The sequence below is a fragment of the Hyla sarda genome, chromosome 2 (assembly GCF_029499605.1).
Source record: "Hyla sarda isolate aHylSar1 chromosome 2, aHylSar1.hap1, whole genome shotgun sequence".
NCBI classification, from domain to species: domain Eukaryota; kingdom Metazoa; phylum Chordata; class Amphibia; order Anura; family Hylidae; genus Hyla; species Hyla sarda.
The window spans coordinates 466,920,364-466,992,452 of NC_079190.1; the positions used below are offsets into that span (position 1 = coordinate 466,920,364).

The 72,089-nt window shown below is 45.8% G+C and overlaps 1 pseudogene; it reads right to left on the bottom strand.

Annotated features, from left to right (window-relative positions):
* Nucleotides 1-21,083: 21,083 nt before the first annotated feature.
* On the bottom strand, nt 21,084-51,034 carry LOC130357500 (protein kinase C delta type-like; annotated as a pseudogene).
* Nucleotides 51,035-72,089: the final 21,055 nt, after the last annotated feature.

Here is a 72,089-nt window from a genome sequence, read left to right on the forward strand (position 1 = left end):
ACCACAGCGTTACACTGCAACTGCTAGTCACATCAGCATTAGGGAAAGGCAGGAGTGCAGAGTACTTTGCTGTTAGGCTGGGTCCACACTACGTTTTGTCCCATACGGGAGCGCATACGGCAGGAGGGAGCTAAAACCTCGCGCTCCCGTATGTGACCGTATGCGCTCCCGTATGCCATTCACTTCAATGAGCCGACCGGAGTGAAACGTTCGGTCCGGTCGGCTCATTTTTGCGCCGTATGCGCTTTTACAACCGGACCTAAAACCGTGGTTGACCACAGTTTTAGGTCCGGTTGTAAAAGCGCATACGGCGCAAATATGAGCCGAACGGACCGAACGTTTCACTCCGGTCGGCTCATTGAAGTGAATGGCATACGGGAGCGCATACGGTGACATACGGGAGCGCGAGGTTTTAGCTCCCTCCTGCCGTATGCGCTCCCGTATGGGACAAAACGTAGTGTGGACCCAGCCTTACACTGAGAAGGATCATTGATAGCTAAACCTCCTATTCACGTTATTGAGCATTGCAGCAGAGATGGGCAGATAGCTGTCAGCTGCCTCATACAGATCTCCAAGCTGCCTGAACTTTATCAACCATCTTACCACCTCATTTTTCAGCGCAATTCAGTATTTTTTTTGCTCCACAAATCATCTGCTGTTCAGAATTGTGTGACAGAGTGCAATTTAGGGTTTAATCCCTGAATATTTTTTATTGTGGTGCTGCACTGTTGGGTCCTGCTGCTGTTCACAAATATGTTATTTTTCAGCGGACTGTAGTGCATTTGTCTGCCCTGATATATGCATAACACATGCCTACATCAAAGCAGTCTACTATTCTGTATCTGTAACAAGTCTAGATACAGGGAAAGTCCTGACTCCTGGCAAAAGTAATCACCTGCTGGTGTTTTTAAAAAATACTTATTTTTTCTGCGTATTGTTGCACATATTATTGCCCTCATCAGTGCATACCGCATAGGTACATCCAAGTATTGTACCATTTTTTACCTGTTAATCTGTCTAGTGGCTACATACTGTCAAAGTCCAAACAATACAATTCACCGGCTGGTGTTTTTAAAAAATACAGAGTTTTTTCTGCATATAGTTGTGCATATTACTGCCCTCATCAGTCCATACCGCATAGCTACATCCAACTATTGTACCATTTTTTACCTGTTAATCTGTCAAGGGACAACATGCTGTCAAAGTCCAAACAATAGTATTCACCGGCTGGTGTTTTTCAAAAATACAGAGTTTTTTCTGCGTATAGTTGCGCATATTACTGCCCTCATCAGTGCATGCCGCATACGTACATCCAAGTATTGTACCATTTTGTACCTGTTAATCTGTCAAGGGGCTCCATACTGTCAAAGTCCAAACAATAGTATTCACCGGCTGTTGTTTTACAAAAATACAGAGTTTTTTTCTGCGTATAGTTGCTCATATTACTGCCCTCATCAGTGCATACCGCATAGGTACATCCAAGTATTGTACCATCTAGTACATGTTAATCTGTCAAGGTGCTCCATACTGTCAAAGTCCAAACAATAGTATTCACCAGCTGGTGTTTTTAAAAAAAAACAGAGTTTTTTCTGCGTATAGTTGTGAATATTACTCGCGGCAGCCTACCTTTCCGGGAGGTAGTGGAACAGGGGTTCCTGGAGACGGCACCAGTAGCAGTCAATTTGTGCGGACTGCGGGTGGGAAAATCAGCTACTCGGCAGTGTCCGCACTGCGACAAGGAAGTGTGAAACATGTGCCCTGCATGGTACACGTGTTGAATCTGGTTGTCAAGCACTTCCTCAAGTCTTCACCCCATTTGCAAAACATCCTGAAAATGGCAAGGAAACTGTGCATGCACTTCAGCCACTCGTACACCGCCAAGCACACCTTCCTTGAGCTGCAGCGTCAGAACGGTATCCCACAACATAGTCTTATTTGTGACGTTGCCACACGTTGGAATTCCACCCTCCATATCTTGGACAGACTATACGAACAAAGAAAAGCCATCACCGATTTATTGATGATCCAAGCAGGTAGGAGTACTCCCCTGTGTAACTTCAATGTGAAACAGTGGCAGCTCATACGTGACACCTGCCGTTTGCTGAGGCCCTTTGAAGAAGCCACATTATTTGTAAGTCGCCTGGATTACGCCATGAATGACGTAATTTCACACCTACATTTCCTACAACAAATGATTGAAACCATAACTGGTCACAGCAATGGAAACGTTGCGCCTACATCTCAAGGCCACATGAGCCCTGTGGGGGCTGAACTAGAGAAGGAGGATGATGAGGGGCAGAGCGGAGCACAGTTTAGGTTGGATGAGATGGCCGGTGTTTCTAGTCTTTGGACAGGAGAGGAGGAGCAGGAGCAGCCAGAAGAGCTGGAGGGTTATGAGGAAGTCGAGACAGAGGACCCAGACACACCGTGGCAGTATGCAGCGGAGATGGAGGCAGGTAGTCCCTCCGAATCACTGGCGCAAATGGCACGATGCATGCTCAGTTGCTTGCGTAGTGACCCCCGAATTGTCAAAATTCGTCAGCGGGATGACTTCTGGATCTCCAGCTTATTAGACCCTCGCTACCATCCCAGAATGGGGGCCTTTTTTACACCCACTGAGAGGGAGGACAAACTGACCTACTACAGAGAGATTCTACGTAGTCCGTTGGCCGATGCTTATCGGCCACATGGTCCATCCACTCGCAGGTCTGACTCGGGGGGCCCTCTGCGCTCACCTTCCATTGCCATGGCTGCTGGGGAGGGGTGGCAGGAGCAGTACCAGCTCAATCAGCAGCAGCCTGAGTCTACAGTCGCTGATGAGTAGCTTTCTTCACCCAAAAAGTGAAGCAACTCATCAGCAGCAGGTAGACATGGAGCAGGACCTGAACCAGCAGGTGGTGGCATACCTTGACATGACCCTGCCAACAACCATTGAAGATCTGCTGGACTTCTGGGCAGCCAAACTTGATTTATGACCGCAACTAGCAGAGTTTGCCCTGGAAAAGCTGTCCTTCCCGGCCAGTAGTGTGCCATCAGAGTGGGTGTTTAGTGCAGCCGGGGCCATAGTCACCCCAAGGCGAACTCGTCTGTCCACTAAAAATGTGGAGAGACTGACGTTTGTCAAGATGAATCAGGGATGGATCAGCCAGGATTTCCAGCCACCAATGCCAGATGCCTCAGAGTAGATTGACCATGCTGCTACACCAACACTTCCCAATTATGGTTGGCTATGAAACCCTCTTGGGTTATCAATTAGGGGTATGAAACCCTCTTTGGTACTGCAATTGCCTGCTCCTGGCTCATCCTGTGTCTTTCAGGAACTACTTGCCTCACTGATGCTTCTGGCCATGGACCTTTAATTTTTGGAAGTTTAGCAGTAGCTAAATACATGCTTAAAGCAAATTTCAACATTGATCTTTAAATGTAAGGGGTTATGAAACCCTCTTGGGTACTGCTCATGACTGCTCATGACTCATCTGTGTCTTTCAGTAACTACTTGTCTCACTGACGCTTCCCAACCTGCTTCCCACTACTAATTACAGGACTGTGCTTACTACTACTGACAGCAGAACGGTGGTAAATCTAGCTGTGGGCTAAGGCTTTCTTTAATATTACCTACAGAAGTGTGGTGACCTACAGAAGTGTGGTGATCCATGTCTAACAGTAGAATTGCGGCAAATCCATCTGTGTGTTAATCGCTGACTATTATCATCTATAGAGCAGTGGTGAACTTACCCGTAGGCTAAGGGCTCACTACTATTAACAGCAGAATAGTGGCAAAATTATCTGTGTGCTTTGAGTTATCCACTACTAATTACAGAACTGGGCAAATCTATTCGTGGTTGCCATTGGTAACGGCAGAGATGTGATAGACCTATCTGCGTGCTGATTGCCTATTACTAAACCTATTGAAGGGCTAAAAGCTTACTATCCCTAACTGCAGAACTGTGACAAATCCACCTATGTGTTAGGGGATTATCAATACTAACGCAGAATTGTGAAGAGTCGTCAGGGGTGCTGAGTGCTTTCTACTACTTACTATAGAACTGTGATGAATCCATTTGTGTGCTAAGCGCCTACCATTACTAACTACTACTAACTGCAGAACTGTGGTAAATTTATCTGAATGCTTTAGGTGCTGTGTATGACTGCCTACAGAACCGAGGTGGGTTAAGAGTGTGCTATTACTAACAGCAGAACTGTGACAAATCAATCTGCTTCCCACTACTAATTACAGGACTGTGCTTACTACTACTGATAGCAGAACTGTGGTAAATCTAGCTGTGGGCTAAGGTTTTTTTTAATATTACCTACAGAAGTGTGGTGAACTTATCCATGTCTAATAGTAGAATTGCGGCAAATCCATCTGTGTGTTAATCGCTTTCTATTATCATCTATAGAGCAGTGGTGAACTTACCCGTGGGCTAAGGGCTCACTACTATTAACAGCAGAAAAGTGGCAAATCTATCTGCGTGTGTCACGATGCCGGCTGGCAGGAGGTGGATCCTCTGTGCCAGAGAGGGATTGGCGTGGACCGTGCTAGTGGACCGGTTCTAAGTTACTACTGGTGTTCACCAGAGCCCGCCGCAAAGCGGGATGGTCTTGCTGCGGCGGTAGTAACCAGGTCGTATCCACTAGCAACGGCTCAACCTCTCTGACTGCTGAAGATAGGCGCGGTACAAGGGAGTAGACAAAAGCAAGGTCGGACGTAGCAGAAGGTCGGGGCAGGCAGCAAGGATCGTAGTCAGGGGCAACGGCAGGAGGTCTGGAACACAGGCTAGGAACACACAAGGGAACGCTTTCACTAGGCACAAGGGCAACAAGATCCGGCGAGGGAGTGCAGGGGAAGTGAGGTATACATGGGGAGTGCACAGGTGAAGACACTAATTGGAACCACTGCGCCAATCAGTGGCGCAGTGGCCCTTTAAATCGCAGAGACCCGGCGCGCACGCGCCCTAGGGAGCGGGGCCGCGCGCGCCGGGACAGGACCGAGGGAGAGCGAGTCAGGTACGGAAGCCGGAGTGCGCATCCCGGCTGGAGGCGGTATCGCAGCGCACCCGGTCAGTGGATCTGACCGGGGCGCTGCCGTGGCGAGGATGTTGCGAGCGCTCCGGGGAGGAGCGGGGACCCGGAGCGCTCGGCGTAACAGTACCCCCCCCCTTGGGTCTCCCCCTCTTCTTAGAGCCTGAGAACCTGAGTACCAGACTTTTATCTAGGATATTGTCCTCAGGTTCCCAGGATCTCTCTTCAGGACCACAGCCCTCCCAGTCAACTAAAAAAAAATTTTTTCCTCTGACCTTTTTGGAGGCCAGTATCTCCTTTACGGAGAAGATGTCTGAAGAACCGGAGACAGGAGTAGGAGAAATAAGTTTGGGAGAGAAACGGTTGATGATGAGTGGTTTAAGAAGAGAGACATGAAAGGCATTAGGAATACGAAGAGAAGGAGGAAGAAGAAGTTTGTAAGAGACAGGATTAATTTGGCACAAGATTTTGAAAGGACCAAGATAGCGTGGTCCCAATTTGTAGCTGGGAACACGGAAGCGGACATATTTAGCGGAGAGCCATACCTTGTCTCCGGGAGAAAAAATGGGGGGAGCTCTTCTTTTCTTATCGGCAAACTTTTTCATGCGCGATGAAGCCTGTAAGAGAGAATTTTGGGTCTCTTTCCATATGGTGGAAAGATCACGAGTTATTTCATCCACAGCGGGCAAACCAGAGGGCAAAGGAGTAGGGAGGGGGGGAAGAGGGTGACGGCCGTACACCACGAAAAATGGGGATTTGGAAGAAGATTCAGAGACTCTGAAGTTGTACGAGAATTCGGCCCATGGTAGAAGATCTGCCCAGTCATCCTGGCGGGAGGAAACAAAATGCCGTAAATAATCACCCAGGACCTGGTTAATTCTTTCTACTTGCCCATTGGATTGAGGATGATAAGCAGAAGAAAAGTTTAATTTAATCTTGAGTTGTTTACAGAGAGCCCTCCAGAATTTTGACACGAATTGGACGCCTCTATCCGAGACGATCTGCGTGGGCAAGCCGTGAAGACGAAAAATGTGTACAAAAAATTGTTTTGCCAACTGAGGCGCTGAAGGAAGACCAGGAAGAGGAATAAAATGCGCCATCTTGGAAAATCGATCAACGACCACCCAAACAACAGTGTTGCCACGGGATGGGGGTAAGTCTGTAATAAAGTCCATACCAATCAGAGACCAAGGCTGTTCGGGGACAGGCAGAGGATGAAGGAGACCAGCAGGCTTCTGGCGAGGAGTCTTATCCCGGGCACAGACAGTGCAGGCCCGCACAAAATCAACAACATCCGTCTCCAGAGTCGGCCACCAATAGAAACGAGAGATGAGTTGCAAGGATTTCTTGATGCCCGCATGGCCTGCGAGATGGGAGGAGTGACCCCATTTGAGGATTCCGAGGCGTTGGCGTGGAGAGACAAAGGTCTTCCCTGGAGGAGTTTGCCTGATGGAGGCTGGAGAAGTGGAGATCAGGCAGTCAGGAGGAATGATGTGTTGCGGAGAGAGCTCTACTTCCGAAGCATCCGAGGAACGAGAGAGAGCATCGGCCCTAATGTTCTTGTCGGCAGGGCGAAAGTGAATTTCAAAATTAAAACGGGCAAAGAACAGAGACCACCTGGCCTGGCGAGGATTCAGCCGTTGGGCAGACTGGAGATAGGAGAGATTCTTGTGATCGGTGTATATGATAACTGGAAATTTTGATCCCTCCAGCAGATGCCTCCATTCCTCAAGTGCTAATTTAATGGCCAGTAGCTCTCGATCCCCGATGGAGTAGTTCCTCTCCGCCGGAGAGAAGGTCCTAGAAAAAAAACCACAAGTAACAGCATGCCCGGAAGAGTTTTTTTGTAGAAGGACCGCTCCAGCTCCCACTGAGGAGGCATCAACCTCCAATAGGAAGGGTTTAGATGGGTCAGGTCTGGAGAGCACGGGAGCAGAAGAAAAGGCAGACTTGAGCCGTTTAAAAGCGTCTTCCGCTTGAGGAGGCCAGGACTTAGGATTGGCATTCTTCTTGGTTAAAGGACATCTGCAGTGCTGGGCAAAAAAACGTTTTTTACCTCATTTAATAGGTCTTTGAAAGACCTTTCCAACGATGTCTCCCCCATCAAAATTGGCCCAGTCGTTCTCCCGTTATCAGCACATGAATTACGGAGGAGAAGTGAAAATAAAACTACATCTCCCATCATGCCTTGTGCTTACTTCCTGTAAGCTGCTGCCCTCCCCCTGTTCTATCCCCCCGAGCAAATTATTATATTGTAACGCCCACATCTCCCTTCCCTATGCATACACCCTCCCCTTCTGCTCATCTCCCCCTCCCCATGCTGCCTCCGCGCTCACTGTAGTGTGGGCACTGGAGAGTGGAGAGTGAAAGGAAAAATGGTAAAAAAAACATAATTGTTTGTCTATAAAACTGTCCTGATAGGGGTCCCTCCATCTTTTTCACAACTACAACTCCAAGCATGCCCAGTTATTTTATATGCTGTTCGGGCATGCTGGGAATTCCAGTGGTGCCTCCAGCTGCTGCAAGACTACAAATCCCAGCATGCCCTGTCAGCTTTCTGCTGTATGTGCATGCTTGGAGTTGCAGAGGTGACTCCAGCTGTTGCAAGACTACAAATCCCAGCATGCCGTGTCAGCTTTCTGCTGTTTGAGTGTATAAAGGAGTTGTAGTTCACCAACACCTCTATTGTATCTCTGTAGTCTCCTGGGAGTTGTAGTTCACCAACACCTCTATTGTATCTCTGTAGTCTCCTGGGAGTTGTAGTTCACCAACACCTATATTGTATCTCTGTAGTCTCCTGGGAGTTGTAGTTCACCAACACCTATATTGTATCTCTGTAGTCTCCTGGGAGTTGTAGTTCACCAACACCTATATTGTATCTCTGTAGTCTCCTGGGAGTTGTAGTTCACCAACACCTATATTGTATCTCTGTAGTCTCCTGGGAGTTGTAGTTCACCAACACCTATATTGTATCTCTGTAGTCTCCTGGGAGTTGTAGTTCACCAACACCTATATTGTATCTCTGTAGTCTCCTGGGAGTTGTATGTCACCAACACCTATATTGTATCTCTGTAGTTTCCTGGGGGTTGTAGTTCACCAACACCTCTATTGTATCTCTGTAGTCTCCTGGGTGTTGTAGTTCACCAACACCTTTATTGTATCTCTGTAGACTCCTGGGGGTTGTAGTTCACCAACACCTCTATTGTATCTCTGTAGTTTCCTGGGAGTTATAGTTCACCAACACCTATATTGTATCTCTGTAGTCTCCTGGGAGTTGTAGTTCACAAACACCTCTATTGTATCTCTGTAATCTCCTGGGAGTTGTAGTTCATACACCAGTGTTTCCCAACCAGGGTGCCTCCAGATGTTGCAAAACTACTACTCCCAGCATTCCCTGGTTGGGAAACACTGGCATACACACACACATAACAGGGACTACAACTCCCAGCATGTGTCATTCAGTAGCCCCCCCCCCCTCACACACAGAATCAGTATGATATTTATTCCCTGTATACACCACCAGCCCGTGCAGTGTAATATGTCTCCTCACACACACGTCCTCCCCCCTCCCCGCTCTGTGGTTTGCTCTGTGTTTCCCCCATGATAACTTGAATCCTCCCCGTGATAAGTGAGGTCCTATGTAGACAGAGCAGGGGAGGGGGGAGGAGCTGTGGACGTCCTCATTCTCCCCCTGCTTGAATCTTACAGATAGGGGCTGTCACGATGCCGGCTGGCAGGTAGTGGATCCTCTGTGCCAGAGAGGGATTGGCGTGGACCGTGCTAGAGGATCGGTTCTAAGTCACTACTGGTATTCACCAGAGCCCGCCGCAAAGCGGGATGGTCTTGCTGCGGCGGTAGTGACCAGGTCGTATCCCCTAGCAACGGCTCAACCTCTCTGGCTGCTGAAGATAGGCGCGGTACAAGGGAGTAGACAGAAGCAAGGTCGGACGTAGCAGAAGGTCGGGGCAGGCAGCAAGGATCGTAGTCAGGGGCAACGGCAGGAGGTCTGGAACACAGGCTAGGAACACACAAGGAAACGCTTTCACTGGCACTAAGGCAACAAGATCCGGCGAGGGAGTGAAGGGGAAGTGAGGTGATATAGGGAAGTGCACAGGTGTAAACACTAATTGGAACCACTGCGCCAATCAGCGGCGCAGTGGCCCTTTAAATCGCAAAGACCCGGCGCGCGCGCGCCCTAGGGAGCGGGGCCGCGCGCGCCGGGACAGAACTGACGGAGAGCGAGTCAGGTACGGGAGCCGGGGTGCGCATCGCGAGCGGGCGCTACCCGCATCGCGAATCGCATCCCGGCCAGAGGCGGTATCGCAGCGCCCCGGGTCCGTGGAACCGACCGGAGCGCTGCAGTGAGAGGAGTGTAGCGAGCGCTCCGGGGAGGAGCGGGGACCCGGAGCGCTCGGCGTAACAGTACCCCCCCCCTTGGGTCTCCCCCTCTTCTTGGAGCCTGAGAACCTGAGGACCAGACTTTTGTCCAGGATATTGTCCTCAGGTTCCCAGGACCTCTCTTCTGGACCACAACCCTCCCAATCCACTAAAAAGAAGGTTTTCCCTCTGACCTTTTTAGATGCTAAAATTTCTTTAACGGAGAAGATGTCCGAGGAGCCGGAGACAGGAGTGGGGGGAACAGATTTGGGAGAGAAACGGTTAATGATAAGTGGTTTAAGAAGAGAAACATGAAAGGCATTAGGAATACGAAGAGAAGGAGGAAGAAGAAGTTTGTAAGAGACAGGATTAATCTGGCGCAAAATCTTGAAAGGACCAAGATAGCGTGGTCCCAACTTATAGCTAGGGACACGGAAGCGGACATATTTGGCGGAGAGCCATACCTTGTCTCCAGGGGAAAAAATGGGAGGAGCTCTTCTTTTCTTATCCGCGAATCTCTTCATGCGTGAAGAAGCCTGTAAGAGAGAATTTTGGGTCTCTCTCCAAATGATGGAGAGATCACGAGAAATTTCATCCACAGCGGGCAGACCAGAGGGCAAGGGGGTAGGGAGGGGGGGAAGAGGGTGACGGCCGTACACCACGAAAAACGGGGATTTGGAGGAAGATTCAGAGATTCTGAAATTATACGAGAATTCGGCCCAAGGTAGAAGATCTGCCCAATCATCCTGGCGGGAGGAAACAAAATGTCGTAAATAGTCACCCAAGATCTGGTTAATTCTTTCTACTTGTCCATTGGATTGAGGATGGTATGCAGAAGAAAAATTTAATTTAATCTTGAGTTGTTTACAGAGAGCCCTCCAGAATTTAGACACAAATTGGACGCCTCTATCCGAGACGATCTGCGTAGGCAACCCGTGAAGACGAAAAATGTGTACAAAAAATTGTTTAGCCAACTGAGGCGCTGAAGGAAGACCAGGAAGAGGGATGAAATGTGCCATTTTGGAGAATCGATCAACGACCACCCAAATAACAGTGTTGCCATGGGATGGGGGTAAGTCAGTAATAAAATCCATACCAATCAGAGACCAAGGTTGTTCGGGAACAGGCAGAGGAAGAAGAAAACCAGCGGGCTTCTGGCGAGGAGTCTTATCCCGGGCACAGATAGTGCAGGCTCGCACAAAGTCCACCACATCAGTCTCTAGAGTCGGCCACCAATAGAAGCGAGAGATGAGTTGCACAGATTTCTTGATGCCCGCATGACCTGCGAGATGGGAGGAGTGACCCCATTTGAGGATTCCGAGGCGTTGGCGTGGAGAAACAAAGGTCTTTCCTGGTGGAGTTTGCCTGATGGAGGCTAGAGAAGTGGAAATCAGGCAGTCAGGAGGAATGATGTGTTGAGGAGAGAGTTCAATTTCAGAAGCATCTGAGGAACGAGAGAGAGCATCGGCCCTAATGTTCTTATCAGCAGGCCGAAAGTGAATTTCAAAATTAAATCGGGCAAAGAACAGAGACCACCTGGCCTGACGAGGATTCAGCCGTTGGGCAGACTCGAGGTATGAGAGGTTCTTGTGATCGGTGTAAATAATAACTGGAAATCTTGATCCCTCCAGCAGATGCCTCCATTCCTCCAGTGCTAATTTAATGGCTAGAAGCTCTCGATCCCCGATGGAGTAGTTCCTCTCCGCCGGAGAGAAGGTCCTAGAAAAAAAACCACAAGTAACAGCATGCCCGGAAGAGTTTTTTTGTAGAAGGACAGCTCCAGCTCCCACTGAGGAGGCATCAACCTCCAATAGGAAGGGTTTAGATGGGTCAGGTCTGGAGAGCACGGGAGCCGAAGAGAAGGCGGACTTGAGTCGTTTAAAGGCGTCTTCCGCTTGAGGAGGCCAAGACTTGGGATCGGCATTTTTTTTGGTTAAAGCCACAATAGGAGCCACAATGGTAGAAAAATGTGGAATAAATTGCCTGTAATAATTGGCGAACCCCAAAAAACGTTGGATGGCACGGAGTCCGGAGGGGCGTGGCCAATCTAAGACGGCAGAGAGTTTATCTGGATCCATTTGTAGTCCCTGGCCAGAGACCAAGTATCCTAGAAAAGGAAGAGATTGGCATTCAAACAGACATTTCTCAATTTTAGCATAGAGTTGATTGTCACGAAGTCTCTGAAGAACCATACGGACATGCTGGCGGTGTTCTTCTAGATTGGCCGAAAAAATTAGGATATCATCAAGATATACAACAACACAGGAGTATAACAGATCACGAAAAATTTCATTAACAAAGTCTTGGAAGACAGCAGGGGCGTTGCACAGGCCAAAGGGCATGACCAGATACTCAAAGTGTCCATCTCTGGTGTTAAATGCTGTTTTCCACTCATCCCCCTCTCTGATGCGGATGAGGTTATAGGCGCCTCTTAAGTCCAATTTAGTAAAGATGTGGGCACCTTGGAGGCGATCAAAGAGTTCAGAGATGAGGGGTAAGGGGTAGCGGTTCTTAACCGTGATTTTATTAAGTCCGCGGTAGTCAATGCAAGGACGTAGAGAGCCATCTTTTTTGGACACAAAGAAAAATCCGGCTCCGGCAGGAGAGGAGGATTTACGGATAAAGCCCTTTTTTAGATTCTCCTGGACGTATTCAGACATGGCAAGAGTCTCTGGGGCAGAGAGAGGATAAATTCTGCCCCGGGGTGGAGTAGTGCCCGGGAGGAGGTCGATAGGACAATCATAAGGCCTGTGAGGAGGTAGAGTCTCCGCTTGTCTTTTGCAGAAAACATCCGCGAAGTCCATATAGGCCTTAGGGAGACCGGTTACTGGAGGAAGCACAGAGTTACGGCAAGGGTTACTGGGAACCGGTTTTAGACAGTCCTTGGAACAAGAGGGCCCCCAACTCTTGATCTCCCCAGTGGACCAATCCAGGGTTGGGGAATGAAGTTGAAGCCAGGGAAGTCCAAGGAGAATTTCCGAGGTGCAATTGGGGAGGACCAAAAGTTCAATCCTCTCGTGATGAGATCCGATGCTCATTAGAAGGGGCTCCGTGCGGAAACGTATGGAACAGTCCAATCTTTCATTGTTTATACAATTGATGTAAAGGGGTCTGGTGAGACTGGTCACTGGGATGTTGAACCTGTTGACGAGAGAGGCCAAAATAAAATTTCCTGCAGATCCAGAGTCTAAGAAGGCCACAGAAGAGAAGGAGAAGGCAGAGGCAGACATCCGCACAGGCACAGTAAGACGTGGAGAAGCAGAGTGGACATCAAGGATTGTCTCACCTTTGTGCGGAGTCAGGGTACGTCTTTCCAGGCGGGGAGGGCGGATAGGACAATCCCTCAGGAAGTGTTCGGTACTAGCACAGTACAGGCAGAGGTTCTCCATGCGGCGTCGTGTCCTCTCTTGAGATGTCAGGCGAGACCGGTCGACCTGCATAGCCTCCACGGCGGGAGGCACAGGAACAGATTGCAGGGAACCAGAGGAGAGAGGGGCCGAGGAGAAGAAACGCCTCGTGCGAACAGAGTCCATATCTTGGCGGAGCTCCTGACGCCTTTCGGAAAAACGCATGTCAATGCGAGTGGCTAGGTGAATAAGTTCATGAAGATTAGCAGGCATTTCTCGTGCGGCCAGAACATCTTTAATGTTGCTGGATAGGCCTTTTTTAAAGGTCGCGCAGAGGGCCTCATTGTTCCAGGATAATTCAGAAGCAAGAGTACGGAATTGTACGGCATACTCGCCAACGGAAGAATTACCCTGGACCAGGTTCAACAGGGCAGTCTCAGCAGAAGAGGCTCGGGCAGGTTCCTCAAAGACACTTCGAATTTCCGAGAAGAAGGAGTGTACAGAGGCAGTGACGGGGTCATTGCGGTCCCAGAGCGGTGTGGCCCAAGCTAGGGCTTTTCCAGACAGCAGGCTGACTACGAAAGCCACCTTAGACCTTTCAGTGGGGAACTGGTCCGACATCATCTCCAAGTGTAATGAACATTGGGAAAGGAAGCCACGGCAAAGCTTAGAGTCCCCATCAAATTTATCCGGCAAGGATAGTCGTAGTCCAGAAGCGGCCACTCGCTGCGGAGGAGGTACAGGAGCTGGCGGAGGAGATGGTTGCTGGAGCTGTGGTAGTAACTGTTGTAGCATAACAGTCAGTTGAGACAGCTGCTGGCCTTGTTGCGCAATCTGTTGTGACTGCTGGGCGACCACCGTGGTGAGGTCAGCGACAACTGGCAGAGGAACTTCAGCGGGATCCATGGCCGGATCTACTGTCACGATGCCGGCTGGCAGGTAGTGGATCCTCTGTGCCAGAGAGGGATTGGCGTGGACCGTGCTAGAGGATCGGTTCTAAGTCACTACTGGTATTCACCAGAGCCCGCCGCAAAGCGGGATGGTCTTGCTGCGGCGGTAGTGACCAGGTCGTATCCCCTAGCAACGGCTCAACCTCTCTGGCTGCTGAAGATAGGCGCGGTACAAGGGAGTAGACAGAAGCAAGGTCGGACGTAGCAGAAGGTCGGGGCAGGCAGCAAGGATCGTAGTCAGGGGCAACGGCAGGAGGTCTGGAACACAGGCTAGGAACACACAAGGAAACGCTTTCACTGGCACTAAGGCAACAAGATCCGGCGAGGGAGTGAAGGGGAAGTGAGGTGATATAGGGAAGTGCACAGGTGTAAACACTAATTGGAACCACTGCGCCAATCAGCGGCGCAGTGGCCCTTTAAATCGCAAAGACCCGGCGCGCGCGCGCCCTAGGGAGCGGGGCCGCGCGCGCCGGGACAGAACTGACGGAGAGCGAGTCAGGTACGGGAGCCGGGGTGCGCATCGCGAGCGGGCGCTACCCGCATCGCGAATCGCATCCCGGCCAGAGGCGGTATCGCAGCGCCCCGGGTCCGTGGAACCGACCGGAGCGCTGCAGTGAGAGGAGTGTAGCGAGCGCTCCGGGGAGGAGCGGGGACCCGGAGCGCTCGGCGTAACAGGGGCGTTTCTGAGGATGAGCCTATGGCTGCCTCAGAAAGCACCCGCTCATGCATATGCATAAGCAGGGAGGACCCGACAGAGGCTAGGGGGAGCACAAACACTGCTGGGAGGAAGAGATCTCTGTCCCCAAGATGGCGGCTGCAATGTAATGAATAGGGGACGGACGCAGGACTACTGGGCTATGCTGGCAACTCTAATATCTCAGAAACGGCTGCATATAGGTAAATAGGACTAATTGACTGAATTGTATAACTTTTGTTTGGGGAACATTTGGGCAGGGATTTTTGACCACTACAGTTGTCCTTTAAAGCCACGATAGGAGCCACAATGGTGGAAAAATGTGGAATAAATTGTCTGTAATAATTGGCGAACCCCAAAAAACGTTGGATAGCACGGAGTCCGGAGGGGCGTGGCCAATCTAAGATGGCAGAGAGTTTATCTGGATCCATTTGTAGTCCCTGGCCAGAGACCAAGTATCCTAGGAAAGGAAGAGATTGACATTCAAACAGACATTTCTCCATCTTGGCATAAAGTTGATTGTCTCGAAGTCTCTGAAGAACCATGCGGACATGCTGACGGTGTTCTTCTAAGTTGGCAGAAAAAATCAGAATATCGTCCAGATACACAACAACACAGGAATATAAGAGATCACGAAAAATTTCATTAACAAAGTCTTGGAAGACGGCAGGGGCGTTGCACAGGCCAAAGGGCATGACCAGATACTCAAAGTGTCCATCTCTAGTGTTAAATGCAGTTTTCCATTCGTCCCCCTCCCTGATGCGGATGAGATTATAAGCACCTCTTAAGTCCAGTTTGGTAAAGATGTGGGCACCTTGGAGGTGATCAAAGAGTTCAGAGATAAGAGGTAAGGGGTAGCGGTTCTTTACCGTGATTTTATTAAGTCCGCGGTAGTCAATGCAAGGACGTAGGGAGCCATCTTTCTTGGACACAAAGAAAAATCCAGCTCCGGCAGGAGAGGAGGATTTGCGGATAAACCCCTTTTTTAAATTTTCCTGGATGTATTCAGACATAGCAAGAGTCTCTGGGGCGGACAGAGGATAAATTCTGCCCCGGGGTGGAGTAGTGCCCGGAAGGAGGTCAATAGGACAGTCATAAGGCCTGTGAGGAGGTAAAGTCTCAGCTTGTTTTTTGCAAAATACGTCAGCATAGTCCATATAGGCCTTAGGGAGACCGGTTACAGGGGGAACCACAGGGTCACGGCAGGGAGTACTGGGAACCGGTTTAAGGCAGTCTTTGAAACAAGAGGTACCCCAGCTCTTGATCTCCCCTGTGGACCAATCAAGGGTAGGGGAATGGCGTTGAAGCCATGGTAGTCCAAGGAGAATTTCGGAAGTGCAATTGGGGAGGACCAAAAACTCAATTTTTTCGTGATGAGGTCCGATGCACATTAGGAGGGGTTCCGTGCGGTAACGCACGGCACAGTCCAATCTTTCATTGTTAACGCAATTGATGTAGAGGGGTCTGGCGAGACTGGTCACTGGGATGTTGAACCTGTTGATGAGAGAGGCCAAAATAAAGTTTCCTGCAGATCCGGAATCCAAGAAGGCCTTAGTGGAGAAGAAGAAGGTAGAGGCAGATATCCGCACAGGCACAGTAAGACGTGGAGAAGCAGAGTTGACATCAAGGACTGTTTCACCTTTGTGCGGAGTCAGCATACGTCTTTCCAGGCGGGGAGGACGGATAGGACAATCCTTCAGGAAGTGTTCGGTACCGGCACAGTACAGGCAGAGATTCTCCATGCGGCGTCGTGTCCTCTCTTGAGGTGTCAGGCGAGACCGGTCAACTTGCATAGCCTCCACGGCGGGAGGCACAGGAACGGATTGCAGAGGAGCCGGGGAGAAAAAACGCCTCGTGCGAACAAAGTCCATATCCTGGCGGAGCTCCTGACGCCTTTCGGAAAAACGCATGTCAATGCGAGTGGCTAGATGAATGAGTTCATGTAGGTTAGCAGGAATTTCTCGTGCGGCCAGAACATCTTAAATGTTGCTGGATAGGCCTTTTTTAAAGGTCGCGCAGAGGGCCTCATCATTCCAGGATAATTCGGAAGCAAGAGTACGGAATTGTATGGCGTACTCGCCAACGGAAGAATTACCCTGGACCAGGTTCAGCAGGGCAGTCTCAGCAGAAGAGGCTCGGCCAGGTTCCTCAAAGACACTTCGAATTTCCGAGAAGAAGGAGTGTACGGAGGCAGTGACGGGGTCATTGCGGTCCCAGAGCGGTGTGGCCCATGACAGAGCTTTTCCAGACAGAAGGCTGACTACGAAAGCCACCTTAGACCTTTCAGTAGGAAACTGGTCCGACATCATCTCCAAGTGCAGGGAACATTGTGAAAGAAAGCCACGGCAAAACTTAGAGTCCCCATCAAATTTATCCGGCAAGGATAGTTGTAGGCTGGAAGTGGCCACTCGCTGCGGAGGAGGTGCAGGAGCTGGCGGAGGAGATGATTGCTGAAGCTGTGGTAGTAGCTGCTGTAGCATCACGGTCAGTTGAGACAGCTGATGGCCTTGTTGCGCTATCTGTTGTGACTGCTGGGCGACCACCGTGGTGAGGTCGGCGACAACTGGCAAAGGAACTTCAGCGGGATCCATGGCCGGATCTACTGTCACGATGCCGGCTGGCAGGAGGTGGATCCTCTGTGCCAGAGAGGGATTGGCGTGGACCGTGCTAGTGGACCGGTTCTAAGTTACTACTGGTGTTCACCAGAGCCCGCCGCAAAGCGGGATGGTCTTGCTGCGGCGGTAGTAACCAGGTCGTATCCACTAGCAACGGCTCAACCTCTCTGACTGCTGAAGATAGGCGCGGTACAAGGGAGTAGACAAAAGCAAGGTCGGACGTAGCAGAAGGTCGGGGCAGGCAGCAAGGATCGTAGTCAGGGGCAACGGCAGGAGGTCTGGAACACAGGCTAGGAACACACAAGGGAACGCTTTCACTAGGCACAAGGGCAACAAGATCCGGCGAGGGAGTGCAGGGGAAGTGAGGTATACATAGGGAGTGCACAGGTGAAGACACTAATTGGAACCACTGCGCCAATCAGTGGCGCAGTGGCCCTTTAAATCGCAGAGACCCGGCGCGCGCGCGCCCTAGGGAGCGGGGCCGCGCGCGCCGGGACAGGACCGAGGGAGAGCGAGTCAGGTACGGAAGCCGGAGTGCGCATCGCGAGCGGGCGCCACCCGCATCGCGAATCGCATCCCGGCTGGAGGCGGTATCGCAGCGCACCCGGTCAGTGGATCTGACCGGGGCGCTGCCGTAGCGAGGATGTTGCGAGCGCTCCGGGGAGGAGCGGGGACCCGGAGCGCTCGGCGTAACAGCGTGCTTTGAGTTATCCACTATTAATTACAGAACTGTGGCGAATTTACTAGTGGGCTGAGTGCTCACTATCACGGACGGCAGAATTGTGGCAGATTACAAGGGGGAAAAAATAAATAATGTTTGAAAACAAAAAGGTGATGATTTTCCCCTACTACGCAACAGAAACTCAGAGGAAAAGAGAGCTGTTTAACCTCTTCAGGACACAGGGCGTATGGATATGCCCTGCATTCCAAGTCCTTAAGGACCGAAGGTGTATCCATACGCCCGTGAAAAATACGGTCCCCACCGCTAGCCAGTTGGGGACCGGAGCCGGATGCCTGCTGAAATCATTCAGCAGGCACCCCGGCACATCGCCCAGGGGGGTCCTGAGACCGGATTCAGACATGCGATTTTCTCCAATTCCGGGCTGATCGGGTCTCTGGTGACCCGATCACCTGGAAAATAGGGCTGATATAGGAGTAAAGTGAGCCTTAAAATCCCACAGGTGTTTGACGACTTTTCGTTAAAGTCGGATGTGTAGATGGAAATGTATTTCTTTTTTCACAAAAATGTTGATTTTTTTCCCCAAATTTTACATTTTTCCAAGGGGTAATAGGAGAAAATTTGTAACCCCATTTCTTATGAGTATGGAACTACACCATATGTGGATGTAAAGTGCTCTGCAGGCGAACTACCATGCTTTAAAGAGAAGGAGTGCCATTGAGCTTTTGGAGAGAACATTTGTTCGGAATGGAAGTCGGGGGCCATGTGCGTTTACAAAACCCCCATGGTGCCACAACAGTGGAACTCCCCCCATATGTGACCCCATTTTGGAAACTATATACCTCACAGAATTTTATAATGGGTGCAGTGAGCATTTACACCCCACTGGCATTTGACAGATCTTTGGAACAGAAGGATGTGCAAATGAAAAATTACATTTTTCATTTTCACGGACCACTGTTCCAAACATCTGTCAAACACCTGTGGGGTGTAAATGCTCACTGTACCCATTATTACATTACATGAGGGGTGTAGTTTCCAAAATGGGGTCACGTGTGTGCGTGTGTGGGGGGGGGGGGAGGGGGTCCATTGTTCTGGCACCATGAGGGCTTTGGAAACACAATTCCGGACAGATTTTCTCTCCAAAAGCCCAATGGCTTAACATCCACATATGGGGTATGTTCTTACTTAGAATAAATGGGGCTACAAATTTTGGGAAGGATTTTTTTTCCTATTTTCCCTTGTGAAAATGAAAAATTTTGGGTAACACCAGCATTTCAGTGAAAATGTTTTTTTTTTTTTATTTTGCCATCCAACTTTAACGAAAATCGTCAAACACTTGTGGGGTGTTTGTGCTCACTATACCCTTTGTTACGTTCCGTGACGGGTGTAGTTTCCAAAATGGGGTCACATGTGGGTATTTATTTTTTTGCGTTTATGTGCAAATCACCAATTTAGGCCTCAAATGCACATAGTGCACTCTCACTCATGAGCCCTGTTGTGCGCCCGCAGAGCATTTAATGCCCACATAATTGGTATTATCGTACTCAGGATAAATTGCATTACAATTTATCCTTATCTTTTTGTGTGGGGCAACACCAGCATGTTAGTGTAAAAAAATTTTTTTTTTTACAATAACATGCAAGTGTAGACCCCAACTTTACCTTTTCATAAGGGGTAAATGGAGAAAAAGACCTCCAAAATTTGTTAGGCAATTTCTCCTGAGTATGGAAATACCCCATATGTGGCACTAAATTGTTGCCTTGAAATACGACAGGGCTCCGAAGTAAGGAGTCCTAAATTAGGGATTTGCATAGGGAGGGACCCGGATGCAAAAATTTATTACACTCCGATACCAAAATTACCATACAACAGTGTTTCCCAAACAGGGTGCCTCCAGCTGTTGCAAAACTTCCAGCATGCCTGGACAGTCAATGGCTGTCCGGCAATACTGGGAGTTGTTGTTTTCAACAGCTGGAGGCTACGTTTTGGAAACAGTGCCGTACCAGACGTTTTTATTTGTGGGGAACTGTGTAGGGGTATATGTATATGTAGTGTTTTACTTTTTATTTTGTGTAGTGTAGTGTTTTTTTAGAGTACATTCACACAGGCGGGAGTTTACAGCGAGTCTCCCGCAGGGAGTTTGAGCTGCAGCGGAAAATTCACTGTAAACCCCCGCCCATGTGAATTTACCCTGTACATTCACATGGGGGTGGGGGGGGGGGGGGGCTAAACCTCCAGCTGTTGCAAAACTGCAACTCCCTGCATGTCATTTAGCTGTCTGTGCATGCTAGGGGTTGTAGTTATGCAACAGCTGGAGGCACACTGGTGGCAAAACACTGAGAGTTTGTTACTTAACTCAGTGTTTCACAACCAGTGTGCCTCTCAGCATGCACGGACAGCCAAAGGGCATGTTGGGACTTGTAGTTATGCAACAGCTGGAGGCATACTACTAAAACTCCCAGCATGCCCTTTGGCTGCCCATGCATGCTGGAGATTGTAGTTATGCAACAACTGGAGGCACACTGGTTGCAAATCACTGAGAGTTTGTTACCTAACTCAGCTGTTGCAAAACTACAACTCTCAGCATGCACTTACAGCCAAATGGCATGCTGGGACTTGTAGTTATGTAACAGCTGGAGGCACACTACTACAACTCCCAGCATGCCCTTTGGCTTTCCGTGCATACTGGGGGTTATGCAAAAGCTGGATACACACAAATGTGCCTCCAGCATAACTACAACCCCCAGCATGCACAAACTACCAAAGGGCATGCATGTAGTTGTGCTTTCTGCTGTTGCCCTTTGGTGTATGCTGGGAGTTGTTGCTAAGCAACAGCAGGAGGTCAGCCTCACCTTTTGCTTTTGCACTCTGAGAATCCGCCTGCCGCTACCGCCAACTCTGCTCCTTGGACCCCGATCCCTGGGATCGAGGGCCCCAGCCTCAGGTGTGGACTCCCGACACCCGCTGTCTGACCACAGTGCTCTCTGCTGACACCATAGCAAACCTATCCTGCTCTGGACAGTTCCGACATAATAAAGGTCTGTGCATCGCTCCCATTTACCCTTATACACCACATTACAAGGTTTACCAAACTACTATCTGACGTTCTTTATCATCAGGCCCCCTCTCCTACATTGAACAAAAACGATAAACTGCCCAATCCCTGACACAGTAAAACGTAGAATCAGACTGACTTAAATTTAACAAAGAACGAAAAGAATGATTTTTTTTTTCAGGTTTAAGTCACATTCGGTAATGAAGTCACATCCGATTAATAAGTCACATCCGATTAATAAGTCATATCCGGTAATAAAGTCACATCCGATTAATAAGTCATATCCGGTATTTTCTGTTATAGCCAATTTTTCAGTGGTTCTCCCAGTCTGTGCATCTATCTTAGCTCTCAATCATTTCCTGCATTCTTGGGTGAATGAAAGAAAACCCGCAGAATTCTGTTTTGTCCTTTGAATCCATCTGGTCTTTAGTGAAGGAGATGGGATAATACTTGTTGAGAACCTTCTGAACAAAGTTGCTGATGTCACTAGGAGATTTCACTTTTGGCTTAAAAGGAGGCTCGACTTCTCTCCTTTCTAGTGCCGTCCAGTTTATGGCATTAAAAAAGGGATGAAGCCTTACACCTCGGTCTCACCTAATCTTTTGGTTGGATCTTTCTCCAGCAGTTGTAGTAGGATGTCCCTTGATTCCTCAGTTATCCAGCTTGGATAGTAGGCCCTATGGTCTTTAATCAACTCTTAGGTTTCATGTTTGTTACACCCAAGGAATGGCATCTCTCCTATTAGCATACGGTAGAGAAGAATGCCGAAGGCCCACCAGTCCACAGAAAGAGTGCAGCTTTGCTTAAACAATATCTCTGGGGCCATGTACGCTGGAGTCCCACAGAATGAGTTGGCTTTTCTATCATTGGAAATGTTCTCTTTGCTCATTCAAAAATCTGTGATTTTGATGTGGCCGTCCTTATCTAACATTACGTTCTGCAATTTCAGATCCCTGTGAATAATGTTCTTGGAATGCAAAAACTGTAAGCCAGATGATATTTCAGCTCCATAGAAAGTAGCCCTATGCAGATCAAATTTACGCCGGTGATTCAGGTGACCGAGCAGGTCTCCACCATTCAGCAGTTCCATCACAAAAAACAGATGTTTCTTGGTCTGGAAGCTGCAGTATAGGCGAGTGAGAAAGGGGTGTTCCCAGGCCAACGCAAGAATACGTTTCTCCATCATTGGAGCCTCCTCCTTTTCAACCCCTTTTCTTCAGGGCCTTTGTAGCAAAAAACTCATTTTTGCCTTTCAGTTGAGATAAAACAACCGTCCCGTAGCTGCCTTTCCCGAGTACCTTATGGAAGATGAAGTCCTCTTTGCTGACACATTTTTCGGAGGCGCTGTCATTCTGGTTGTCTGCTGGTTTCTCAACGATAACTTCTATGTTATGGTTTTCTGCAGGTTGGTTTTCAATGTTTGGTGGTAGTACTACAACTTCCTCCAAGTTAACCTCTTCTGCAGATTGGTTTTTATTGTTTGGTGTCTATATAACAACTTCTTCCAAGTTTTTCTGATCTTCTGTAGATTTAGATTTCTTTTTAATACAGATGAACAATATCACCCCGATCACTAACAGGGCAAATAATACACTTGGTATAGCAATAATATAAAGCTCCATGATCGCTCTCAATCACAGTCTGATGATGAGGATGAGTAAAACTGAACATTTCAGTATGTCCAGCATTGTAACATTATCGATGACCTGTTCAGGACTGGGACAATTTTCTTTGGTGCATTTTAGTTTTCCATCCACAGGGCTTGTTTTTTGCACAACCGATTGTACTTTGTAATGACACCTTCTATTTTACCATACAATGTACAGCAAATACAAGAAAAATGTCATTTGTGGAGTAGGAATTAAAGAGAAAGAAAAAAAAAATGTGCAACTTTTGGGCGTTTTTGTTTTTACACAGTGCAGTTTAGGGTAAACCTGGCATGTTCTCTTTATTTTGTCATTTAATTTAATTGCAGCTCATACTTACATTTGTTTTATACTATCACACTACTTTTAAAAAAGGAAAATCTTTTTTTTTTTTTCATTTTACAAAATAAATATACTTACAATTACTCTTTTCTGACCCTTATGACTTTTGCCATCTTCCATCTACAGGGCTGTTTGTGGGGTGGGTTGCACTGTGATCTACAATTTATAATGGTACCATTTGCCATTTTGCTTTAGAATGGACTCATTGGGAGACATTCATCAAATCCCGTGCAGAGGAAGAATGAAGCAGCCGCCCACAGCAACCAGTCAGACCGCATATCCCATCTTTTAAAAGGCCTATAAAAAATGAAAGTAGCGATCTGACTGGACTTCATGGGCAACTTATCCACTCCTCCTCCACATGGGTCCCGATAAACCTCTCCCATTACAGCATATTTATACAGCATATTTTTTCGTATTATAATGTAAGTCAATGGCAAAAAGATTCTGTAGCAAGGCATACCGCAGATTCTGTTTTAGCATCTAACGTTTACATTTTTGTTCTTTTTAGCACGTTATTGACCATGGACGTGTAAAACTGGCAAGCAGCATATAACTGCAATGCTTTGGAATACCAAGTATTCCAAAGCATTAAAAAAATAGTGTACAAAAAATAATATAAAATAAATAAAAGTGTAAAAAAAAGAAAAAAAAGTGTAAAAACAACGGCCGGCATGTGTGCTGTTAATGTGTAGGAGCACCAAATGTATTATATGGTCACAGAGCATTTGATACATTTTGTGCAGGTCACATTTTTTTTTATTTATCTCTTCACATATAACAAAAAGCTAAGCTGGCCGACATTTATCATTGTCTTTAGTCAGTTTTTCGTGTCTGGAAGAGGCACAAGCAGGGTTTATTTGCACGTTTCTGTGCCTTTTGGTTTACACATTTCTGCTAATTTTGAGTTGCAATCCACTGATTTTGGCAATACACGTGATATGGAAGGGTTTTATGGACTGCACCTTTTTGTAAAAAGGCGCAAAATCACCAAAAAGTCTCTAAAAGTACACCAGCCCAGACTTAGCTTAGCTTTTTGGTGTATGTAAAGAGAGAAATTTCTGTAAATGTGACCTTCACAAAATTTATAAAATGCTCTGTGACCATTTAATACATTTGGTGCTCCTACACACTACCAGCACACACAAAAAGGTGTAGAAAAATGCTTCACTTACACCTACAATGATAAATGCTTCACTTACACCTACAATGATAAATGACGGCCAGCTGTCTGGTCTGGTGTAGTTTTAGAGACTCTTCAGTGGCTTCGCTCCTTTTTTGCGCCTTTTCACAAAAAGGCACAGTTGATATAACCCTTCCATATCATGTGCATTGCCAAAATCAGTGGATTGCAACTCAAAATCAGCAGAAATGTGTAATGTCAAAAAAAGTGATGCTGACGTATACTGTAGCAGCTCCAGTCATTTCTGAATTAGACTGCTACAGTATACATTGGCATCCCTTTTTTGACAAGACAACGGACACTTATACTGCAGAAATGCAGTATGAATAGAAATCATCCCCAGTCTGTGATGTCCCCCCCCCCTTATCCCCCCTGTGCAGTATGTCCCCCCCCCCCCCCCCCCCCGTGCAGTATGTCCCCCTTCACACATAGAAATCATTAGGCAGGGGAGATGAGGAGCCGTGTTCGTCCTCTCTCCCCTGCTCTGCTTTCTATCTGCCATGTCCTCCAGGAGGGGGAGATGAGGGGGCGTGGCTTATTTCTCCCGTGCAGGCCTGCGTCGTCGGATCTGGCTTAGCTCACCCCAGCTCTAGCATCAAAAACCTTCGGAGAGCTGAGGTGAGGAGTGGTCGCAAGTCTGCACGGGTCGCATGGCGAACTATGGCCGCGTGCCCACAGAGGGGGCTCGGCGTGCCACAGGTTCGCCATCACTGGTCTAGGTGAATACTTTAAGGGGGTGTAGTTTCCAAAATGGGGTCACTTATGGGGATTCTGTATGGTTCTGGCAGCTAAAACCCTTTGCAGGCATTAAGTGCGGCCTATAATCCATTCAGCGTAAAATGATGCCCTGAAAGCCAAATGGCGCTCCTCTCCTTCTGGGTCCTACCTACTAAGCGGGGGTATTTCTAGACACGGGCCCGAGCAGCTCAATAAAATATTGTGTGCATTTCTTTCACTGTCAGAAGCGATGTACAAAAATGATGTCCCGTAAATGATGCATTTGTGAAAAAAAGCCAATTTCAAATTTTTAACACTGACTTTGTAATAATTCCTGCCAAAAAACTATGGTGTTAACACCTTAAGGACCCTTGACGTACGCCTACGTCATGACACCCTGGTACTTAAGGACCCATGACGTAGGTGTACGTCATGGAGAATTCCGGCCCCTGCTGCGCACCGATCGCGGCAAATCGCAAGTGAATTCACAGTTGCGATTTGTGCGATTCCGGGTCATTACGGGTCTATGGTGCCCAGGAATATAAGGGGGATCGCAGTTGTCTAAGACACGTACGATCCCCCTGAAGGGATAGGAGTAAGAAGGCAGGGGTGCCACGCCTCCTATCCCTGCTATTGGTCTCCAGAAGCAATGACCATTAGCAGATTGGGGGCGGGGGGGGTTAACTTTAGTTTTCCCCGTCCTGCCCACCCACAATAGGCGGGGCAGGATGGGGAAACTCGACAGGGACCGGCGCCGAAGATCCACTTACCGATCCGGAGGCTGCGGGCGACGGAGATCGGCGGGCGGCGACGTCGTGCGGCTGGATCCTACGGAAGCCGGTGAGTTGCTTGGCAACATCTGGAGGGTACAGTTTGAGACCACTATACAGTAGTCTCTAACTGTAGCCCTCCAGATGTTGCAAAACTACAACTCCCAACATGCCCAGACAGGTGTCTGACATCGGCGGGCGGCATGTCGTGCGGCTGGCTCCCTGGATCCGACGGAAGCCGGTAAGTTGCCTAGCAACATCTAGAGGACTACAGTTTGAAACCACTATACAGTGGTCTCTACGCTGTTGCCCTCCAGATGTTGCAAAACTACAACTCCCAGTTTGCCCAGACAGCAGTCATGCTGGGATTTGTAGTTTTGCAACAGCTGGAGGGTCACAGTTTGGAGATCACTGTGCAGTGAACTGTGGCCCTCTAGATCTAGCAAAACTACAACTCCCAGCATGCCCACATAGCAGTTTGCTGTCTGAGCATGCTGAGATTTGTAGTTTTGCAACATCTGGAGGTCCACAGTTATGAGATCACTGTGCAGCGGTCTCTAAACTGTAGACCTCAAGATGTTGCAAAACTGCAAATCCCAGCATGCCCAAACAGCAAACAGCTGTCTCAGCATGTTGGGAGTTGTAGTTGCGTACCTCCAGCTGTTGCATAACTACATCTCCCAGCATGCACTTTGGCAATCAGTACATGCTGGGAGTTGTAGTTTTGCAACAGCTGGAGGCACACTGGTTGGAAAATACTGAGTTGGGTAACAGAACCTGACTGAAGGTTTTCCAACCAGTGTGCCTCCAGCTGTTGCAAAAGTACAACTCCCAGCATGTACGGTCTGTCAGTGCATGCTGGGAGTTATAGTTTTGAAACAGCTGGTGGTTTGCCCCCCCATGTGAATGTACAGGGTACATTCACACGGGCAGGTTTACAGTAAGTTTCCTGCTTCAAGTATGAGCTGAGGCAAATTTTTAGCCGCAGCACAAACTCCTAGTGGTAAGCTCACTGTAAACCGCCGCCAGTGTGAACGGACCCTAAAAACACTACAGTACACTACACTAACACATAATAAAGGATAAAATACTACTTATACACCCCCTTACACTGCCCCCCCCCCCAAGAAAAATGAAAAAGGTATTGTACAGCAGTGTTTCCAAAACTGAGCCTCCAGCTGTTGCAAAACAACAACTCCCAGCATTTCCAGACAGCCACTGACTGTCCAGGCATGCTGGGAGTTTAGCAACTGCTGGAGGCACCCTGTTTGTGAATCACTGGCGTAGAATACCCCTATGTCCACCCCTATGCAATCCCTAATTTAGTCCTCAAATGCGCATGGCGCTCTCTCACTTCGGAGCCCTGTCGTATTTCAAGGAGACAGTTTAGGGCCACATATGGGGTATTCCCGTACTCGAGAGAAATTGTACTACAAATTTGGGGGGTCTTTTTCTCCTTTTACCCCTTATGAAAAGGAAAAGTTGGGGTCTACACCAGCCTGTTAGTGTAAAAAAATGTTTACACTAATGTGCTGGTGTTGCCCTTTAGTTTTTATTTTCACAAGAGGTAAAAGGAAATAAAGACCCCCAAAATTTGTAACGCAATTTCTCCTGAGTACGGAAATACCCCATATGTAGGCATAAAATGCTCTGCGGGCGCATAACAAGGCTCAGGAGTGAGAGCGCACGATGTACATTTGAGGCCTAAATTGGTGATTTGCACAGGGGTGCAGCGGTTCTGACATAAACGCAAAAAAATTAATAACCACATGTGACCCCATTTTGGAAACTACACCCCTCATGGAATGTAACAAGAGGTATAGTGAGCCTTAACACCCCACAGGTGTTTGACGAATTTTCATTAAAGTTGGATGGAAAAATGAAAAAAAATTATAATAATTCACTAAAATGCTGGTGTTACCCTAAATTTTTCATTTTCACAAGGGAAAATAGGAAAAAAAATTGGAACCCCATTTCTTCTGAGTATATAAATACCCCATATGTGGATGTAAAGTGCTCTGCGGGCGAACTACAATGCTCAGAAGAGAAGGAACACCATTGAGCTTTTGGAGAGAAAATTTGTCCGGAAATGAAGGCCACGTGTGTTTACAAAGCCCCCATAGTGCCAGAACAAAGGACCCCTCCAACATGTGAACCCATTTTGGAAACTACACCCCTCATTTAATGTAATAAGGGGTGCAGTGAACATTTACGCCCCACAGGTGTCTGTCCGTGAAAATGAAAAATTTAATTTTGCATTTGCTCAGCCCACTGTTCCAAAGATCTGTCAAACGGCAGTGAAGTGTAAATACTGCACCCCTTATTATATTCTTTGAGGGGCGTAGTTTCCAAAATGGGGTCACGTGGGGGGGTCCACTGTTCTGGCACCACGGGGGGCTTTGTAAATGCACTTGGCCCCTGACTTCCATTCCAAACAAATTCCCTTTCCAAAAGCTCAATGGCACTCCTCCTCTTCTGAGCATTGTAGTGCACCAGCAGAGCACTTGATGACCACACATGGGGTATTTCCATACTCAGAAGAAATGGGGTTACAAATTTTGGGGGTAATTTTCTCCTATTACCCCTTGTAAATTTTGGGGGAAAAACAGCATTTTAGTGAAAATGTATTTTTTCATTTACACATCCAACTTTAACAAAAAGTCGTGAAATACCTGTGAAGTGTTAAGGCTCACTGTACCCCTTGTTACGTTCCTTGAGGGGTGTAGTTTCCAAAATAGTATGCCATGTGTTTTTTTTTGCTGTTCTGGCACCATAGGGGCTTCCTAAATGCGACATGCCCCCCAAAAACCATTTCAGCAAAATTTGCTTTCAAAAAGCCAAATGTGACTGCTTCTCTTCTGAGCATTGTAGTTCGCCCGCAGAGCATTTTACGTCCTAACATGGGGTGTTTCCATACTCAGAAGAGATGGGGTAACAAATTTTGGGGGGTACTTTCTCCCATTACCCCTTATAAAAATGGTAAATTTGGGGGGGGGGGGGGGGGAAACGCACTTTAGTGAAATTTTTTCTTCATTTACACATCGGACTTTAACAAAAAGTCCTCAAACACCTGTGGGGTGTTAAGGCTCACTGGACCCCTTGTTATGTGCCTTGAGGGGTGTAGTTTCCAAAATGGTATGCCATGTGGGGGGTTTTCTGCTGTTCTGGCACCATAGGGGCTTCCTAAATGTGACATGACCACCAAAAACCATTTCAGAGAAACTCACTCTCCAAAATCCCATTGTCGCTCCTTCCCTTCTGAGCCCTCTACAGCGCCCGCCGAACACTTGACATACACATATGAGGTATTTCCTTACTCGAAAGAAATTAGGTTACAAATTTTGAGATGATTTGTCTCCTTTTACCTCTTGTTAAAATTCAAAAACTGGGTCTACAAGAACACACGAGTATAAAAAAATGAAGATTTTGAATTTTCGCCTTTATTTTGCTGTTATTCCTGTGAAACACCTAAAGGGTTAACAAACTTACTGAATGTCATTTAAAAAAAACTTTGAGGGGAGCAGTTTTTATAATGGGGTCATTTGTGGAGTATTTCTAATAGGATGGCCCTTCAAATCCACTTCAAACCTGAACTGGTCCATGAAAAATTCTGATTTTGAAAATTTTGTGAAAAATTGGAAAATTGCTGCTGAACTTTGAAGCCCTCTGATGTCTTCCAAAAGTAAAAACATGTCAACTTTATGATGCAAACATAAAGTAGACATATTGTATTTGTGAATCAAAATATCATTTATTTGGAATATCTATTATCCTTACAAGCAGAGAGCTTCAAATTTAGAAAACTGCTAAATTTTCATTTTTTTCATAAAATTTTTGAATTTTTCACCAAGAAATTATGTAAGTATCGACAAAATGTTACCACTAACATAAAGTAGAATATGTGACGGAAAAAAAATCTCGGAATTAGAATGAAAGGTAAAAGCACCCCAGAGTTATTAATGCTTAAAGTGATAGTGGTTAGATGTGTAAAAAATGCTCTGGTCCTACAGTGAAAATTGGCCTGGTCCTTAACCCCTTAAGGACACATGACATATGCGTATGTCTCCGCACCCTGGGCTTTAAGGACCCATGATGTATGAGTACGTCATGGCGTTCTCCGGTCTCTGCTGCTCACCGGGCGGAGATCGGAACGGCATGCCTGCTGAAATCCTTCAGCAGACATGCCGTGCAAATGCCGAGGGGGGTCCCAGAACAATACACCGCCAATCACCTGCTGTTGCTGGAGAGCGGTGTCAATTCTGTCACCGTCCCAGCAATGCTGCTATTGGCCGGCGGTCGTCCAGCCAATAGCAGAGCGGCATAGGAGGGGTTAACGGTCCTTCCCGCCGCTGTACCCGCTCTCTGTGTTCAGTCAGCAGGTGCAGCAGCAGGAAGAGGACCGTTGATCCCCCCTCGGAGCTCTGGAGCCCCCTCAGTAGCCGTTAGAATAGGGACAGAGGCTTGCAGGGACAGGTAGGTGTAATAAAGTATAATAAAGAAAAAAAAAGTAACCCCCCCGACCCTCTAATAAGTCCCCAAGGGTCCTATTAGGGCTTGATCCCTTACCCCGGGTCCTATTAGGGGTTCAGGGAGCTGCGTTTGCCACCCCTTTTTTGGCCGCAACTTTTTTTTTTTTTTTATATATAATAATGGTGTGTGGTTGATAATCACACACCGTTATATACACAGCACCACATACACACTTCATCGCCCCCCCCCCCGCCACCGCCCCTCCTCCCGCTACCATAGAAAAAAGGTGATGGCTCGCTGGGCATTTTCGGCAGCGGAGGCTTACGTTTTTTTAGCCTCCGACTCCGAATCTGCCAGTGAGGACGAGGAAGATCCTACTTTTTTGTGTTCTTCCCCGCCCTCCTCATCATCTAGCAGTGATGATGAGCCCCCTGCACGGCGGAGAGTGACCCAGTGGCCGACACTAGTATGAGTGGCAATGCCGCTCGTAATAGGAGACCGGCCCCCCCAGACAAGTGCACCGGAGCCCCCTTCCGATGACCCTGTCTGGAGCCCCCCAGATGGTTATCAGCCACGGATTCCTGAGTTTGTTGGCGACTCAGGAATCCGGATTGACCATGCTGGATTTACTGATCTGGACTTTTTAAAGTTTTTTTTCAGTGACAGCCTGGTCAATCACATGGTGGAGCAAACGAACTTGTATGCCCAGCAGTTCATTGCCCACCACCCAGATTCCTTTTTGACCAGGCCCAATGAATGGCGCGCCATTGATGCAGCGGAAATGAAGACATTTTGGGGCCTCTCTCTGCATATGGGCCTGGTCAAAAAACCAAGTGCTCGTCATTACTGGAGCGGGGACCTCCTCTACCAGACCCCGCTTTACAATATGACGATGACATGGAAGCGGATCGAGGCGATTCGGAAATGCCTGCATTATGCAGATAATGCGGCATGTCCGCCCCGAGGTGATCCCGCCCATGACCGGCTTTACAAAGTGAGGCCGGTCATTGATCACTTTGGGGCCAAATTTTTGGAGGCCTACATACCGCTCAGGGACCTCTCTGTAGATGAGTCTCTCATCAGTTTTAAGGGGAGACTCCTCTTCCGCCAGTATATCAAAGTATATCAAACTTTGTGAGAGTACCTCCGGGTACACTTACAAGTTTAGAGTATATAAGGGACGAGATTCCCGTATTGAACCCCCAGAATGTCCCCCCACTCTGGGTGTTAGCGGGAAACTCGTTTGGAACCTTGTGCACCCATTGCTGGATAAGGGTTTCCACGTGTAAGTGGATAGCTTTTATACCAGCATCCCTCTGTTTTAATCCCTTTCCGCCAGATCCACATCCGCTTGTGGGACCGTGCGGAGGAAACAGAGAGTCCTCCCTCTAAATTTGGTCCAGACGCCTATCCCCAAGGATGAGTCCCGTGCCCTCACCCATGATAACCTGTTGTTGGTGAAGTATAAAGATAAGAGGGATGTCCTTATGTTCACCACTATTCATGGGAACGGCAGCACCCCTGTCCCTGTGCGAGGTACCGTGGGACCGGTCCTCAAGCCTGATTGTATTCTGGACTACAATCGGTATATGGGCGGAGTTGATCTCTCAGATCAAGTCCTCAAGCCATATAACGCCATACGGAAAACACAGGCATGGTACAAAAAAGTTGCGGTCTATTTGGTACAGGTTGCCATGTACAACGCTTTTGTACTATCCCAGTATGCAGGCAACACAGGGACATTCCTCCAGTACCAAGAAGAAGTCCTAAGGTTCCTGATCTTTGCTGATCGGGAAAGATCAGGCCGGACTTCCCAAGGGTCTGGAGTTATAGGCGCCAGGATCTGGAGTTCACAGTAATGTGTACTTGACAGTGGCTGCAGACCACTGTCGATTGGGGAAAGTGCTGCAAATAAAATGTAATCAATCTGTCTCCCCTACATGTTTCGTGGTATGACCCACGTCCTCAGGGGTTAAGAGACAAATGGCCATTTGTCTCTTAACCCCTGAGGACGTGGGTCATACCACGAAACATGTAGGGGAGACAGATTGATCACATTTTATTTGCAGCACTTTCCCCAATCGACAGTGGTCTGCAGCCACTGTCAAGTACACATTACTGTGAACTCCAGATAGAAGTTACACTAGTTGAGGGAATAGCCTGCTAATTTTATTCACTACAGGGGACTTTTTTAATATTAGCACAATAAAAGTGAAGTTTTATATTTACAGTTAGGGAGGGAATTTTCAATAAGGGTTTTTTTTACCCCGTCACCTTGGTGACTGGGGTTTGGAGGTTTTTCTTGGTTTATTTAACCCCTTTTCCCGCCCTGGGCATTAAAGTTTTTATAGGCGCCAGGATCGTCCCAGGCCAACACTTTCCAGGTGAGGTCCCCCACAGTGGAAAGAAGGGGCGATCCCAGAAAAGATGCAGAGTGTGTTTCAGGAAGGGGATTCGGAAGGACACCACATATCAATGTGACCCTTGCCCAGATAATCCGGGCCTCTGCATAGGCTGCTTCAGGGAGTATCACACTTCCATGGAGCCCTAAATTTTCCCTTTTGAGTTTAATTTTCCATAATTTGACCAATGTACCAAGTCCAGAGTACACTCCATAATTTAACCCCCATAAATCACTAAATTGCCCAAAAAAACCTGAAAAAAAAAAACCTGTTAAGACCTCTGTGGGTGTTTTTTCAAAAATGGGTCATAGGTCACTGAGTCACTATCATCGGGGACTTTTTTATGTTTCCTCAAATGCACAGCGCTCTCTCTCTCCACCTGAGCGGGTGCGCATTTGAGGCAACAGGTTAGGGACGGCCACACACATCACATTCCCAGAATGATGATTCAGTGCATAGGGTTTGGGGTGGGCATATTGTTTTTAGTTTTGGCTATGCTCTGGGTCATCATTCTGGGAACATATCCTATTATGTTTTATAATTTTCTGGCCCACTGTACCCCATATTACGGGCCTCTGTACCCCACCTGTCTACCCCAGTTACGGCCCATTGTCACCCATAGTGTTCCCCTATTTTAGGGCTCAGTGCTCGCCCCATTAACGCTCCTTGAGGGGGGTCCCACATCCTGGCTCCATATCAAGCTCAAGGTCCCTGACTGCGCTCCCACTCAAGCAAGACCTGCTGTGCACCCACCAAGCCAAAATCATCAAAAAATAAGGTATTTCATTACTCCAAAGAAATGTATTTACAAATTGTGGGGGGTCTTTTCTGCTATTAACCCTTGTAAAAATGTTAAATTTGGGGGGAAACACACATTTTAAGTGAAATTTTTTTTTTTTTTTTACATATGCAAAAGTCGTGAAACCCCTGTGGGGTATTAAGGCTTACTTTACCCCTTGTTACGTTCCTTAAGGGGTCTAGTTTCCAAAATGGTATGCCATGTGTTTTTTTTTTTTTGCTGTCCTGGCACCATAGGGGCTTCCTAAATGCGACATGCCCCCCGAGCAAAATTTGCTCTCAAAAAGCCAAATATGACTCCTTCTCTTCTGAGCATTGTAGTTCGCCCGCAGTGCGCTTCAGGTCTACTTATGGGGTACCTCCATACTCAGAAGAGATGGGGTTACAAATTTTGGGGGGTCTTTTCTGCTATTAACCCTTGCAAAAATGTGAAATTTGGGGGGAAACACACATTTTAGTGAAAAAATTAATTTTTTTACATATGCAAAAGTTGTGAAACCCCTGTGGGGTTTTAAGGCTCATTTTATTCCTTGTTATGTTCCTCAAGGGGACTAGTTTCCAAAATGGTATGCCATGTGGTTTTTTTTTTGCTGTCCTGGCACCATAGGGGCTTCCTAAATGCAACATGCCCCCTGAGCAAAATTTGCTCGAAAAAGCCACAAATTTTGGGGGGTCTTTTCTGCTATTAACCCTTGCAAAAATGTGAAATTTGGGGGGAAACACATTTTATTGAAAACATTTTTTTTTTACATATGCAAAAGTCGTGAAACCCCTGTGGGGTATTAAGGCTCACTTTATTCCTTGTTATGTTCCTCAAGGGGTCTAGTTTCCAAAATGGTATGCCATGTGGGGGGGGTTTTGCTGTCCTGGCACCATAGGGGCTTCCTAAATGCGACATGCCCCCCGAGCAAAATTTGCTCTCAAAAAGCCAAATATGACTCGCAGTTTGCCCGCAGTGCACTTCAGGTCAACTTATGGGGTACCTCCATACTCAGAAGAGATGGGGTTACAAATTTTGGGGGGTCTTTTCTGCAATTAACCCTTGCAAAAATGTGAAATTTGGGGGAAACACACATTTTAGTGAAAAAAAAAAACCGCTGTGGGGTATTAAGGCTCATTTTATTCCTTGTTACGTTCCTCAAGGGGTCTAGTTTCCAAAATGGTATGGCATGTGGATTTTTCTTGCTGTTCTGGCACCAGGGGGCTTCCTAAATGCAACATGCCCCCCAAAAACCATTTCAGAAAAACATACTCTCCAAAATCCCCTTGTCGCTCCTTCGCTTATGAGCCCTCTACTGCACTCGAGAGAAATTGGGCTACAAATATAAGTATACATTTTCTCCTTTTACCCCTTGTAAAAATTCAAAAATTGGGTCTACAAGAACATACGAGTGTAAAAAATGAAGATTGTTAATTTTCTCCTTCACTTTGCTGCTATTCCTGTGAAACACCTAAAGGGTTAAAACGCTGACTGAATGTAATTTTGAATACTTTGGGGGTGCAGTTTTTATAATGGGGTCATTTGTGGGGTATTTCTAATATGAAGACCCTTCAAATCCACTTCACTTGAAAATTTTGTGAAAAATTGGAAAATTGCTGCTGAACTTTGAAGCCCTCTGGTGTCTTCCAAAAGTAAAAACACGTCAATTTTATGATGCCAACATAAAGTAGACATATTGGATATGTGAATACATTTTTTTTATTTGGAATATCCATTTTCCTTACAAGCAGAGAGCTTCAAAGTTAGAAAAATGCTAAATTTTCAAGGATGCAAGTTACCACAAAATGTTACCACTATGTTAAAGTAGAATATGTCACGATAAAACAATCTCGGAATCAGAATGATAACTAAAAGCATCCCAGAGGTATTAATGTTTAAAGTGACAGTGGTCAGATGTTCAAAAAAAGGCCGGGTCCTAAGGTGCAAAATGGCTGGGTCCTTAAGGGGTTAATATATTTGCACCCTCCGAATAGAGGACACTACAAATAGCAGACGCGGACAAACCAAATAGGGGACAAAACACTCCAAACAGGGGACAACCAAGCTTAGGCGCCGGCTCTACCTTGTACACAGGACAGTCGTCGGGGGGTACAGCCAATACCCCAGTAAGAGGCCCTGGCCCCCGCTGCACTCCCTTGCAACAGCCCCAGCACAGAAGCAGAAGACTCGTCGCCACTGCTCACAGCCTCTCAGTAAGTGCATTGCAAGAGAACGTCGAACCTGCTGAGAGCCCCTGCACCTGATCCTGCTGGCCAGGAAAAAGGAACAAGAGGGGGAGGTGGGAAGGGGAAAATTGATGTGGCACAAGGGGTGAGGGAAGGGGGGGGGAGAATTTGGCACAGGGGAAATAAAGTGGCACAGAGTATAAAGGGGAAATTAACAGGCACAGGGGGTTCAAGGGGGAAGAATGAAGTGTCATTGGAGGGATCAAGAGGGGGAATAAAATGGCATGGGGGGATGAAATGGTAAAGGGGGGTGATAATGGGGAATTAAATGGCACTGGGAGATTCTCCTGTAATATTGCATTCTATCATGTTTAACCCCATGGGGACGGAGCCCATTATGACCCTAAGGACGGGAGCATTTTTTGCAAATCTAACCACTGTCACTTTAAGCATTAATAACTCTGGGATGCTTTTACTTATAAATTTGATTCTGAGATTGTTTTTTCGAGACATATTCTACTTTATAGTAGTGGTAAATTTTCATCGATACTTGCATCATTTCTTGGTGAAAAATGCAAAAATTTTATGAAAAATGTTAAAATGTAGCATTTTTCTAACTTTGAAGCTCTCTGCTTGTAAGGAAAATAGACATTCCAAATAAATTATATTTTGATTCACAAATACAATATGTCTACTTTATATTTGTATCATAAAGTTAACATGTTTTTACTTTTGGAAGACATCAGAGGGCTTCAAAGTTCAGCAGCAATTTTCCAATTTTTCACAAAATTTTCAAAATCGGAATTTTTCAGGGACCAGTTCAGTTATGAAGTGGATTTGAAGGGCCATCATATTAGAAATACCCCATAAATGACCCAATTATAAAAACTGCACCCCTCAAAGTATCAAAAATGACATTCAGTAAGTGTGTTAACCCTTAAGGTGTTTCACAGGAATAGCAGCAATGTGAAGGAGAAAATTCAAAATCTTCATTTTTTACTCTCGCATGTTCTTGTAGACTCAGTTTTTGAATTTTTACAAGTGGTAATAGGAGAAAAAGCCCCCCAAAACTTGTAACTCAATTTCTCTCGAGTAAGGAAATACCTCATATGAGTATGTCAAGTGTTCAGCGGGCGCAGTAGAGGGCTCAGAAGGGAAAGAGTGATAATGGGATTTTGGAAAGTGAATTTTGTTGAAATGGTTTTTGGGGGGCATGTCACATTTAGAAAGCCCCTATGGTGCCAGAACAGCAGAAAACCACACATGGCATACCATTTTGGAAACTACACCCCTCAAGGCATGTAACAAGGTGTCCAGTTAGTCTTAACACCCCACAGGTGTTTGACGACTTTTCGTTAAAATCGGATGTGTAAATGAGAAAAAAAAAATTCCACTAAAGTGCAATTTTTTCCCCCAAATTTACAATTTTTATAAAGGGTAATGGGAGAAAATGCCCCCCAAAATTTGTAACCCCATCTCTTCTGAGTATGGAAATACCCCATGTTAGGATGTAAAATGCTCTGCAGGCGAACTACAATGCTCAGAAGAGAAGGAGCGCCATTGAGCTTTTGGAAAGAGAATTCGTTTGGAATGGTAGTCAGGGGCCATGTGCGTTTACAAAGCCCCCCGTGGGGCTAGAACAGTGGACCCCCCCCCCACATGTGACCCCATTTTGAAAACAACACCCCTCACAGAATTTAATAAGGGGTGCAGTCAGTATTTACTGGCGTTTGACAGATCTTTGGAACAGTGGGCTGTGCAAATTAAAAATTAAATTTTTCATTTTCACGGACCACTGTTTCAAAAATCTGTCAGACACCTGTGGGGCGTAAATGCTCTCTGCACCCCTTAATACATTACGTGAGGGGTGTAGTTTCCAAAATGGGGTCATTTGGGGGGGGGGTCCATTGTTCTGGCATTATGGGGGCTTTGTAAACACATGTGGCCTTCAATTCCGGACAAATTTTCTCTTCAAAATCCCAATGGCGCTCCTTCCCTTCTGAGCATTGTAGTGCGCCAGCAGGGCACTTTACATCCACATATGGGGTATTTTCTTACTCAGAAGAGATGGGGTTACAAATTTTGGGGGGCTTTTTTCCTATTTTCCCTTGTGAACATGAAAAATTTAGGGTAACACCAGCATTTTAGTAAAATTTTTTTTTTTTTTCATTTTCCCATCAAATTTTTATGAAAATTCGTCAAACACCTGTGGGGTGTTAAGGCTCACTATACGCCTTGTCACGTTCCGTGAGGGGTGTAGTTTCCAAAATGGGGTCACATGTGGGTATTTATTTTTTTGCGTTTATGTCAGAACCGCTGTAAAATCAGCCACCCCTGTGCAAATCACCAATTTAGGCCTCTAATGTACATAGTGCGCTCTCAATCCTGAGCCTTGTTGTGTGTCCGCAGAGCATTTTACACCCACATACGGGGTATTTCCGTACTCAGGAGAAATTGTGTTACAAATTTTGGGGGTCTTTTTTTTCCTTTTACTGCTTGTGAAAATAAAAAGTATGGGCAACACCAGCATGTTAGTGTAAATTAATTTAATTTTTTTACACTAACAGGCTGGTCTAACCCCCAACTTTTCCTTTTCATAAGGGGTAAAAGGAGAAGAAGCCCCCCAAAATTTGTAGTGCAATTTCCCCCGAGCCCTAAACTGTTTCCTTGAAATACGACAGGGCTCCAAAATGATTGAGCGCCATGTGCATTTGAGGACTAAATTAGGGATTGCATAGGGGTGGACATAGGGGTATTCTACGCCAGTGATTCCCAAACAGGGTGCCTCCAGCTGCTGCTAAACTTCCAGCATGCCTGGACAGTCAGTGGCTGTCCAGAAATGCTGGGAGTTGTTGTTTTGCAACAGCTGGAGGCTCCGTTTGGGAAACACTGCTGTACAATACGTTTTTCATTTTTATTGGGGGGGACAGTGTAAGGGGGTGTATATGTAGTGTTTTACCCTTTATTATGTGTTAGTGTAGTATAGTGTTTTTAGGGTACATTTGCACTGGCGTGTTATGGTGATTTTCCCGCTAGGAGTTTGCGCTGTGTCGAAAAATTTGCCGCAGCCCAAACTTGAAGCAGGAAACTTACTGTAAACCTGCCCGTGTGAATGTACCCTGTACATTCACATGGGGGGGGGGGGCAAACCTCCAGCTGTTTCAAAACTACAACTCCCAGCATGTACTGATCGCCGAAGGGCATGCTGGGAGATGTAGTTATGCAACAGCTGGAGGTACTTAACTACAACTCCCAGCATGCTGTTTGGGCATGCTGGGATTTGCAGTTTTGCAACATCTGGTGGGCTACAGTTTATAGACCACTGTACAGTGATCTCCAAACTGTGTTGCAAAACTACAAATCCCAGCATGTCCAGACAGCAAACAGCTGTTTGGGCATGCTAGGAGTTGTAGTTTTGCAAGATCTGGAGGGATACAGTTTAGAGACCACTGTATAATGGTCTCAAACTGTAGCACTCCAGCTGTTGCAAAACTACATATTCCAGCATTCCCAAACAGCTGTCTGGGCATGCTGGGAGTTGTAGTTTTGCAACAACTGGAGGGCTAGAGGTTAGAGACCACTGTATAATGGTCTCAGACTGTAGCCCTCCAGATGTTGCTAGGCAACTTACCAGCTTCCGTAGGATCCAGGGAGCCGTCCTCTTCTGCCGCACGTCATCGCCGCCCGCCGATCACCGTCGCCCACAGCCTCCGGAGGGGTAAGTGGATCTTCGGCGCCGGTCCCGGTTTCCCCGTCCTGCCCCGCCTATTGTGGGAAAACGAAAGTTAACCCCCCCCCGCCCCCGATCTGCTATTGGTTGTCGCGTCTAGACCAATAGCAGGGATAGGAGGGGTGGCCCCCCTGCCACCTCACTCCTATCCCTCACTCCTATCCCTTCAGGGGGATCGTAGGTGTCTTAGACAACCGCGATCCCCCTTATATTCCGGGTCACCATAGACCCGTATGACCTGGAGTCGGCGCAAATTGCAAGTGTAAATTCACTTGCGATTTGCGCTGATCGCCGACATGGGGGGGTTTACTGACCCCCCTGGGCATTTGCACAGGGTGCCTGCTGATTGATATCAGCAGTCACCCCGGTCCGGTCCCCGCCTGGTGCGCGGCGGGGACCAAAATTCTCACGGGTGTATGGATACGCCCTTCGTCCTTAAGTACCAGGACGCAAGGGCGTATGCATACGCCCTTCGTCCCCAACATGTTAAAGACTACGTCGTCCAAACTACCAAGATGTTTAAGTGAATCTCGCTGTGCTTTAGTTAAGTTATCATGCCCCCTCATTTCGGGGAGTGCTTCGAACTCTTTAGTGACAAGTTTGCCAAACAGTTCCACCGGGGGACACAATGATAAAGATGGAAATTTTTGGGAATGTTTCCTAATGCAAGGAGGTACCTGCTGATCTTGTGTAATTTCTTGTTCTCGAAGGAGGTCTTCCAAAATCTGGAGGGCTGCCCGCTCCTCTGGTGTTGTGAATGTATCCATGTCTGCACGTTGGAACCATTTCTTGAAAATAAAGGGATCTTGCAAATAGATGTAGATCTTTTATCACTGTAAATTTACCAAAGGCAGCGCAAGGAGAGAATGTTAAACCCTTTTCCAAAACACTTAAGTCAGTGGTAGACAAGATATGATGCGATAAATTAATTACCTTCAGATTGTCTTCTCCCAACGTAGCGGTGACTGGTGGTTCCTGTTTCCGTTTTGCTATAGTTTGGGAATTCGTCCACTTTCACTTATAATGCCTATTCTGATAATTCAAACGTCTTGGGCCATAATTGTTTTCATTTGCAGAGGAAATGGAAGAAGTAGGGGATGATCTAGATCTTGTTCGGGAGTCCATATCTCGTCTAGAATTGCCCACATAAGGACGTGGCTATCTATACACAAGTTTAAGCTGTATGTCATTCAGATCTCTTGAAAACTTCTTGTTTTTACGTTCAAATATGTATTTTTCCCAATTTTCAAACTGTTTATACATTTGTTGAATGCATCCATCTCATCTGAAGATAGTTCATTTTGCAGTTGAGTTTGGGCAACTTTAATATCAGATTAAATTTTATCTAGAGAGTTCTTATTCAGACCAACCAACAGTTCCATAAATTTGTTAGATGCAATATTGCAAGCTTCTTCCCACTGCTGAATACATTTCTCATCGTCAATAGGAAATGATGGGAATACCTGTACTCGCAAGCCTTGGGGGATAAGACCCCGGCGCAAATAATTTTCTAGGAATGCCTTATTCCAAAATACCTTAAGTCGTTTGTGCAAAAGATTGCTAAGAGAGTTTGTAAAGGAATAGTATTTCTCCGACCTTCCTCTGTCCCAGATTGTGATTCCTCCCTGAATAATTGGTCGACCTGTAATTGCCAAGATTGGTTCACGACCAAATACATCCATGGCAGACATGTTTTAAACCAGTAATTGAATACAGAAAATCAATATGCGAAAAAACATGCACAAAAAAATAGCACCTTACAAAAAATGGGGATAAATATATTTTGTATGTCAAAAAAAGATATGTAGTTGTGAAACAGTATAAAAAGATTGTTAGACCCTTGTAATGAAACAATGAGGGAAATTCATCATTGTAGGTGAAGCATTTTTTGTACACCTTTTTTGGGTGTTGGTAATGTGTAGGTGCACCAAATGTATAAAATTTTCACATGGCATATGGCAAATATTTTGCAGGTGCACATTTTCTAAAATCTCACTCTTTACATACACAAAAAAGCTGAGCAAAGTCTGGGCTGGTGTATTTTTTGCAACTTTTTGGTGGTACTTAAGCAAACTTTTTACTAAAGTCAAAATTAATAAATATTTGACCACTGCATGGTGAAAAGGATAAATGGTGTACTGCAAGACAACATTGTGAAGAATGTCTATTTAAAAAGTCACACAAAAGGCACAAATTAAACCCCACTGCACCTAAACTGAACCAAATACAGACAACAAAACAGCTATAAATGCAATGATAAATGTCCCCCAATTCGATTTGGGAGTGAGCTGCCTACTATAGAGCTCCATTTTGGCCAGTCCTACAATGGTGTTCCAGCTTCTCTCCTGTAGGAACACTGGGCCCCTATGACTACAGGTCTTTTGTGCACATATATGGTATGTCTGCCCATAACTGCCAATATGCGCCAACATTACAGAATGGAATCATGGAGTAAAGTCGTCTATAGAAATCTCACATAACAAGCAAAAATCTGAACAGATTGCATCAACAGGCATGTGACATAGAACCCAAGTGAGAAAACAATGTAAACCATCATATGACAGAAACATGTGATATTGGCTAAACCATCTGAATGTATAATCCCCATACAGGCATGCCACATCATAGACATTAATTCATTTTCATGGGAAAATGTACCATATCCTCAAATGTCTGAACATATTTACAGCCTTGTCCAGGATTGTAGCTGGGGTGATGTGCAGTTTCTTCTTTCCTTGTACTTCACATATTCTAGATTTAGACATACATTTGGTAAAGTCAGCAAACTACATATGTCGTGTTCTAGGTAAATTCACTAATTGGCAAGTACAGATAAATGACTTACAGGGCTTAGAGCTCCGTTCCGTCATGCCCGTTTGTGACATCCATTCAAGACTTTTGCTAATGGATGTGAAAGGATCCCGTTGATGTCAATGGTATTGTTTTACAATCCGTTTGCATACATTTGGTTTCTATCCCTTTTTTTTTTCCAAAAGATGGTGCATGCAGTATTTTTCCCGTAAAAAAAAAAAAAAAAACAGAAGAGAAATGTATGTAATAAATCTAACAATTGAAGTCAATGGCAAACAGAAGATACCTTAATGTCGTCCATTTTACTCCATTTGCATGCATTTTTACAATCCATTTTTTTTGATCCGTTTTACCTTAGAGCATGACCAGAAGAGGTGGGCACAACCAGGAAATAGCCAGAGGATAAAAAATGGACAAAAAAAACATTCAAACTGATACCATTTGTCTGTTATTCTGAGGGTACTGTGGTGTCCCGGCACCGTATTTCATACTGTGCCTTGGTTATTAGTCCCCAAAGTCAGAGTCCCTAGGACTGTTGGGGTTCACTTCCCTAATTAGCTCCTAGTCACCTCTTAGTAACTTGATATTTATAAATATTATCATTGTAAATGTGTATATTGTGTTACTCACTTGGTTAGCGTCGAAGGACCTGCGGGTCATGTGACTTGGTTCAGAACTCTATGGTCATAGGCGTGCGCACGGGGTGTGCCGGGTGTGCACAGGCACACCCTAATCACTGCGGCCCGCTGCTGCAGAACTTTTTTTTTTTTTCCTCACTACTAAACCCCAGCCCCACCGGACATCCCCGACATCACCAGCCGGAGGACGGGGGATAGATTGGCCGGAGCCGCAAATTTAAAAAAAAAAATGCATTTTTAAACATCCGGTGTGCCCTGAAAGACTTTCAGGGCACACCGGATGTTTAAAAATGCATTTTTTTTTTATTTGCGGCTCAGGCCGCTCTATCCCCGTCCTCTGGGCCGCTCTATCCCCTTCCTCTGGGCCGCTCTATCCCCTTCCTCTGGGCCGCTCTATCCCCGTCCTCCGGCCGCTCTATCGCCCCTTCCTCTGGGCCGCTCTATCCCCTTCCTCCGTGCCGCTCTATCCCCTTCCTCCGGGCCGCTCTATCCCCCGTCCTCCGGCCGCTCTATCCCCCTGTCCTCCGGGCCACTCTATCCCCTTCCTCTGGGCCGCTCTATCCCCTTCCTCCGGGCCGCTCTATCCCCGTCCTCCGGCCGCTCTATCCCCCCTTCCTCTGGGCCACTCTTTTCCCCTTCCTCCGGGCCGCTCCTCCCCCTTCCCCGGCCGCGCACACTGCTGCGCTAACTGCAGACGCAGGGGCTGCCCCGCAGCTGCGCACGTCTCCTTCCATTCCTGGGATGATCCTGGCTGCAACTCCTGACACCGAGTGTCCATTCCTCGGCATGAGGAAGAAGTGGGCGATGGTGCAAAGTGTGGAGCATATGGGAGTGGACGTGCCCGGCCTCTGACCCCAACATGGCTGCCGCAGGTGAGAAAAGTGCACAGACCGAGGACGGGAGGGGGTGGGATGTATTATGTGTGTATTATGTATGCATGGTGTGTGTATTATGTATGTATGATGTGTGTAATATGTATGTATGATGTGTGTAGTATGTATGATGTGTGTATTATGTATGTATGATGTGTGTAGTATGTATGATGTGTGTATTATGTATGTATGGTGTGTGTTTTATGTATGTATGGTGTGTGTATTATGTATGTATGGTGTGTATTATGTATGTATGGTGTGTATTATGTGTGTATTATGTATGTATGGTGTGTGTATTATGTATGTATGGTGTGTGTATTATGTATGTATGTATGTATGGTGTGTGTATTATGTATGTATGTATGGTGTGTATGATGTGTGTAATATGTATGTATGGTGTGTGTATTATGTATGTATGTATGGTGTGGTATTATGTATGTATGTATGGTGTGTATTATGTGTGTATTATGTATGTATGGTGTGTGTATTATGTATGTATGGTGTGTGTATTATGTATGTATGTATGGTGTGTGTATTATGTATGTATGTATGGTGTGTATGATGTGTGTAATATGTATGTATGGTGTGTGTATTATGTATGTATGTATGGTGTGGTATTATGTATGTATGTATGGTGTGTGTAATATGTATGTATGGTGTGTGTAGTATGTGTGTATGGTGTGTGTGTAATATGTATGTATGATGTGTGTAATATGTATGTATGATGTGTGTAGTATGTATGTATGGTGTGTGTGTAATATGTATGTATGATGTGTGTAATATGTATGTATGATGTGTGTAATATGTATGTATGATGTGTGTAGTATGTATGTATGGTGTGTGTGTGTAATATGTATGTATGATGTGTGTAATATGTATGTATGATGTGTGTAATATGTATGTATGGTGTGTGTATTATGTATGTATGATGTATTTATGTATGATGTGTGTGTATATATATAATGGATTTGTGTATGTATTATGTATGGTGTGCATATGTATGTATTATGTTTGTATTTATGCATTATATATATATATATATATATATGTGGGGGAACTATATTGCACCTAATGTGGGGAACTATATTGCACCTAATGTGGGGGAACTGTACTGCACCTAATGTGGGGGAACTATATTGCACCAAATGTAGGGGAACTATACTGCACCTAATGTGGGGGAACTATATTGCACCTAATATGGGGGAACTATATTGCACCTAATATGGGGGAACTATACTGCACCTAATGTGGGGGAACTATATTGTACCTAATGTGGGGGAACTGTACTGCACCTAATGTGGGGAACTATACTGCACCTAATGTGGGGGAACTATACTACACCTAATGTGGGGGAACTGTACTGCACCTAATGTGGGGGAACTATATTGCACCTGTGGAGTAACTGTACTACTAACCTAATGTGGGGGAACTATACTGCCAACCTAATGTGGGGGAACTATACTGCCAACCTAATGTGGGGGAACTGTACTACTAACCTAATGTGGGGGAACTATACTGCACCTAATGTGGGGGAACTATATTGCCAACCTAATGTGGGGGAACTGTACTACTAACCTAATGTGGGGGAACTATACTGCCAACCTAATGTGGGGGAACTATACTGCCAACCTAATGTGGGGGAACTGTACTACTAACCTAATGTGGGGGAACTATACTGCACCTAATGTGGGGGGACTATATTGCACCTAATATGGGGGAACTATATTGCACCTAATATGGGGGAACTATACTGCACCTAATGTGGGGGAACTATATTGCACCTAATGTGGGGGAACTGTACTGCACCTAATGTGGGGAACTATACTGCACCTAATGTGGGGGAACTATACTACACCTAATGTGGGGGAACTGTACTGCACCTAATGTGGGGGAACTATATTGCACCTGTGGAGGAACTGTACTACTAACCTAATGTGGGGGAACTATACTGCCAACCTAATGTGGGGGAACTATACTGCCAACCTAATGTGGGGGAACTGTACTACTAACCTAATGTGGGGGAACTATACTGCACCTAATGTGGGGGAACTATATTGCCAACCTAATGTGGGGGAACTGTACTACTAACCTAATGTGGGGGAACTATACTGCCAACCTAATGTGGGGGAACTATACTGCCAACCTAATGTGGGGGAACTGTACTACTAACCTAATGTGGGGGAACTATACTGCACCTAATGTGGGGGAACTATATTGCCAACCTAATGTGGGGGAACTGTACTACTAACCTAATGTGAGGGAACTATACTGCCAACCTAATGTGGGGGAACTATACTGCCAACCTAATGTGGGGGAACTGTACTACTAACCTAATGTGGGGGAACTATACTGCCAACCTAATGTGGGGGAACTATATTGCCAACCTAATGTGGGGGAACTGTACTACTAACCTAGTGTGGGGGAACTATACTGCACCTAATGTGGGGGAACTTTATTGCCAACCTAATGTGGGGGAACTGTACTACTAACCTAATGTGGGGGAACTATACTGCACCTAATGTGGGGGAACTATATTGCCAACCTAATGTGGGGGAACTGTACTACTTACCTAATGTGGGGGAACTATACTGCACCTAATGTGGGGGAACTATTTTGCCAACCTAATGTGGGGGAAATATATTTCCATCCTAATGTGGGAGATTTATACTGCCAACCTAATGTGGGGGAACTATACAAAAATATAATATTGTACTATTTTGATCCCTATAGCACTTTTATTTTTCTGTATATGGGGATGTGAGGGTCATTTTTAGCGCTGTGATTTGTAGTTTTTATCGGTACCATTTTATTTTTTTTGCTTTTTAGATATTTTTTATGATATTTGAAGTGACTAATAGTGCTAATCTGATTAGTGCACTATTACAACTTTTGGGACCCCACTTCTGATTTTGCCCAGGGCCATGTTAAGCCTAAAACTGGCCCTGGATACAATCCTCCTACACTATGCAAGCAAGAGTGTGTGTGTGTGTGTGTATATGTATGTGTGTGTGTGTGTGTATATATATATATATATATATATATATATATACACATACATAAACACACACACACGCATGCGCGGAGTGAGTTTGTGCTTTAGGGTGCACACCCTAATGCAATAGGCTGCGCACGCCTATGTCTATGGTATGTTGAAGGACCTTAGGTGGTTCTTGAGTCACGTGTTCTCCCATAATGCCGTGTAAGGGTGAGTGACAGTTGTTTTGGACCAATCCAAAATGGCCCGCCCCTGCCCATATAAGGGAGCTGCGGCCATTGATCTTTCTCTGCTCTCTTGGGTTGCTGACACTGGATGAGGTAGGACCTCCGCAACTTCCAAAGAAAAGTACTAGGCCTTGCGACCTCAGCCTACCCTAAAGACTGTGAGTTCTTATCATTCCCCGCTATCTCCGCAAGATCACTAGACCTAAACTTACCCCTAAATCCAGCGGATCTATGCTACAAAATCCTCCTAAACTGAAGAGAACTTACAAGGTCCCAACCACCTGTCAATCGCTGCTTCAGCTGTATATAGACTCTGTTTTCTGGACTGTTGTTACTGCTGCATGTTACCGAAAATCTTCAGTAAAGTTTCTACAAGTTTTCAGCTAAGCACTGGTGGTGGACAATCCGTTATTCTACACTCACCTATTGCTCTTGGGAAGGGTGGTGATAGGCCCAGCATTACCTCAGAGTTTTAACCCTCACCCTGGCGTCACGAGTGACAGGGGTTAAATTAACCCCTCATATACTACAGCAACACCCCAACTACCCTACACCCCACCAAGGCACCACAAAGCCTTTTTGGCGTCTGACGAACAGGATTCGGGTGTGTGCCTGCTGCTGTTGCCACTAGTGAACGTGTACTCCCCCCAATATAACAGACTTTATTCATGGACTTTGGATTACATTCTAGTGTACGGGTCTGTGCGAATGGTGCTGTGTGAAGAAAGTGCACATGTAAAGTAAGGGGGGAGGTGGAGAGTACAGCGGAGCTACAGTCCACAGGTGAAAGAGTTAAAGCTAGCGCAGGGCCTTCCCGCGTGCAGGATTCAGAAGCCCCGCCCACCGAAGCCCTCAGGGCCGTGGCGGCCATTTTTGCCGGAGTCTAGAGCCGGAGATCCGAAAAAGAACATAGTTCAGCGCACGAAAAAGCGCAGAGTTCGACAGCGGGTTGAAAGTGATAAAGAGCCAGAGCAATACAGGACTCTAAGATGCCAGATTGCCAAATTGAGGTCCTTCAGCTACCGATCAACGCACTCAAATTTCAGCTCAACGCGATCAAGTTTCAAGTCACCGAACGGACCCAGGAAACGAGGACCCAGTTTGTAACTTGGGATTTTAAAACGAATGTATTTAGAAGATAACCAAACTTTATTACCAGGAGAGAAGGATGGAGGAGATGCCTGAGTCTTCATTCGGGAGGATGCCAGAGATAAAGATTGCCGAGTCTGTCACCAAATGGAGGAGAAATCTCTGACAAGTTCATCTACAGCAGGGAGAGACTGGGACCGGAAGAGGAGACCTAGGATGATGACCAAAACCAATAAAAAAAAACGGAGATGTCTTTGTGGACTCAGAGTCCTTCTGATTATAGGAAAATTCGGCCCAGGGAAGAAGATCTACCCAGTCGTCCTGATGGGCAGACACAAAATGGTGTAAATAAGTCTCCAAAATTTGATTTATCCTTTCCACCTGACCATTGGACTGGGGGTGGTAGGCAGAGGAGATATCCAAACTGATGCTAAGACAGGAACAGAGGGCTCACCAGAATTTGGACACAAACTGCACTCCGCGGTCCGAGAAGATGTTTTTTGGAAGACCATGAAGACGGAAGACATGAAATAAGAAGTGCTTGGCCAGTTGGCTGGCCAAGTGTCTTGCATATTCCAGGATGGCCAGCCAATAAGGAAGCATGACCCCAGTTTAGAACTTTGCCTCTCAATCTGACTGGCACGAAAGTTTTACCAGGAGGTTGCTGTAGAAGATTGTCAGGAGCTGCAGAAATCAGACGATCAGGAGGGATAATATGTCTTGGAGTAGGATCCAAACCCACCACATCAGAAGATCTGGAGAGGGCATCAGCTCTGATATTCTTATTAGCTGGACGGAAATGAATGAAAAAACTTAAATCGGGAGAAGAAAAACGACCACCTTGCCTGACGTGGGTTCAAACGTTGGGCTGACTGAAGGTACAGGAGGTTCTTGTGGTCAGAATAAATACTGATCGGATGAGGAGATCCCTCCAACAGGTGTCGCCACTCCTCTAAGGCGAGCTTTATAGCAAGCAGTTCACGATCTCCGATGGAGTAGTTTCTCTCCGCAGGCGAGAAGGTTTTAGAAAAGAACCCACAGTTCACAGTTTTACCCTTGGCACTTTTCTGAGTAAGAATGGTGCCTGCTCCAATGGAGGAAGCATCAACCTCAAAAGCAAAAGGTTTTCCCAGGTCCGGTCTTGATAGCACGGGAGCTGAAGCAAAAGCAGACTTTAAGCTGGAGAAAGCTTCCTCGGCCTCAGGGAACCACAACTTTGGGTTAGCGCCCTTCTTGGTGAGAGCTACGATGGGAGCAACCACAGAAGAAAAATGTGGGATGAACTGGCGGTAGTACCGTAGTTTGCAAATCCCAGGAAACGTTGAATAGCCCGCAGACCGGTAGGGCGAGGCCAATCCAAAACCGCAGACAATTTTATTGGATTCATTTGTAGTCCTTCATGAGAGACAATGTATCCTAGAAAAGGAAGACTGGATTTTTCAAAAAGGCATTTCTCCAGTTTGGCATAGAGATGATTCCTCCATAGTGGGCTTAGGACCAGACAAACATGAGTACGATGTTCCTCCAAGTTGGAAGAATAAATCCGTATGTCATCAAGATAAACGACTACACAGGTATAGAGAAGGTCGCGGAAGATATCATTGACGAATTCTTGGAAAACAGCTGGAGCATTGCAAAGGCCAAAAGGCATCACTAGGTACTCAAAATGTCCATCGCGGGTGTTGAAAGCCTTTTTCTATTCATCTCCCTCTCAAATTCGAATCAGGTTGTAGGCCCCTCGTAAATCCAGTTTGGAGAAGATTTTGGTCCCCTGAAGATGATCAAAAAGTTCTGAGATCAGAGGAAGAGGATAACGATTCTTGACCGTGATCTTGTTCAGACCTCTATAATCAATACAAGGACGGAGAGAACCATCCTTCTTACTGACAAAGAAGAATCCGGCTCCAGCTGGTGACGAAGACTTCCGGATAAATCCTTTTTTGGAGGTTCTCTTGGATGTACTCTTGCATGGCTTGAGTCTCTGGGATAGATAAAGGATAGATTCTACCCCAAGGTGGCATAGTCCCAGGCAGTAAATCAATCGGGCAGTCGTAAGGACGGTGTGGAGGCAAAGTCTCGGCCTGTCTTTCGCAGAAGACATCTGAGAAATCTTGCTAAGGCGAAGACAGACCTGGCATGGGAGAAATTGCAGAAAGAATTTTAGGCTGGACCGACTCTAGACAACGATTATGGCAGCATTGCCCCCAGCGAGTGACCTCTTCGGATTTCCAATCAAGCTGCGGGGAATGGAGTTGGAGCCAAGGAAGACCAAGAAGTATCTGGGAAGTACAATGTGGTAGCACAAAGAATTCAATCCTCTCCTTATCTGAGACCCCCACTTGCAGAAGGAGAGACTCCATGTGATATAGTAATCTACAGTCCAGATTTTGTCCTGTGACAGAAGAGATGAACAGGGGCTTGGCAAGGTGACTTACTGGAAGGTAATGTTCATGCACGAGTGAGGCATCAATAAAATTGCCAGCAGAACCAGAGTCCAAAAATGCATTAGCGAAGAAAGAAGTCTAAGCAGAAATGTGGACTTGTACGGAAATATTCAAATGAGAAGAGACGGTGCACACACCCAGAGAAGTCCCTCCTACATATCCTGAGTTCGGACATTTGCCTGGATTCTGAGAATGGGCTGGGCAGTCTTTGACTGGACTAGCACAGTATAGGCACAAATTCTTGCTGCGACGTCGGTATCTTTCCTCCTGGGTGAGGCGAGTATGATCTAATGGCATAGCCTTTTCAGGAAATCCACTTTCTTTTAGGAGCTCCTCCTGTCTTTCGGACAAATGTACATCAATTCGTGCGCCCAAATGGATCAGCTCACACAGGTTAGACGGAAGATCTCGAGCAGCAAGAGCGTCCTATATGCTACTAGAAAGTCCTTTTTTAAATATAGCACACAAGGCCTCGTCGTTCCATGGCAATTCAGAAGCAAGGATACAAAACTGGACTGCATAGTCTCCCACAGAGGAAGTCCATTGACTCAGGTTAAGAAGCGCAGACTTGGCAGAGGAGACACGTGCGGGTTCTTAAAAAACGCTGCAGAATTCAGAATTCAGAATTCAGCCAGGAAAGCCGATAGGTTAGTACTAATTGGATCGCTACGATCCCAGAGCGGAGTAGCCCAGGCCAGGGCCTTTCCAGACAAGAGGCTGATCACAAGGCTGATCGCCTTGAGCTCCAGGTGCAAGAAGCACTGCGTCACAAAGCCCCTACACTGCTTAGGATCTCTGTAAGACTTTGTGGGAAGGGAAAGACGAAACTTAGATGCTGAAGGAGCTGCAGGAACTGATGGTGACTGCTGCTGCTGCGCCATGGCGGACAGTTGATTTAATTGCTGCGCCTCATGGGCCAACTGTTGCGACTGACGGACCACTTCGGAGGAGAGATCTGAATCCTCAGGCAGAGGCACCTCGGCAGGATCCATGGCCGGATCTTACTGTAAGACTTACCACAGACGGTAGGTACCCAGGGAGTAGTAGATCCGTAGTTCCACAGTAATCTGGAGCGGGTGATGTAGTGGATCTGCTGGACCTGTGTGGCAGATGACGTGAGCCGTGCCAGGGAGCAGAGTCTAAGGTGCCGCTGGTTTTCACCAGAGCCCGCTGCAAAGCGGGTTGGACTTGCTGCGGAAGGTGACACCCAGATCGCTACCCCTGGCACGACTCGACCATACAGGCAGCTGAGGTGGTGCGTGGCACCAAAAGAATAGGCAGGACATAGTCAGGCTGGCTAGAGGTCAGGGCAGGCGGCACAGGAGCGTAGTCAGTAGGGTAGCAGAAGGTCAATAGGCTGGCCGCTAGAAACACGGTCAGGTCACGGAATACAAAGGTCTGGTACATGGCAGGGAAACACTAGGACTGCTTTCTCTAAGGCGCAAGGCAAACAAAGATCCGGCAAGGGTACTAGGGAGGTGCTAAAACTTATTATAATGGTGTAGGTGTTAATACTATTTACAGCGCACTGGCCCTTTAAATTTCAAAGCCCCGGCGCGCGCGCTAGGAGGCGGTGGCGCGCGCTTCGGAGTTGAGAGACAGAGGCCCAGGACAGAAGTGAGTGACAGGCTGGGACTCGCATGCGGGCACGTCCCGCGATGCGAATGCCAGCCCCGCCGGGAGCCGACATACGGGGAGAGATGCGCTCACGGCCGGTATGTCCGGCCGGAGCGCTGTTTATTACAGTATGAATAAAGTTATTTTCTCAACTTTAAAATGTACATGCCATTCGAAAATTAATTCTCTAAAAAATCATGTACCACAGGAGAAATGTTGTTTGTTCCCAATGTACATCCATATAGAAAGTCAAAAGATAAAACAGCCTTCTACATAAGCTCACAACTCCTTATACTCTGGTTCCGGATAAGCTTTTATGGGTGTGTAACAATACTTCTGGTCATTATAAAACTTATATAACTCTATATTTAACTTACATGACTAATTTTCAGTAGTGCCTGATCTTGTGGGTATAGACTAGCCTCTATAATGTCTCCCATACACTGCACACATACACACACACACACACACACACACAGATCTCCCTCCCCTATATCTCTTTAGGTCATCTTCAAAAGCAGCAAGAGCATGGAGGGCATTATGGAACAGTACAGAGCAGTGTAAACTGGCTCTTCCTTTAGCTCCATCCTCTACTCCCCTAGATTTTGAAAGGCAACATATAGCATGTTCCATCTGGAGATCTACTTACAGCAGTATTAAGAATAAATGATGAATTTAGGAGGGGGTGTAGAGGAGCAGGAGAGGGGCTTGATCCATGGAAAAAGAGGCATATTCTCTAAGAAGATATATTACAAAGTTTCTTATATTTCCCTGTACTATTGGTTTTCACAGTTTGTTAAAGGTTTGTCCATTTAATAACCAATTCAGCTTTTTTTTTTTCATTATCTTTTTCATTCCAAACACTTTTTTTCCCCATCGATATAGTTGTATGAGGGCTTGTTTTGTGTATGATGCCTTGTATTTTTGGTACAATTATTTGTATACAGTCATGGCCATAAATGTTGGCACCCCTGAAATTTTTGTAGAAAATGAAGTATTTCTCACAGAAAAGGATTGCAGTAACACATGTTTTGCTATACACATGTTTATTCCCTTTGTGTATATTGGAACTAAACCTAAAAAGGGAGGAAAAAAAGCTAATTGGGCATAATGTCACCAAACTCCAAAAATGGTCTGGACAAAATTATTGTCACCCTTTCAAAATTGTGGAAAAATAAGATTGTTTCAAGCATGTGATGTTCCTTTAAACTCACCTAGGGCAAGTAACAGGTGTGGGCAATATAAAAATCCCACCTGAAAGCAGATAAAAAGGAGAGAAGTTCACCTAGTCTTTGCATTGTGTGTCTGTGTGTGCCACACTAAGCATGGACAACAAAGGAGGAGAAGAGAACTGTCTGACGAAAAATATCAACTATCTCAAAGTCCATCTCCAGAGATCTAGATTTGCTTTTGTCAATCGTGGGCAACATTATAAAGAAGTTTGCAACCCATGGCACTGTAGCTAATCTCCCTGGGCGTGGACAGAAGAGAAAAATTTATGAAAGGTAAATTAAACGCATGATAGTCCTGATGGTGGATAAGCAGCCTCAAACAAGTTATTCAAGCTGTCCTGCAGGCTCGGGGAGCATCAGTGTCGGCACAAAATATCAGTCGACATTTAAATGAAACGCTATGGCAGGAGATGCAGGAGGACCCCACTGCTGACACAGAGACATAAAAAAGCAAGACTCCATTTTGCCAAATGAACTTGAGTAAGTCAAAATCCTTCTGGGAAAACATCTTGTGGACAGATGAGACCAAGATAGAGCTTTTTGGAAAAGCACATCATTCTACTCTTTACTGAAAATGGAATGAAGCCTAGAAATAAAGAACACAGTACCTACAGTGAAATATGGTGGAGATTCAATGATGTTTTGGGGTTGTTTTGCTGCCTCTGGCACTGGGTGCCTTTAATGTGTGCAAGGCATCATGAAATCTGAAGATTACCATCAGATTTTGGGTCACACTGTACAGCCCAGTGTCAGAAATCTGGGTATGTGTCTGAGATCTTGGGTCTTCCAGCAGGACAATGACCCCAAACATACGTCAAAAAGCCTCCAGAAATGGATGGCAACAAAGTGCTGGAAAGTTCTGAAGTGGCAGCAATGAGTCCAGATCTAAATCCCATTGATCACCTGTGGAGAGATCTTAAAATTGCTGTTGGGAAAAGGCGCCCCTCCAATAAGAGAGTCCTGGAGCAGTTTGAAAAGGAAGAGTGGTCCGACATTCCGGCTGAGAGGTGTAAGAAGCTTATTGATGGTTATAGGAAGCAACTGATTTCAGTTATTTTTTCCAAAGGATGTGCAACCAAATATTAAGTTAAGGGTGCCAATAATTTTGTCCAGCCCATTTTTGGAGTAACTGCAATCCTTTTCTGTGAGAAATACTTAATTTTCTTAGCTGTGCCAAACACAGCTAAGCCTCGTTCACATTGCCGTCAGACTCTGCTATTCGGCATTTGGCCGGCAATCCAGCCAGAAGGATGGAATTTTAGCAGAGAAAAAAATTGAGCAAGCACAATTTTTTTTCTCCCCTTAATTCCTGTAAAATTACCGGATCACCGACAGACCACATGCAAGTAAATGGGGTCAGTCGGGACCCGATAGTAGCTGTTTGCATCAAACATATTTGTAAATAACTTCTATTAAAAATCTAAATTCTTCCGGTACTTATCAGCTTTCTGTCTGACCAGAATGCTCTCTGCTGACACCTCTGTCTGTCTCAGGAACTGTCCAGAGCAGGAGCAAATCCCCATAGCAAACCTCTCCTGCTCTTGACCATTTCCGAGACAGACAGAGGTGTCAGCAGAAAGCACTGTGGTCAGACAGAAAAGAAATTCAAAAAGAATTATACAGCACTGAATAAGCACTGGAAGGATTAAGATTTTAAATAGAAGTAATTTACAAATCTGTTTAACATTCTGGCACCAGTTGATTTAAAAAGTACCCTTTAATTTAATCTCACTTAAAGTGGTACTACAGAGATAAAAACTTGTCCCTTTTCCACAGGATAGGCTATATCTGGGATATATATGTGTGTGTGTGTATATATATATATATACATATATCCAATCTCTGGGACCCCCAGCAATCTCCATAATGGTGCCTTGAATCTTCCTGCAGCATGAAGCGATTATTGCACTTCCAGAGTTTCCTCAGTGATTAAACATTGACACGTTTTACATACTGAAGTCCCCTTTAATTTTTGTACTAAGAGGCCATTTTTCAGGCCTTTGTGCTCCGCAATGACGTTTCAGGGCACTGATCGATCGACAGAGAGAGCCTCCTCCATTAAAAACCATCCATGTCAGAGCTTATGGGTGAGTGTGTTTAGTGGAATGGCAATTGGGGATTGAAGCAGGTGACCACAGTCAGTCTCAGGACTTGGCAAGAAATCAGCATAAGGCAAAGTTTCTACTTGTTTTTTGGTTTGAAAAACACGCAAGAAAAAACGCCTGAAAAAATGGCAGTGCAATTTCCTGCGTCTGGCATTTTTTCATTTGAAATGGCACCTTGGCAGTTTTTTTTGGATGCAGTAGTGATGGAAAAAATTTTATTCAACAAAATGTATATATTTTATAACAAAATTTGTATTAATTTTTTTTCTCTATTTTTTAATTTTTTTTAGGTAGTACTACTACTCCCAACATGGAGCACACTCTGCTCCATGCTGGGAGCTGTAGTACCTGCATTAATAGACATATCGCAGCGAGGGTGATTTTTTTACACCCGTTGCGATCTCTCTATTAATGCAGGTACTACAGCTCCCAGCATGGAGCAGAGTGTGCTCCATGTTGGGAGTAGTAGTACCTGCAATTAAGGAAATAACACAGTGAATGTCACTCCTGATACCCGCTGTGATCCTCCTGTATAATGTATAGATGCGGGCGGCCGCTCTTCTATGGTCCCCTGCACTGACGTATATATACACATATTCATATTTCTCACAGAAAGTTGTGATTGGCTGGAACCATCTGGCCAATCACAGCTCTCTGCGAGAAATATGAATAGGTGTACAGTGACCCCCCGACCTACGATGGCCCCAACATACGATAATTTCAACATGCGATGGCCTCTCAGAGGCCATCGCATGTTGAAGGCAGCATCAACATACAATGCTTTTGTATGTCGGGGCAATCGCATAAACGGCTATCCGGCAGCGCTGACTGCATCAGCTGCCACCGGATAGCCGTTTAAGGTGCCCCGTGTGGTCCGGTGATGGTCTCCTACCTGTCCTCGCGGCTCCGGAGCGTCCTCTTCACGATCCCCTCCATCACCGACACTCTCCTTCGTCGTCATCACGTCGCGCGCACGCCGTCCCGTCATGCAATAGGAGTGTCGTGCGTGCGTAGTGACGTGATGGCGGCGACGGAGAGCGGAGAGCGAGGATCCCGAGGAAGCAGAGACGTCCGGAGCGTCGGGGACTCCATGGGGACGCGGCAACAGCGATGGAGGGCGACATCCAGGGCAGCGGTGACTGGTCCGGAGCGGCGGGGACAGGCGAGTACAGCTTCCTATACTTTACATTGCACGGATCCCTCAACAACCGATGGTTCGTTTGGAACGGATTACCATCGTATGTTGATGGACCACTGTATATATACGGCAGTGCAGGGAACCATAGAAGAGCGGCCAGCCGCATCTATAGATTATACAGAAGGATTGCATCGGGCAATTAGTACAGGTACTACTACTCCCATCATTGAACAGTGTGTTCCATGATGGGAGTAGTAGTACTACCTAAAAAAAATGTAAAAAATAAATAAAAAAGGTGAAAAACACACACACACTACATTTTTATTATTGTCGGCTACATTTTTAGGTCCCCGCCTGCCCACATAAATTGATCCCTGTTTTAAAAATTAATAAAAATGTTGTAAAAATGATACATTTTGTTAGATACAGTTTTTCCCTTCACTACTGTATCTTTTTTTTTTTTTTTTTTTTTATTAATGGTACACTACAAAATTTTATTTAAAAAGGTATCTCCATCACTTTTTTGGATTGCTAAAGTCCAAAAAAGAATAAAAACCACCTGAAAAAACGCCAAAGTTAAAACCCACATATGGCTTTTCTTGGCGTTTTTTCACTCCCATAGACTTCTATGGGAGAAAAACGCCACGATTTTGACAAAAAAATTGCCAGTGGCTCAACATGCTGCAATTTTGGAAAACCGCCAAGGAGCTGAAAAATGCCAAAAAAAGAGTGAAAAACGCCAAAAGGATAGAAAAAAAAAAAAAACACCAAGTGGAATAAGAATTTTGCAATTTCTCATTGATTTACAGCTAACATCTGGCCGCAGCATTTTTTGGCCGAAAAAACACCATGCGGCAGAATTGGCGTTTTTCTTGGCGTTTCCCCCCCAAAAAAACACCATGCGGCAGAATTGGCGTTTTTCTTGGCGTTTCCCCCCCAAAAAAAAAACAAGTAGAAACTTAGCCTAAGATGACACCAGCAAGCAGAATTAGGTTGAGAAACTGTGTAACCAAGTGACTGTGCCTCATCATCATATAAATGCCAGGTATTTACACCCCGTGACTGCATTGAAGGAGTCTCTGTCACAGATTCCACCTGTCCTCAGGTTGTGGACAGTGCAGAATAATAGGGGAAAATGTAGGGTTATAAAAGAGGCATTACTGAGAAAAACACTGTAACAATTTAAAACACCCAAACAATTTGGGGCCAGCATGATGTAATCGACCACCCCCCAAATATATTCTGTCCAAACCCCAAAATACCATATAAGAGGTTATTAGGGAATAGTAAAACATAGCTGCCTTTTTCCAGAAGCAGCGCCACTCCTGTCCTCAGGTTGTCTGTGGTGTTACAGCTCAGTCCTATTGAAGTGAACAGACCCGAGTTGTGATACCACACTCAACCTGAGGACAGGAGTGGTGCTGTTTCAGGAAGAAGGCAGCTATGTGTTACTTATTCATGATAACCCCAATTTATGGAGCAATATACCCTATAAAAAATCCTTATAAAATGACTATATACAAAGTGCGTCAATCAATAAATAAATAAATTAATAAATTAATGAATTACTGTATATTCTACCCTCTATCCTGTAAAATATAAAGTCATGCAAAAAGACCCCTGTCTCAATCATGGAGAATCTCTCTATATATAATATATATATATATATATACACACACACACACACACACACACACACACAAAAAAAGCTGAGGACATCTAGAAAGGAGCAGATAGTCATTTCAAGCACCTTCATATGCCTCAGCCATAATTTCCTAACCAGGGTGCCTCTAACCAACTCTAGACAGCTGGAGGCACCCTGGTTGGGAAACACTTGCCATCTCTTCATTGATGTGCATTCGCTTACATGTTACTTCAACACATAGTCAATCCATCTGCAGATTCCTGCAACTATTACTTACACTGATTTATGAAGATTTACTTTCCTTCAATGAATGTTATTTATAGGGTCACCAGGTCACTTCCTATAAACCCCCCCCCCAAATAAATAGCTAATGCGCGGTGGTCACATGTTCACTGGGATGTATTTTTTGTGGCTCTCATGACTGATATCCTCCATCCCCCTCTCTGTGCCTGCACACCATAGGTCCTTAAGCCTTTAAAGGGGTACTCCGGCCCTAGACATCTTATCCCATATCCAAATGATAGGGGATAAGATGTCTGATCGCGGGGGTCCCACGGGGATCTCCGCCAGCGATCTTTCCTGCAGCACCCCCTGTCATCTGGTGCACGGAGCAAACTTCGCTCTGTGCCTGATTACTGGTGATGCAGGGTCCGGAGTATCGTGACGTCATGGCCCCGCCCCCTCAATACAAGTCTATGGGAGTGGGCGTGACGTCACGTCTTCAGTACTGGAAACACAGAGGTTTCCGAGACTGGAGCAGCAGCCCCGCATAGAATCCGCGTGCTGCACGGAGATCGCCGGGGATCCCAGTGGCAGGCCCTGCCACGATCAGACATCTCAGATGTCTTTGTACGGAATACCCCTTAACCTCTTCAGGACACAGGGCGTATGGATACGCCCTGCATTCCGAGTCCTTAAGGACCGAGGGCATATCCATACGCCCGTGGGAAATCCGGTCACCACCGCTAGCCGATTGGGGACCAGAGCCGGATGCCTGCTGAAATCATTCAGCAGGTACCCCGGCACATCGCCCAGGGGGGTCCTGAGACACTAACCCCCCAACCCCACCCCCACCATGTCGGCGATCGGAGAAAATGTCAATTCAGACATGCGATTTTCTCCAATTCCTGGCTGATCGGGTCTCTGGTGACCCGATCACCCGGAAAATAGGGATGATCGGAGCTGTCAGCAACAGCCCCGATCAGCCTAAGGGATAGGAGTGAGGTCGCAAAGCTGCGATCTCCTCCTATCCCCTGCCATTAGCAGAACGGAGTTCTGACCAATGGCAGCGCAGGACAGGGGGTTGCCATGGTAACTTCCCGTTCTGCCCGCCCCTGGATGTCAAGGGGATCTGGGAAGAAGACAGAGGCCGTACCTGCAGGAGAAGATGCCTGGGGACTCGGGATCTTCGCTGGAGCCTGCTGGATCCTTGCTCAGGTAGGAAATTGACGTGGGGGGGGGAATTGAAAGTGAAAGCAAAATGATCTTTACTGTGGCAACTAGAGATGAGCGAACTTACAGTAAATTCAATTCGTCACGAACTTCTCGGCTCAGCAGTTGATGACTTTTCCTGCGTAAATTAGTTCAGCCTTCAGGTGCTCCGGTGGGCTGGAAAAGGTGGATACAGTCCTAGGAAAGAGTCTCCTAGGACTGTATCCACCTTTTCCAGCCCACGGGAGCACCGGAAAGCTGAACAAATTTATGCAGGAAAAGTCATCAACTGCCGAGCCGAAAAGTTCGTGACGAATCGAATTTACTGTAAGTTCGCTCATCTCTAGTGGCAACCACTAGGAAGGCCAAACTGCAACTCCCAGCATCCTGGGAGTTGTAGTTTTGCAACATCTGGAGGGTCACAGTTTGGAGACCACTGTTACAGTGGTGCCCAAACGGTAGCCCTCCAGATGTTGCCAAACTACAACTCTTAGCATGCCTCGACTGCCCAGGCATGCTGGGAGTTGTAGTTCTGTAACATCTGTCCCTTCAGATTTAGCAATTTTCATGAAATTTTTGAAAATTGCTGCTCTACTTTGAAGCCCTCTAATTTTTTCAAAAAACAAAAATATGTTCATTTTATGATGCCAACATAAAGTGGACATATTGTGTTTGTGAAGAAAAATAAAATTTATTTGAAATATCCATTTTCCTTACAAGTAGAGAGCTTCAAAGTTAGAAAAATGCAAAATCTTCAAAATTTTCATGAAATTTTGGGATTTTTCTCCAAAAAAGGATGCAAGTAACGCCGAAAATTTACCACCAAAATAAAGTAGAATATGTCACGAAATAAATCAGAATATTCGGTAAAAGCGTTTTAGAGTTATTAATTCGTAAAGTGACGGTGGTCAGAATTGCGAAAAAGGGCTCAGTCCTTAAGGTGAAAAAGGGCTGTGTCCTTAAGGGGTTAAGGACCAGGCCATTGTACACCTTAAGGACCAGAGCATTTTTTTCATTTCTGACCACTGTCATTTTAAACATTAATAACTCTGGAATGCTTTTAGTTATCATTCTGATTCCGAGATAGTTTTTTCGTGACATATTCTACTTTAACATAGTGGTAACATTTTATGGTAACTTGCATCCTTTCTTGGTGAAAAATCCCCAAATTTGATGAAAAAAAATAAAGTTTTGCATTTTTCTAACTTTGAAGCTCTCTGCTTGTAAGGAAAATGGATATTCAAAATAATTTTTTTTTGTTCACATATACAATATGTCTACTTTATGTTTGCATCATAAAATTTATGAGTTTTTACTTTTGGCAGACACCAGAGGGTTTCAAAGTTCAGCAGCAATTTTTACATTTTTCACAAATTTTTCAAACTCACTATTTTTCAGTGACCAGTTCAGTTTTGAAGTGGATTTGAAGGGTCTTCATCTTAGAAATACCCCATAAATGATCCCATTATAAAAACTGCAACCCCTAAAGTATTCAAAATGACATTCAGTAAGTGTTTTAACCCTTTAGGTGTTTCACAGGAATAGCAGCAAAGTGAAAGAGAAAAGAGAAAATTCAAAATCTTCATTTTTTACACTCGCATGTTCTTGTAGACCCAATTTTTGAATTTTTACAAGGGGTAAAAAGGAAAACATTTTTACTTGTATTTGAAACCCAATTTCTCTCGAGTAAGGACATACCTCATATGTCTATGTTAATTGTTCGGCGGGCGCAGTAGAGGGCTCAGAAGGGAAGGAGCGACAAATGGTTTTTGGGGGGCATGTCACCTTTAGGAAGCCCCTATGGTGCCAGAACAGCAAAAAAAAAACACATGGCATGCCATTTTGGAAACTAGACCCCTCGGGGAACATAAAAAGGGGTAAAGTGAACCTTAATACCCCACAGGTGTTTCACAACTTTTGCATATGTAAAAAAAAAAAAAAATTTTTTTATCTAAAATGCTTCCCAAAACTTTTACATTTTTAAAAAGGGTAATAGCAGAAAATACCCCCCAAAATTTGAAGCCCAATTTCTCCCTCCCGATTCAGAAAACACCCAATGTGGGGGTGAAAAGTGCTCTGCTGGCGCACTACAGGTCTCAGAAGAGAAGGAGTCACATTTGGCTTTTTGAAAGCAAATTTTGCTCTGGGGGCATGCCACATTTAGGAAGCCCCTATGGTGCCAGAACAGCAAAAAAAAAAAAAAAACACATGGCATACCATTTTGGAAACTAGACCCCTCAGGGAACGTAACAAGGGGTAATGTGAACCTTAATACCCCACAGGTGTTTCACGACTTTTGCATATGTAAAAAAAAAAAAAAGTTTTTTTTACCTAAAATGCTTGGTTTCCCAAAAATTTTACATTTTTAAAAAAGGGTAATAGCAGAAAATACCCCCCAAAATTTGTAGCACAATTTCTCCCGAGTACGGCGATACCCTATATGTGACCCTAAACTGTTGCCTTGAAATACGACAGGGCTCCAAAGCGAAAGAGCGCCATGCGCATTTGAGGCCTAAATTAGGGATTGCATAGGGGTGGACATAGGGGTATTCTACGCCAGTGATTCCCAAACAGGGTGCCTCCAGCTGTTGTAAAACTCCCAGCATGCCTGGACAGTCAGTGGCTATCTGGCAATACTGGGAGTAGTTGTTTTGCAACAGCTGGAGGCTCCGTTTTGGAAACAGTGGCGTACCAGACGTTTGTCATTTTTATTGGGATGGGGAGGGGGGCTGTGTAGGGGTATGTGTATATGTAGTGTTTTTTACTTTTTATTTTATTATGTGTTATGTGCAGCCGGATACTTACTGTAAACCTCTGCCCATGTGAGTGTACCCTGTACATTATGCAACAGCTGGAGGCATACTACTTTGGATGGGGATTGTAGTTATGCAACAGCTGGAGACACACTGGTTTGCTACTTAACTCAGTGTTTCACAACCAGTGTGCCTTCAGCTGTTGCAAAACTACAACTCTCAGCAGTCATCGACAGCCAACGGGCATGCTGGGAATTGTGTTATGCAACCAGCAGATGCACCACTACAACTCCCAGCATGCACTTTAGCTGATTGTGTAAGCTGGGAGTTGTAGTTATACAACAGCTGAAGGTACACTTTTCCATCGAAAAAATGTGCCTCCAGCTGTTGCAAAACTATAAGTCCCAGGATGCCCATAAGGGAATGCTGGGAGTTGTGGTGGTCTGCCTCCTGCTGTTGCATAACTACAGCTCCCAGCATGCCCTTTTTGCATGCTGGGAGCTGTTGCTAAGCAACAGCAGGAGGCTGTCACTCACCTCCAACTGCTGATCCACGCTGCCGCAGCAGGTCAGTCCCTCGTCGCCGCCGCAGCTGCTCCTGGGGCCCCGATCCCAACAGGGACGCCGGGGATCGGGGTCCCCAGCTGCCGGGATCCTCTTCCCGCACCTGATCACGTCCTCTGGAAGAGGGGCGGAGCGGGTTGCGGGAGTGACACCCGCAGCAGGTGCCCTGATTGGTCGGCCAGTAAACCGGCTGACGAATCAGAGCGATCGTGAGGTGGCACCAGTGCCACCTCACCCCTGCTGCCTATGGCTGTTCGGGGCCGTCAGAGACGATCAGCCAGTAATTCCGGGTCACTGGAGATCCGAGTGACCAGCGATCTGCGGCCATCGCCAACATGGGGGGGTCATCATGACCCCCCTGGGCGATATGCCGTGATGCCTGCTGATTGATATCAGCAGGTATTGGGCACCGGCTCCGCTCCAGCGGGCTGCGGGGGGCCGGGAATGGACATGACGTACTCTTACGTCCTCGGTCCATAAGGACTTGGAAACGGGGGCGTAGGAGTACGTCCATTGTCCTTAAGGGGTTAAGGGTACATTCACACATACGCAGATTTGATGCGCAGGATTTTCTGCTGCAGATTTCAATGTAAACCTAATGACTGAGCACAGCTTCTAATCTGCAGTTACAAATCCTGCGCATCAAATCTGCGCAGGATCCTGTATGTGTGCAGGGGTTAATCTCATGACTGTTTTTGCCAAGAGGCGTAACTGGGATGATACTTCGTCCCAATGCAAAATCTATAACAGATGGGGAAATGTTTCCTTTATTATAGCGTGCAGGTTTCGGACTGACAACACTCAGGGCCCCCGGACCAAAAAAAGTAAGAGCCCCCTGTGATGCTCTGCCACTGGTCATACTTCTGCCCCTATCCAAATCCCTCCATCAGCCCTACACACAAAATAAACTTTTATATATAAGAAACACTTTAAGGTAGGTAAAATAATTTTCCATGACCAATAATACCAGTATACAAGGAGTAAATATATATATAACCACACAATAACTGGATAATATCGCCATACTGTACTGAATAAAACCACTATACACAGACCAGTATACTATACAGGATCTGTACACAATATAAGTGATTATATACAGGACCATATGGCGGTAGATATCAGCTATACACAGGATCTGTATACCATATAAGTGATTATATACAGGACCATATGGCAGTAGATATCAGCTGTACAGAGATCTGTATACAATATAAGTGATTATACACAGGACCATATGGCGGTAGATATCAGCTGTACAGAGCTCTGTATACAATATAAGTGATTATACACAGGACCATATGGCGGTAGATATCAGCTGTACAGAGCTCTGTATACAATATAAGTGATTATATACAGGACCATATGGCGGTTAATATCAGCTGTGAACAAGATGTGTATACCATATAAGTGATTATATACAGGACCATATGGCGGTAGATATCAGCTGTACACAGGATGTGTATACCATTTAAGTGATTACAGTTACATTTTGGGACCCACAATTATGTCTTTTCTGATCAGCGGTGTCCTCTTTCCTATTCTTCTCCGTCAAGATCAGACCGCCATGTCAATCTCTTAACATCTGCAGGACAAGCATGTCAGACTCTGCATCTTTCCAGTGCCCCCCCCCCTTCCTCCGCTACACAATCTTTCCATCTATAAGACCCTAACTGTTATAAAGCCCTCCCTCCTTGGTGTTCTGCACAGTAAAAGGGCAGGTAGGTAGGTAGCCAGATAAATAGTTAACTAGGTAGGTAGAGCAGAAAGCCATATATGTTGGTAGGTTGCTAGCTAGGCAGCCATGTATGAAGGCCAGGTATGTACATAGTTAGGTAGCCAGGTATGTAGGTAGGTAGCAAGATATGTAAGTAGGTAGTTAGGCAGCCAGGTATGTAGGTAGTTAGTGAGCCAGGTATGTAGGTAATTAGTTAGGCATCCAGGTACAAAGTTAAGTAGCCAGGGGGTTAGTCAAGAAGGTAGCCAGCACCCCCTCCACCCAGTGGTGTATCCAGAGTCTAGTCTCGGGAGGAGCATTGTGAAAACCCCCTGTGTAATTAGTAGGTAGCCCTCCTATTAGTTTAGTATTTTGTCCCATATTAGCTAGGCAGGAACCTGGTAGATAGTCCCTCATATTAGGTGTAGGCAGCAGAGTTCCCTCACATTAGGTATAGGCAGCAGAATTCCCCCATAGTAGGTGTAGGCAGCAGAGTTCCCCCATAGTGGGTGTAGGCCGCAGAGTTCCCCCACAGTGGGTGTAGGCCGCAGAGTTCCCCCACAGTTGGCATAGGCAGCAGAGTTCCCCCACAATAGGTGTAGGCAGCAGTGTCCACCCACAGTAGGTATAGGCAGCAGAGTCGCCCCACAGTAGGTGTAGGCAGCGGGGTCCCCCCACAGTAGGTATAGGCAGCAGAGTTAAAGTCCCCCCTCTCCAGTAGGTGTAGACAGTAGAGTTAGGGTTCCCACTCCCTCCAGTAAGTGTAGGCAGCAGAGTTAGAGTCCCCTCCCCAGTAGGTGTAGACAGCAGAGTTAGAGTTCCCCCCAGTAGGTGTAGTCAGCAGGGTTAGAGTTCCCCCCAGTAGGTATAGGCAGCAGAGTTAGCGTCCCCCCCAGTAGGTGTAGACAGCAGAGTTACAGTTCCCCCCACCCCAGGATGTGTAGACAGCAGAGTTACAGTTTCTCTCCCCCCCCCCCCCAATTTGGTGTAGGCAGCAGAGTTGGAGTCTCCCCCCCCCCCAAGTAGGTGTAAACAGCAGAGTTAGGGTACCCCCCCAGTAGGTGTAGGCAGCAGAGTTAGAGTCCCCCCCCCCCCAGTTGGTGTAGGCAGCAGAGTTAGGGTCCACCCTCCCCAGTAGGTGTAGACAGCAGAGTTAGAGTTCCGCCCCCCCAGTAGGTGTAGACAGCAGAGTTAGGGTCCCCCCCCCTTCTAGTAGGTGTAGGCAGCAGAGTTTTTCCCCCTCCCCCTTCCCAGGTTGAAAAAAAAAATATTATGCTCACCTGATGTCCTAGATCTTCTCCTCCTGAGCACAGCAGGGGCCCGCGTCCTTCTTCCTCCACAGTGCAGGCGCCAATGAGTGACTTCATCGGTGCCTGTGCTGCGTGATGGCGGAGGTCATGTCTCCTCTGTGTAAGCTGCAGATGTGGCTCACACAAAGGGGATGCCTTCTCCTGTATGTGCATGTACCACACATACAGGAGAAGGCAGCGCTGTCTGCTGGGGATCTGGGACAAGTGTCCTGGATTCACAGTAGCGGCAGCTGCGGCCGGTCAGTCCGCCCCTGATAGTGTCGTACACAGAAGTTTTTGCACCGACAGATGCCTCTGATAGACTGCTAAGCCTTAGACTTAAAGGGGTACTCCGGTGGGAAAAAAATGTTTTCAAATCAACTGGTGCCAGAAAGTTAAACAGATTTGTAAATTAGAGTGGTCCCTCAAGTTACAATATTAATTGGTTCCAGAACAACCATTGTATGTTTAAACCATTGTATGTAGGAAAAAGTGAGGATTAAAGATATTAGATAACTAATACAGATAAAGCAAGTCCTTACATATACAAGTAAGAATGATCTGCTGGGAGCTGTAATCACTGTCTATGTACAGTACACAGTGTCCTAAAAAAGTAAAATGGAACCGTCCTCACCTGGTGTACAAAGGAGCAGCTAACTGTGGCACAGGTAAAGAGTACAGAACATGTAATACCTCCCTGTACTGTAGGGGGTGCTACCAGACAGCCAGTCAGTGCATGCACTTCAGTAACACAGGTGTTTTACCAGTGAGTTGACACGTTTTTCAGATCTGGACTGTCGGTTGCATTTTATGTTACAATGGTCCAGAAAAGACCATTGTATGTTGAAACAATTGTAAGTTGAGGCCATTGTAAGTTGAGGGATCACTGTACTTTTATTTAAAAATCTTAATTCTTCCAGTACATATCAGCTGCTGTATACTACAGAGAAATTTGTGAAGTTCTTTCCAGTCTGACCACAGTGCTCTCTGCTGACACCTCTGTCCATGTCAGGAACTGTCCAGAGCAGGAGAGGTTTTCTATGGGGATTTGCTTCTAATCTGGACAGTTCCTGACACGGAAAGAGGTGGCAGCAGAGAGCACTGTTGTCAGACTGGAATGAACTACACAATATTCTCTGGAGCATACAGCATCTGATAAGTACTGGAAGCATTAACATTTTGAAATAGAGGTGATTTACAAATCTTTTTAACATTTGTTTTCCGCCCACGTAGCCCTTTAACTTTTTAACCCCTTAAGGACCCATGATGTATGCGTACGTCTCCGCACCCTGGGCTTTAAGGACCCATGACATATAAGTACGTCATGGCGTTTTCCGGGCTCTGCCGCTCACCGGGCGGAGATTGGAATGGCATGCCTGATAAAATCCTTCAGCAGGCATGCCGTGCAAATTCCGAGGGGGGTCCCGGTACCCCCCCATGTCGGCGATCGCAGAAAATCGCATGTCAATTCAGACATGCGAATTTCTCCTATTCTGGGCTGATCATGTCTCTGGTGACCCGATCACCCGGAAAATTGTGATGATCGGAGCTGTCAGTGACAGCCCCGATCATCCTGAGGGATAGGAGCGAGGTTGCATGCTGCAATCTACTCCTATCCCCTGCCACTAGTCAGAATTGAGTCTGACCAATGGCAGAGTAGGACAGTGGGTTGCCATGGCAACCCCCCCCCCCCCCCGTTCTGGCCACCCCTGGATGTCGAGGGGATCGTGGGAAGAAGATGGAGGCCGGGTACCTTACCTGAAGATGCCTGGGAACAGCTGATCGTCGCTGGAGACTGCTGGATCCTTGCTTAGGTAGGGAAGCGACGGGGGGGGGGGGGGGGGGGAATTGAAAGTGATCTTTACTGTGGCAACCACTAGGAAGACCAAACTGCAACTCCCAGCGTGCGGGGAGTTGTAGTTTTGCAACATCCAGAGGGTCACAGTTTGGAGACCACTGTTACAGTGGTGCCCAAACGGTAGCCCTCCAGATGTTGCCAAACTACAACTCTCAGCATGCCTAGACTGCCCAGGCATGCTGGGAGTTGTAGTTCTGTAACATCTGTCCCTTCAGATTTAGCAATTTTCATAACATTTTTGAAAATTGCTGCTCTACATTGAAGCCCTCTAATTTTTTCAAAAAGCAAAAGAATGTCCATTTTATGATGCCAACATAAAGTGGACATATTGTATTTGTGAATAAATATAAAATTTATTGGGACTATCCATTTTCCTTACAAGCAGAGAGCTTCAAATTTAGAAAAATCCTAAATTTTCAAAATGTTCATGAAATTTTGGGATTTTTCACCAAAAAAGGATGCAAGTAACGCCGAAAATTTACCAACAAAATAAAGTAGAATATGTCACGAAAAAACAGTCTCAGAATCAGAATGATGACTAAAAGCATTCCAGAGTTATTAATGTTTAAAGTGACAGTGGTCAGATGTCGAAAAAATGTCCGGGTCCTAAGGTATAAAATGGCTGGGTCCTTAAGGGGTTAAAGGGGTTGTCCGGGATTAGAAAAAACAGATTTGTAAATATCTTCTATTTAAAAAGAGGTTTGCTATGGGGTTTTGCTCTGGCTCCAGACAGTTCCTAACACGGACAGAGATGTCAGCAGAGAGTACTGTGGTCAGACTGGGAAGAACTACTCAACTTCCTCTTTAGTATACAGCAGCTGATGAGTACTGGAAGGATTAAGAGTTTTTTTTTTCATAGAAATAAGTTGCAAATCTGTTTAACTTTCTGGCACCAGTTGAATTTAAAAAAAAAATTTCCTCCATAGTGCCCCTTTTACATTAAATAGGGCAAACCCGCAATACCATATAAAACCTGTAGACAAGGGTGGCAAAACCCTTTAAGTGCCCAATAAGAGAGTAAAGTTGGCATTTCCAGGGGGCCAAAATTCCTCCATAGTGATGTGAAAGACTCATGGCCGGTTATCGCAAATGCTCGATTGCAGTTGTTGCTGTTGAAGGTGCCAATACGGTTTAGGGGGCAGCCATGAAGGCTCGGAAAGCTTCTTTCCCATAATAAATCAAACAATCACTTGAAAGCTGAATTTTGGTGTTTACTTGGATTATCTTTGTGTCATATTAAATATTTTTGATGATCTGAAACGTTATAGAAGGGAAAATGTGCAAAAAAGAAATCGGAAAAGGGACAGATACTTTTTCACAGCACTGTATACAGTGATCCCTCAACTTACAATGGCCTCAACATACAATAGTTTCACCATACAATGGTCTTTTCTGGACCATTGTAACTTGAAACCAGATTCAACATACAATGCTACGGAATCTGCAAAACATGTCAATGGCTGGAAGAGCCAACCAATCAGAATGGACATTTCACTGGTAAAACCCCTGTATTCCTAAAGTGCATGCACTGAATTTCTGTCTGGTAGCGCCCCCTACAGTACAGGGAGGTATTACATGTTCTGTACTACTTTTAACCTATGCCATGGTTAGCTGCTCCTTTGGACAAGTAAGGGCAGCTCCATTTAACTTTTTTTTTTTTTTTTTTGACATTTCGTCCTCTACATAGACCAGTGTTTCCCAACGAGAGTGCCTCCAGCTGTTGCAAAATTACAACTCCCAGCATGCCCGGACAGCCAAAGGCTGTCCGGGCATGCTGGGAGTTGTAGTTTTGCAACAGCTGGAGGCACCCTGGTTGGAAAACACTGACATAGACAGTGATTTACAGCTCCCAGCAGATCTTTCTTACTTTTATATGGAAGGATTTTCTTTATCTATATTAGTTATCTACTTATTCTTCTTTAATCCTCACCTTTTTCTATTTTTGGATGACATTTTTGGGGCTTCAGAACCAATTACCAGGTTTTCATAGAGTTCTGGTCTCAACATACAATGGTCTCAACATACAATGGTCGTCCTGGAACCTATTAATATTGTAACTGAGGGACCACTGTACTGTATACTTAATTTATTTTTTCTTTTAAATCAAAGCATACAAAAAAAAAAATCTACCCTGGCTATGAATTTTTAATTTTTAAAAAATTTTTTTTTGTTAATTTTTTTTTTCCTAGGCTCTTATTCCTTGGACACTTTGTTTCTGTTTGCGGAAAGTTTTTTTTTATTTATTAATTTTTTTATTTTGTTTCGTTTTCTTTTCTTTTTTTTTCTTTTTTTTTGGAAGGGGGGGGGTTCTTTCTGTTTTGCAGGGCTTTCATTTACTTTTGTACTCTGCTGCTGAGTTCTGAACAGGTCCTTCTCTGCTTTTTGTTACTAGCATTGTCCTGGGTGCGGGATGGTGGGGGGCCTGGGGGCACTCTATAATCTGCCACCATACAAGGATATTCCCTACTGCAGTGGTCTCCTACTTGCGGACCTCCAGATGTTTCAAAACTACAACTCCCAGCATGCCCGGACAGCCGTTGGCTGTCCGGGCATTCTGGGAGTTGTAGTTTTAAAACATCTGGAGGTCCGCAGGTTGGAGACCACTGCCCTACTGTATAGCGCAGTGATGCCCCATCCTGTGGCTCTCCAGTGGTTGCAGAACTACAACTTCCATCATGCGGCTGTCAGGGCATGATGACAGTTGTAGTTCTGCAACAGCTGGAGAGCCACAAATGGGAATATCAATACAGAGCATAGCCCTATAGACTTCTAGGAATGCTGTTTTGGGGTATGTTACACACATGCTGTTTATGCTGGTAAGCCACTGTTAACACAAACTTCTTAGAATACCGTAGTAGAGTATGTTCACAAGGCGGAATTTCCGCAATTCCGCAGAAATTCCGTTTTATCCGGTTTATTCACATGGCAGAATAGACTTCTATGGGATTCCTCACTCCCATTCACACTAGGGATCGACCGATATCGATTTTTTAGGGCCGATACCGATAATCCGGTACCTTTTAGGCCGATAGCTGATAACTTATACCGATATCCCGGCGGGGCAGAAGCCGCTGCAGATCAATGATTTAAAGCGGGCGCTTTAAATCAATGAACTGCAACGGCTTTTGCGGGGCCAGAGACCGCCGCCGCCGCCCGCTTCTCTCCCCCTGCCTGTCCTTGGGTCCTCCCTAGTCCAACCACCGCCGCTTCCCCATTGCCTCCCCAATAGACATGTGCAATTTGTTTCGGAACGAATACTAAACGTAACGAATTTTACCGTTTTCGGGTGTTCGTTACAATCCGAATGCACGGAAAAAAAAATCAAATATTTCCGAAAAAGAATACGAATATACAGTAAACGAATGCATTCGTTAAGTAACATATAACGAATAAGGCATGTTAACGAATAACGAATACATTCGTTATCAGTAAAGCGAATGTAAGGAATGAATTAGATTTTTTTCATTGGGTTTACCTGAGGAAAACTTGCCTTCCTACACAAAGAAAACTGCAAAGAAAGGTGAAAACAACAAGAATCCTAAGGTAACACCTGCTATTTATTAAAAAGAGGATCAGCAAGTGAAACTAATGTGCATTTCGTTTAGTAACGAATGCTAAATTTAACGAATTTTACAGATATAACGAAAGATCCGAATTAACGAATGCATTCGATGTTATTGACGAATGCATCTGAAAACGGAAAAAAAATTCGCGGATGCATCCGAAAAACGAATATGACAAATGCACAGCATTCCGGATATTCACAGAACTGAAAATTTAAAAAAACCGAAAATGAACAAAACGAAAAAAAAAACAAAATTTTTGGTTCTGCACATGTCTACTCCCCAATCCCCGGTGTTATAATTACCTGTTCCCGGGGGTCTGCGATACGTCTGGCTCCTGTGACGTCCTGCGCTGTCACTGTGCGCACTGATGGTGACATCGCGTTGAGGACGTCACTCGTCATTACGCTGCGCAGCGCCCAACAACAGCGCAGGACGTCACAGGAGCCAGACGTATCGCGGACCCCCGGGAACAGGTAATTATAACACCGGGGATGGGGGAGGCATTATCGGCATATCGGCAAAATAATTGTGAATATCGTGAAATTGTGAAAATCGTGAATATCGGCCGATAGTATCGGCCAAACCGATAATCGGTCGATCCCTAATTCACACTTCTGAATTTTCGCTTGAAGATTCCGCACCAATTGCACACAAAATCTGCACAAGCCAGAAACCACCCAAATTAATGTGGAAAAGGAATTGGTGTGAATGTGTGGAAGTTCTGCTGTCTGAATACACCCTTAAAGGGGTACTCTGCTGAAAACATCTTATCCCCTATCCACAGCGGCTCCACAGCGCCCTCTACAGCTGCTTCTATTCACTTGAGAGCGTTGAAGATAAGTGTCAGCTGGGGCTTGCAAAAAAAAAAAAAAAAAGGTTACAGGCATCTTGTGCCATTGTGAAATTTTTAATTTTTTTACACAGCCACATTGAGGATCCCTATGAGCTCCAAGTTGTACAGAGACATAAGGGGATGTTCACACCTGCTGCCGATTTTAATTCTGCCAGATTTCCGGTGGAATTCTGCAATTCCATTCAGCAAGCTTTGCTTAAAGGGGTACTCCACTGAAAACATTTTATCCCCTATCCAAAGGATAGGGGATGAGATCTTAGATATTGGGGGTCCCGCCGGT